The 50,791-nt window shown below is 39.8% G+C and overlaps 2 protein-coding genes across 2 annotated transcripts in view; both read left to right on the top strand.

Annotated features, from left to right (window-relative positions):
* Positions 1 to 13,713: 13,713 nt before the first annotated feature.
* On the top strand, positions 13,714 to 17,804 carry sox18 (SRY-box transcription factor 18). The gene is made up of 2 exons (XM_079477358.1): positions 13,714 to 14,378; positions 15,909 to 17,804. The coding sequence occupies exons 1-2, from the start codon at positions 13,982 to 13,984 to the stop codon at positions 16,898 to 16,900; spliced, it is 1,389 nt and encodes a 462-aa protein (XP_079333484.1). The 5' UTR covers positions 13,714 to 13,981; the 3' UTR covers positions 16,901 to 17,804.
* A 23,948-nt stretch (positions 17,805 to 41,752) lies between these two features.
* xkr7b (XK, Kell blood group complex subunit-related family, member 7b) overlaps positions 41,753 to 50,791 on the top strand; it is a 53,507-nt gene continuing 44,468 nt past the window's right edge. Inside the window, exon 1 of the mRNA XM_079477657.1 lies at positions 41,753 to 42,255. Coding sequence (XP_079333783.1) covers positions 41,756 to 42,255 — 500 coding nt within the window. The 5' untranslated portion in view covers positions 41,753 to 41,755. The remainder of the gene's footprint in view (positions 42,256 to 50,791) is intronic.

The following is a 50,791-nucleotide window of genomic DNA, read 5'->3' as shown; positions in this document are numbered from 1 at the left end:
ATGGAGGCTATGATCTTAATTGGTTTTGAGTGTATATTTGTGTGTTTGTGTAATGAGGTGTAAAGGCCGAATTCATACTACGATCTGAGCAGGCACTGTATACTCATTTACAGTAAATTCATATGTAGTTTGTTTTACTATGTAACATTTTTTACAAGTTCGTATGTGCAGCATAAAGCATTTTTGCAATAGCTACTTAAAACATCCTTTCTCACAGAATACATTGGGGCATAAATAATTTTTAATCTATGTACTAATAAATAAGAGACTGGCTCTGTTATTGTTGCATCATCATAAGTATTGTTTTTATTATTACAAGACTTCACAAGATGTAAACAATGGTCCAAAAGCACTTCCACAGGATTATTTTAAAATTTATAGCGGCCACTAGCGGTGAGTTTGAGATTCACAACCAATCTCTCAGTCCAAACCCAACGATGGCCACCACAGTACAAAAAGATGTCATCGGCTGAGACAGCGTGTCTTCTCATGTTGACGCAGGGAAGATATCATGCGGAAATTAGAAAGACTGTAGAAAGAGGGAAGGTGATATTTATTACATTCAATAAAGTGTCTGCGGATTTTAGGTATTATAAAGCCTTTCACTTTCCAGTTGAGATACGTTAGGACCCGCTGTAACTAAGGTTTTTAGCGGAAATACTCATAGATATCTTGGGAGGTAATGTTACTTCCAACAGAGAGACGTTGGAGAGAAAGATCGTCTCCCAAAATCACCCATGAGGAGGGTGTTTTGATCAGGGGCGTATTTTTCATTGGGTACATATTTCAAAACACGTCTGCCTGTGTTGATGATATATTGAAGAATGTGGTTAACTGGCCCCGCATTGAGTTGCATTGGTTTTGTGTCCATACAATAGAAGCGAATGGGGGCCAGTGCTTTTCGGTTAACAACTTTCTTCAAAATATCTTCTTTTGTGTTCTACGGAAGAAAGAAAGTCATAAAAATGACAAGAGGGTTAGTAAATGATGAAAAGAATTTTATTTTAACAAACTTTTTTTGTAAGGGTGGTGTGCCTGTTTCATGCGCTTTCAATGATTATTCAAGAAATAATGCAATTAATTGTTTTTCAGCCTTAAACATTTAAAATTTGTGATGGCATTTAATCGTTTTAATATTCATTTACAACAAAAACAAATCGCACCTTTTTTCATAAATGACAAATATTCGTAATTGACAAATATTAATGTTATGTTGCAAGTATGATTGGGATAAAGTAAACATCTGTAAATCTGTATTTCTACAGCTTTTTGTGTGGTGTTGATTTAAATAATGTAGGATGAACTAGAGCTGGGAACATTGGCTGAGTGACAAAACCGTGAACACCATAGAAGGGATGAACTCCTACACCCCCAAAGTTTAAAAAGTTACTCTTCTTAGCAGTTATATATGTTGTTAATCATAAAGTAAATATCTGTGCATATAGTCCAGGAAAACAAATGCTATCCCCTTCCATTCTCTCTCTCTTTCTATGTCTCTTATACGGACGCACATTCACAGCCACACAACCAGTGTCAGCACAATTCCCAGAAACTGCCCATTCCTCCACCACCCTCTCAGGGCCTATACAGCAGCTTCGCTCTTCATAGAAACTGCACGCTTGGCGCCAGGTCCGTGCTCGCACATAAACACCCGCACATATATAGATCTCAGTCAGAGTCCAATGGTCTCTCTGAATATGGCATACACGTATTCACATTGGCTTAATTTCAGTCCCAGGTTCGTGTGTGTGTGTGTGTGTTTGTGGTGACCATGTGCTTTTTGTTTGTGAGCGTAACAGTAGTTTTACAACGCGAGTGTGTTTTTCCCCGCTGTGCTGGACTGCTGACTCAACAGTGTGCTCTGTCTCTGTGCTTTCAGGGACGCAAATGCCCCCAGTGAGTGTGTGTGGCCCCTGTGCACTTTCTCTGCCCCTGAAGTCCCCGTGAACAAACAAGCCAACCATCGGCCAGCGCAGCAAATTCTCCAAACAGTGCATGACTAAGAGTTTTATGGGTCCTCTCTATATTTAAAGCCTAATTTCACAAGCGTGTGTCTATAACTGTTGGCGTGTCGACGTTGCTTGAATGTGAGGTCTATATTTAAAGCTAATTGTCGGGCAGACGCTATGTTTACCCCCTCTGGAGCCATGTGGCTTGTCTGTTACCAAACCAAATGTTTTCACACCAAATACACACACACGCAGTATTTTTTTACCTTTTTCATAATTTAAGTAATTTACACACAGTATCTGGTGTTAATGCACAGAAAGAAAACGTCTCATAAGACGTAGAGGTTTAACCGGAACCGATCTTCACAGACATTCATCAATCACATACACACACTCTCGAGTCACGCTGAGAACCCCCCCACACTCTCACGTATCAAACATTTTCCAAATAGCTGTGCAGACCACAGAATAGTTCCCCTAGTTTAGTGGCAAACATAAACATCAGAGACTCTATCCTCTCTAAGACGGCTGCCGCATCACAAGAAGATTTTCCAGCAGCCCTCCACAGCTCTACTTTCTCATTTTGGGGGACTGAATTATAGCGTGGACACCGCAACGCTAACGGAATATCATCCAGAAGTCGCTCAGTCTGCGATATCTCTCTTCAGAATGTGATATCATCAGTCTAGAAACTTTAATTAAATCTTGGAATCAAAATAACACACACATAAAATGCCACGATGGCCTGAGTGCGCTTGAAATTGACTGGCGATATTACAAAAGTAAATATTAAGTGATATAAATAAACGTATCATTTTTAACCATACTAGTTGACTTGATCATATACTGTAGATGCACTGAAAAAAATTCTACCCGCTAAAATTAGTAATTTGATCGCCTTATTATTGTTTTAAATTACTTTAAATGTATTACTTCAGATTTACTTACAATGAAACACATTGAAATAATGCATCAAATATAATTTTTTTTTATCCAAATACAGTTTGTTAGTACTGCTGTTTTCTGCAATATGTAACTTTAAACTCAACACAATGCATTGCAAAATGTAAAATAAAGGTGAAACAGCTTAAAAATGTTTATTCTTTTTTAGATTAATTATTTATATTAATACAGTACATGGTGCCCTTTTTTAAGTCGCAACACTAAAATGATAATAAAATTGTTGGTTACGATTTTGCTGAAAACGTCATTTCGATGTCACATACTTAAAGATAAGTAAAATGCAGTGTTATATGTGTTTCAATCAGAGATGGCGATATAGGTGGTTTCTAAGTGCTTTTGTGGCCCAAACTTTACTTGCAGTACAAAATAATTCTGAAACCAAGCAAGTAAATGGCATTAGAAAAAGTTAAAAGTGTGTCTGGCTGGTATTATTTTGGGTTACCAGTGGAAGAACCTTTACTTGGCTAAACTTCAGCAAATTGTTTATTTTAATTCATTTATTATACAATAAAATATTTATGTACAGTAAGTAAAATAAAATACAAATATTATTAGCCACTGGCCATACAGATCAACAAACACAGACTGGAAGTCTTTGGGTCAGGCGCATACGTCTGATGAAACCATCTAAAGCTTTATATTCATTACATTTACATGTAATATGTGTAACTTGTCATACTTTTACCAAGAAATCTATCCGGACTCCTAACAGAGGTCAAAAAGTGCAACCAAGTGCAACAAATCTAAACTCCCCTCCCTTCTGTGTGTCTGGGTGAGCCCCACTTTGACCTACAGGTCATGCCTGACCACACAAACTCTTTGCCGATAAAAGGTCAGCTGACGTCCTGTGGTGCAGCATTTTTGTCTCAATCTGCGATCGCTGGGCATGTGAGTTTGGGCCAAGTCCCTGTGTGTCCAACGCTGATAGCATTGACCTAAGAAATCACCAACATCTGATTTACACTCCCACAGTAGGACTACAAAAGCAGGCTGGTTATCTGTACACCGGCTCTTCTTTTGGAATTAAACAAGCCTCCCTTGATTTTTGCCCTTGAGCACAGATAGATGGCAAAGAGAGATTGGTTCTGGAAACACACAAGAGTCCCAGTGTAAGAGTTTACGAATGAAAGTGAAAAGTACAAGCAAAAACATACACAAGACAAAACAGTCCCACATTTATTTGTTGTATGCTGCAGGAATACGTGAAACTTTGCACATTTGACTAAAAGCTACCTCTTATCATGGGACTGCATCATAAATCATGCCACTTTCTGATTATTTCCAAAAATCAATCCATTGTTCAAATTTCAGACGTTACTTTACTAGCATATAGATATAAACACAAAAAAAGTCTAGATACTACGATGAAGTTCTCTTTCAGATTTTTCGAAATCTGACCTCGTGTCATTTCTTTAAACCCACTTGAACCCTGTTTAACTTTGCCCTAATGTTCACCAAACTTCTAATAACTACTTTGTAATGATGATTGATGTAGGTTTAGCCAGTGTCAAAGTGTCCTGTGAAGCAAATGTGTATCTTTTGGGTGACTAGAGTGTTGAAGGTGTGGTCCACATTCTTAGTGTGTTTATAACGGTATTATGATACTAATTGCAAGTTTGTGGCTGACAAGATGGGGTTTACATAAAACCCACAAAACCTCTATGAGTAGAAGAGGAGACTGGGTGGGTGGGTGATATAACAACAATCTATAGCGCGAGAGGAGAACTACTCTAAAAATATTGTAACATGACAATTGAAAATAGCCTTGATTTCTGAAAGATTGCTACCATAAGAAGCACAACATTTTTACAACATTTGTATGTATTCACATTATCCATGACTTATCAAGTTATAGACACTTTTGAAGATTGTAGCTCATTGTGCTTTACAAATAAGTTAATAAAAAATTATATAATAAATAAATATACAAACTAACAGTCAACGTAGCAAACAAACTAGTAAATAAATATATGATGAAAGGGTGTACGTTACAATATAATATTAGAATAAATATTAATAAAACTGTATTTTTATAATTATAAAAAGTATTTGCTATAAGAAATTCAATTAAATTTTATTTATATAACGCTTTTCACCATGTGCATTGTTCCAAAGCAGCTTTACAGGGGAAATTAAAAACACAAAAAAGGTAAAACACAGTACATGAATAGTTTAACTTGTTATATAAACACCTAGTAACTAATATCTAATGTCACCAGTCTCTCGTGGTTTATTTATCATATATTGCATGAGTGAATGCTTGGTTAAGTGAAATACATGGTTTTATAACAATATTATAACAATATTTTGTTTAATGACAAGTAAATTATATTTTTTTTAGCCAGATCAAAATCACAATAAGCTCTATACCATGATCTGTTTGAATACTTGATTCTGATTGGCTGGAATGTGTACATTAAAATGTTTAATGCACGGGTAGTTCCAGCCAATTAATAATCCACAGCTAGTAGTGCATTCAATGATTTTGATGCGCTTCGCATCAGGTGGTTGTGCATTTAAACCCTTTAATGCTTGGCTAGCTGTGGATTATCGCTTACTTACTGCACATTTCCAGTAAATTTGATCAACATTTGAAATTAACCGACAAAGAAACTGTAATTTTCACCAAATTTGCAAAATTGCACTGTAAACATAAATAACAGCTTTCACTTGGCAAATGAGTGTGGTATAAACAAAATAATCCATGCTAGCCTGGAATTAAAGGAGTTTAATGTGCTTCGCAGAGGAAACCCCACGACGGGGGAACAGAGGCCTCCGCATCGTGCATTAAAACCCTTTGAGGGCTTAATAGTCAATCCTAAACAGAAAAGTTTTTTGTCATGCTCGTTGGAAGTCTCTTAACATCCTGATAGCAATCAATAAGTAAAGTGAAACATTGGTTTTTCTATAATTACATATAGTTTGTGAAAGGCGTAGGAACAAAAAACATTTGCCCAATCATTGCCCTCGGTGCGAGGTCATGTGTACTTTTCCGTCAACGTATTTTGCATCCCACCGCGCACCCTTTTCACGCAGACACAATACGTCATTAGCGCGGTTATATATGATGTTCACACATAGCGAGAGAATGGCAGCTAAACAGCAGGAAAGAACTGTCCACGAACAAAAATAAAGACCATCTTAAAAAATGCCACGACAAAAAAACGTCTAATCGGCAAAGAGGTGAAAGCAGAATTCCAGTCATGAATGCATTCCGGTCCATGACAGTCTTACATACCTTAATGTATTAGTGTCTGCTAAATGATTAAATGTAAATGTATTACATCGACACCTAGCATCTAACGGGAATGAGACATGATTTAATCGGAATTGATCCAAGAGCTTCTGGTTTGTCTGCATTCATGTGTTTTGGAGGAGGCGTGGCTTAGGACGGCGATTTGCATGGAGGGTGGGATCATTATTTCAGTGCAAGCAGGCTAAAGTTAGCATCTTTCCAAATCATCTATTCCGCCTTTAATGCACGGTTAGCCGTGGATAATCCCTCATTTTTATGATTTAGTTAAAGGGACTGTTCACCTTAAAATGAAAAATCTGTAATTTACTCACCCTTAAGGTGTTGCAAGCCTGAAAAAAAAATTGTTCTGCTGAACACAAAAATAAGATAATTGTAACCAAACAGTTCTGGAGCACTATTGACTACTATAGTAGGAAATAAATCTATATGGTAGTCAATCATGTCCTATTCCCACATTCATTAAAATATATTTTTTACATAACAAAGATATTGATATAAGTTTGGAACTACTTGATGGTGGTGATAATACATTTTTCATATTTGGGTGAACTGTATCCTTTAAATTCTTTAGCATGGGTTACTGTAAATCCACAAAATCAAGGTTTTAATTGCACACAAACACACACGCACGCACGCAATGTCTCCCATAGCCTTTCCACCCTCAGTAAAACATGCCTCAGTGCTGAATCCACTGTACTTCCGTCCGCACCACAACTGCTCTGTCAGCGAGTGGATATTCTTAGATCCAAACCTGACTGCTAATCAGCCTTACGAGGCGAGCTTTGTTTATCTGTGTGACATGACTTTGATTCCTCGTTCTGCTTCTTCAGATTTATTTAAATAAATCGCTCTGGCTTCCGCAGTCTCTGGCCAAGTCACTATCATAACATGGCCGGTCAGAGGGCCAGAGGAAGGTAACGGGGAGATGGAGCTCGGCTGCAGGCTGAAGATAGTTAATGTTTACCCTGGGAAAGTGACCTACACTCCACCACACCTCAAAACTTAGTCGGACACTAATGTTAAACATAAAGGAAAGAGAAACAGTGATAGGCAGGTCTTTATTTAGTTACTTCCTAAATGAGGGCTCCAGCCGTTTTGTCCTGGCATTATTCAGATGGGATCATCACAGAGGAATGTGAGACAGGCAGAGGATGAAGTGAGAGATACTAGATGAAATCTTTCTTGTTTAGGAGAGATATTTAAAGGAATTCTCTACCTAAAAATGTTTACTTAATATGAAATTACATTTCATTCTGTGTACTGCTAAATGACTATATGTAAAGTAAAATGAATAACATTTGTGCAATAATTTAACCATTACTAAGCATCTAATATTTGCCGTGGGACACAAAGGCGTTTTTTCTGACAGGCTGTGATTGACAATAAAACCATGAAATACACCTAAAATGCACAAACCTGGGACAGACAACAATAGTGAAGAGTGCCCCAGAACTGTTTGCTGTGCTACATTCTTCAAAATATATTTTGTGTTCAACAGAGCAAGGTCATTTCTCTATGGGAGTCAATGGGAGCAAAATCTGTCTGGTTATATGCATACAGTGGGTTATGTGATCGCATTTTCTGGACCTGGTAAGAACTCTGGCAGCTGTGTTCTGAACTAACTGTAGTTTGTATATTGGTGATGCAGGACAGCCACAACCAACCAAGTAGCGCATTACAGTAGTCAAGTCTTGAGGTCACAAATGCATGAATAAGCTTCTCTGTGTCAGCAACACATAGAATATTTCGTAATTTGGCAACATTTCTAAGGTGGAAAAGGCTGTTTTTATGATATTTGAGATGTGATTTCGAAATGACAGGTTGCTGTCTTATATAACTCCTAGATCTTTATTTGTTGGAGTAACAGTACATCCTTCAACTTGCAGGTTATAATCAGAAATATTCGGTTTACATGTCTTTGGTCCGATAAGTAATATTTCTGTTTAATTAGAATTTAAAAGAAGGAAATTACAAGTCATCCAATGTTTTATATCTTCGATGCACTCTGCCAATTTGGATAGCTGGGAGGAATTACCTGGTCTTAATGAGATATATAGCTGAGTATCATCTGCATAGCAGTGGAAGATAATTCCATGTTTTTTAATATTGTTTCCAAGGTGCAGCGGGTATATGGAGAATAGCAAGGGTCCTAGAACCGATCCCTGAGGTAATCCATAATTACTTGCTTTTGATTTGATGATTCCCCATAAATAAGTAAATGATGACAGAATTTTCATTTTTGGGTGAAATATCCCTTTAAGTTTCTGTTGGTTTAGACAGAAAGCAGCTCCTGTAATCTGACCTAGACTTTATTCCACAGAAGGTGAGACAGGTCAAATTAATTCTAGAGATGAGTATGGCTGAAATAACATGATCATGTTTATTATTGTAATTAAGATTGTTGACATCGTTGACTATTAGGCCTTGAGGTTGGAAAAATGTAAGGCATTAATTGCGTTATCAGGGTTCATGTAAACATAGGAATTAGGAGGCTAACAGTTAGCGCTGCTGGCTAGTGTTGTGTCTATAACTAAATAATAAAAACTCCTTAAGAATACCTAAAACAAAAAATATATTCGGTAGTTTCAGCTGCTCTCCTTGACAAAGAGTATCAATAAAATAGTCAACTTTGAGGTTTCTTTTAAACACCATTTCCTCAAGTATTTTCCACTGTCACTGAGGAGTCAGGTCACATGACAAAGAAAGCTGATCCCGATTGGTCCTCTTGTGTGCATTAAAAAGTGCTGATTGGCTTGCAGATAGACCCTTATAGCTACAAATTATAATTCAATTTTGTTGATAGAACCTTTTTGTCTTCTTAAAGAAAGTTCCAAAATGTACACATTTAAAAAACAAACATGGTATAAGGTAAATAAATTGTCACAGAATAAGAATGTGAATAACCCAATTTTGACAAAAATGTCAGAGAGAACATTATAATTTTAAGGCGACGAACTATCAAATATATTTTGAATGATATATTATTACTAAAATTTAGATTTTTCTACTGTAACAGGAATATATGAAATTTTGGTGGTAGGTTAACAGTGATTTTAAATATATAAATCACTTATCGATACAATAATAAAAACGCACTGATACAAATATCTTAATGATATAAAAGATTTTATATTTTATAAATATATGCTATGTTGTTGAGCTAAAAATACATAGCAATTTTTATGTTGTATACGTACTAATACGGCCAAAGTGAATGTTTTAGCATCAATAGAAGCATACAATGTTGAAACTTAAATGAAACACAACTTAATAAAATCTCTTGAGCTCTGAAAGAGCTTTCCTGTGAAATGTTTTACTCTGAAATACATCAGTACTTCATGTGCCAGTAATGGTGACAAACCAGTCTAGATTTGCAGCTCAAAAATAAAGACTTGATCCTCATTCATACAAATATGAAATATTAATTAAAAAGCTCTGACTTATAAAACCACTTTGCAATCGCTCCCATTCAAATCTATAGACATAAACAGATGATCATCTCTCAGTTGGTAGGCTTTTTATTTTAATGCAGGCCTGCATCTGTGCAAATGTGTTATTGTAAGGGCGTGAAGTGTTTTCTCTCTGCGAGTGAATATGCGTGTATATGTTATTGAATATTGTTAAAGCAGGGGATTCCCAAACATCGCCGGTTCCATCCATCAACACAAACTTCCTTTCATCAAGCGGTCAAAAATAGAACAGCGTGTTAAAATTTCATATGAACGCTTCCCTACAAAGCACCCCCATAAATACAACTAATTTAGGCCTATTTCAACACATCAATAAACAAAATCGCACACGCTCGCTGACCTCATTTACACTGTTTTTGTTTATCAAAGCGTCTGTATGTATTGTTGTCAGTGTGTGTCCTACCACGTACAGTAAATAGAGAAATAAAAGATGATAGGTTCTTGTGAAGTTCTCTGCCTCTAGCCGCCGAGTCTGGAATCTTGGCCAAATTTCCGCTGTGGTGTAGGTGTGGTGCCTGACTCCTGTTCTTTCACACAGGCGCGCACGGTGACACAGAGACAGCGGCAGACAGCGGCGAGGTGGGCGTGCTGTTGCTCACGGCGGGCGGGAGGCCAGCGAGTGCCACGCCAAACCTGGCACCTCCACAAGTGCCCCTGAGGGACCAGGCAGGTCAGAGGTCAGCTGTCCCTTTCTTTCCTGACCCCTGTCGCTTCTTTCCTTACCGTTCTCAATCCAGCTCTCTCTCTCTCTCTTTCTCTGTATCTCTTGATCTTATCAGGTCCAGCGTCTTTGACTTCCTGTTTCTGGAGGTGGAACAGAGGAACACACACATTTACTGTGAGAATATCCAGGGGGGGATGCGGAGCAGACAGCCAGGCGAAGACCCCTGTCACGTATCCAACTCTTACCATCTACAAAAGGGAGCGACCTTCCCGTCCACACAACATCTGCCAGTAAATCACTGACACAGCAGAGCACGTGTGTGTGTGTGTATGTGTGTGTGTTGTAAACACAAACATGAGGTATTTTTAGAAAAGATTGAAGTGATGTCACATTGATGTCAAAAATACCGCATGCCAGATCTTCTAGGACAGGCAGATAATTCACGTAAAGGGTTTATTTTTCAATAATGTGTGACTGAGTGTAAATGATCTTATTACGCGACTACTTACCAGATAAATACATATACATGAAATATTGATTTCAGGTGAAATAATTTGTATATGTCAGAAGAGAGTGAAACATGATGGCCATTACCAACATTTTTTGACCACAGAATGCCACGACTGACCAATCACATTGAAATATCTCAACCACCCATCTAATAAGTATAAATACATAACAATCACGGCAAAGAATAATTTCAGAACATTATTACTTTCAAATCTTTTGCGGCCTTTCCTACTGAAATAAGGGAACCAAATCCTCTTTATGTAAAAATAAAAACCTGCACAGACTATCACACAGACTATCACACACACACAAACATAGGCCGCACTCGAGGGCGGTCTCCCATCCCCAGATCCATCGCCTCCGTCGCTTTGACCCGCCAGTCTGACAAGCGGGTCTGTATACGGCGCCACCATGGCAGCAGGATCAGATGGCTGCTTGTCGGAACTGGATTACTTATCCCTGTTGCAAGTCTTGTCTATGGTGTATTGTGTACATGTTTTTCTCCTCACCTTCCCCATGTTATGCTTTATCTTCTTCTAAAAATACATTTCGTTGCACTGTACTTGTATGTGTGTAATGACAATAAATTGAATCCAATCCAATCCAAAATAAAAGGATATTTTCTCTCTCCTTGCGATCCGGTACGGCCTGGACTCTGATGCCTTGCCTGGATTTATTCATAGAGTGCAGAAATATTGATGTAGTGCTCAATGGGGGCAGAAATTGGCTGAAAGCAGCCTTCTAAAAATGGATGAATTGCATAGGTGTGGAAATGAGGAACCACAGCCTTAATTTGTGGCTTTAACATCGACATTGCACACGTTCTGTACACATACTTGCACTTTACACACATTCTCAATACTTATAGGTTGTATCTTACTCTATAAAAACACATACTGTATGTACATTGGTTTTTCTTTTTTTTTGTTGCGTTTGTGGATCTGTGCGTGTCGAACTCTATTTGTGCGTTAAGAGTGATGGTCTTTAACTTTCACATCCTCTAAGGTTACATGATTGGGTTCAATGGTTGTTGACTGTGACCCTTCTCAAACAGAAGACAAGCAGACCGACATCCCATCTCATTAAAAGGTTGCTCACCCTGACCCACCCAATGCTGCCATGTTATATATTTTTATAATAGGTTGTTCCAAATGGACACTGTAATGTCTCAGAGGTTGATTATTAGTAATTTATTGTACATATTGCATTGTTTGTCTAGACCAGACCATTCTAGAGCTAATCCAGAACTATGAATATCAACTAAATGTGTGTTTTCCATCTTTGAAAGCATGTTTATCAAGAAAATAGTTTCTATCAGTTTTTTCACATTCGAAAAACTGACCCTCGGTTATGGCGTAAATTGTTCCAGTTTGTGTTAGGAATGCTCCAGTTAGTATTTTTGCTGCCGATAACAACCGATTTCTTGAAATCACGATCCACTGATACAGATCTGCAGTGTTGTTTAGAGAAATTATGAATATGATTGTTTTAATAAAAAAATCAGCATACAAATATATTTTTTTATATATTTTTTAAGTTTAATATGTCTCTAAACAGTACCCCATATTAGGATACTTATTGAAACAACACAATGACAAACTGAACATCACTGCAAGGTGTAAATATTGACCAATATGTGATTATTACATCATTACATAGTTATCGATTTATGAGATCATTGAAATTCATTGAGTGTCGATGTTCTGAGGCCGACCACTTGGAGCACCTGTGTGCTTTTTTCGTATTTAAAATGTGAGACGTGTAAAAAACAAGTCGAACTGAATATCCCTTATGACAAGAAAAAATTGTATGTGCTGTGGGGTCAGCTGTGGCCTAATGGTTAGAGCGTTGGGCTTGTGATCAGAAGGTTGCCGGTTCTAATCTCAGTACCAGCAGGTCATGACTGAAGGGCCCTTGAGCAAGGCACCTTACCCCTGATTGCTCTGCAGTAATGTGACACTGTATAAAAACTACTTGTAAGTCGCTTTGGATAAAAGCGTCTGCCAAATGAATAAATGTAAATGTAAATGTAAATGCTGTGCATAAATGTGTCCATAAGTGTAAAAATATGATTTAACCGTGTGAAACATAAAATCAAATTAGATGCGATGGAAATCTTTGTTCTTCTCTTAACTATTTAAATAATCTCCCTTTTTTCCACGTGTTAAAAGTTAATGAAGCTAAGTGTTAAGTGTCAAGTTCATTGTAATCACATCTGCTTAATGAGCCAACGCCTCCCATGCTGCATTTTTCACTAACAGGGGTGTAATAAATGCTGCTGTCACCCAGCGTGTCACACTATAGTTCATTAGACTATAACAATCATGTGAAGATGCGCAATAAAGATGCTTTATGTTGCATACAAACCCATACAGAAATGCATGCTTGATCACACTATGAAAAAACTTTTATTTCTAAGTTTATATGTCCATAAATAATCTTAAATATAAAAAGGAAACTTATTTTTAATAATATTACATATTTCTTTACTGTAAAGTCAGTTAAATTTAGATGTCACCATAAACACTTTGTGCGTTTAATGTGTGTGTGTGTCTTTTTTCATTTCGTTTGAGCTTCATGTTACAAGTTGTTAACACTTAAGCGCACAGCTTTCCTTGTGGTCTCGACCTTCAATACAACCATCAAACTGCTCTCTGTTGTGTGTGCGTGTGCAAGTGTTTTATGATTTAGTGTATGTACTCTATATGTGTGTGTGTGTGTGTGTGTGTGTGCAAGCCGAAACAATGGCACGCTCAGATTACATCTCTGTGTATGTGAAGGGGGGCATTGTGGGGAGAGGCTGAACTCCCACTGGCTACCCCTCCCACCTCTTCTGTCCGAGCCGGAGCTGTGATTGGCTCAGGCCACGTATATATTTACAGCATGGGTTCATCAAAACTCACTACAACTTTCAAACTCAGCGCAGGAACCGTCCGCTCAGTCTGGAAAGTAGGAGTTACAAAACACAAACATCTGTGGGATTTTATGCTTCTGAAGCCTTAGCAAACAGGGTGCAGCATTTCCTAACTCTTTAAACAACCCTTGTTACTGGTGGGCCAGTATTTACAATATCGGCAGAAAGACGCTAAAGTACCCAAAAAGTGGCTAGTGCTGGTTTTCCTGCTATTCAAAGAAAACAGCGTGCTTTAACTGTTCTGGTCTTGTTGGAATGAATATATCTGAGTCTAGTTGTTGTCAAGAGGCCAGTTCTCAGCCCAGCCAGGTTGTGGAGCGTGGAGCATGGGGAGCCCCATCCTGCACTCCGGGCCCTGACAGGGGGCATGGTTTTAACCACAGGACCACGGAGCTGGTGCCGTTGCCCGGCTCTGGAACTCGGACGGGGTCACGAACCGGGAGCAATGGAGGAGCGACGGAGGCCAGGGCAGGAAGCCCGGACTCAACTCGCCCCGGGGCTCTGACCCTGGGCTCTAGCGAGGGAAAATTAGGGGCGGAATCACGGATCAGGAGGCCGATGAACGCTTTCATGGTGTGGGCGAAAGATGAGCGAAAACGACTGGCTCTGCAGAACCCGGACCTGCACAATGCTGTGCTCAGTAAGATGCTCGGTAAGATCGACTGCTTTAGGTCACTGATGGGGTTCATTCTAGTACATGATCAGGGTGTAATGTCAAGTTCAGGGCATAATTGAAAACCAAGAGTGGCTCAGATTTAAGGTTTAATGCTGTCTGTGGATTCACGCCTTTTAAAATTTCAGCGCAGATTTTCATTTGTCTGTGATGAGTAATTTATTAAAAAGAGTGTTTACGTGATATTCTGACGTCCAAGATGAATAATTGCTTGTGTGGACTTAATTAATTTTGTAGCTTACCGTTGCCATGTGCCTAGCAAACACCACCACATTACTTACAATTTCAGAATAAAATCTTACCAAGAATTAAAAAAAGAATTTAAGCTAACAGTGAATTTTAGTAAATAAATATGTTCGTTTTGTTATTGCATTTGTTGTTTAAATCATATTGGTACTGCTTAAAATCTGGGCCCTTTGTTTTATAATCATACTGTTTTGTTCATTTAAACTAACAAACTAAATTTGTTTATTATGATGCATACAAACACAAACACTCACACATGGCAGTCTATTATTGTAATCTTGAAAATTGTCAATTATTCTCATGCAGCTCTAAATTACAGATGAGACCATGCAAAAGCTTTGGCACACACGATGGTAGTGGTTTTTAAAATTAGTTGATCTTGCACAATATTTGTGTTTCGTTGTTTCTGGGGGGGATGTAGTGTTTTAGATTTTTTAAACACATCAAATGTCCTGTTACTAACAGGGTCAGAGCAGACACACAAGCTGCTGATTGTCTGTAGCCGGTGACCCAATAATAATTAAAAAACTACAGCACCAGTCACAAGCAGTGATTTGCTCGCCACACACGCACATCTAGTTTACATTTATTCATTTAGAAGAAGCTTTTATCAAAAAGTGACAAATAAAGCAGCATTTAACATCTTGCCTTAAGACTTAACCATAAAACGTGTAGTTCTGATAAACGGTGCCAAAGAAATACAGTCATTTAAAGAAAAAAAACTTATAGCAAAAAAATTTTAAATTATGGGATTAAGAGTATTTTGTGCAATGGATAATATAGTTGTATAAATATTTTATATAGCCTATATTTTTTTGTCTTATGTCAACGTTTTTTCTTTTTTGTAAATTTGATAATCGTGTTCCTAAATAGTGAATCATAGTATATTTATATTTGTGCAAATAAATATACTATACATGGGGGTAGTTGACCAATTATTATGCAAATATGTTTTATGGCGTGACCGCAAGAAATTTGGAAAAAACTAACAATGAAGATAAATCTCTCTTATGCTATTTTATATGATACATATTAATAATATACTACAATGCAATATATATTATACAATTATGCAATATATATTATACTATTTTATATACTAACATTTTTTTTTTGTTTATGGTATGTATAAAAAAAAACAGACAAAACTTATACATTTACTGAAATACCGAGGTAAGATATAGTGTATAAAAGTACTTAAAGAAAAATTAATATAGGTACTGCTCAATACTGAAGCATTAACACTGATGGATTTTTTCTTAGGTCAATCCTGGAAAGCTCTGAACACCCAGGACAAGCGTCCGTTTGTGGAGGAAGCCGAAAGACTCCGGCTGCAGCACCTCCAGGATCACCCGAACTACAAATACCGCCCTCGACGTAAAAAACAGCCCAAGAAAATGAAGCGCGTGGAACCAGGACTGCTCCTTCAAGGCCTGGCCCACGGGGTCCCTGGAGGTCCAGGACCCAGAGATGCCTATTCCCCACACCACCACGCCCATCACCTGCTGCCTCCTCTTGGACACTTCCGAGAACTCCACCCCTCCGGAGTGCCAGAGCTGGAGACTTACGGCCTGCCCACGCCGGAGATGTCCCCGTTAGACGTGTTGGAGGAGGGAGGTGGAGATTCTGTCTTCTTCCCTCCTCACATGCAGGACGACATCGGTTTGACTTCATGGATGAACTACCACCAACATCCAAACTCCGGTCACCATGGAGGCCATCACTCTCTCACCGTACCTCATCACAACTCCCATAACCTCCAGCATTGCCACCCACATCTCACCCAGAAATCTCCACTTGCCTGCCTTCCACTGCAGGAGAAATGTCTTGTAGTCGAGTCCACGAACTCTAACGCTCTCTATCCTCCCCAGCCCAACCTGAGCCTACCGGAACCATCTAAGGCTCCTCATGCCCCCAACACCCCTACCAGTTATTATGGTCAGATATATGGGATCAGTCAACCCCAGCCTGCCTTCACTTCTCATTTGGGCCAGCTGTCTCCTCCACCCGAGACCCCTGTCACATCCTCCGTCCCCCAGATTCAGGCTCATCTGCCCTCTCTCGACACAATGGACCACCTAGGAACCTCAGCTGAGTTCTGGGGCGAAATGGACAGGATTGAGTTTGACCAATACCTGAATGCAAGCAGGACTCGTATGAGCAGAAATGCTCCAGGTGAAGAGAGCAGCGCTTTGATATCGGCCCTGTCCGATGCGAGCAGTGCAGTCTACTACAGCACGTGCATTACTGGATAAAACTGCTTCTGATCTCATGAGCCCTGACGTCTGGTGCACATATGACCTTCTGAGTCTCACATTCATTTCTGTTCAGAAAGTTTGAATCTGGTGTTTTGAATCCTTTTAAAGTTATAGTTCACTCAAAAACTTTAAATCTGACATTCCAGACCTCCTGCAGAACCCAAAAGAAGATATTTGGATGAATGTTGGTAACCGAACAACATTGACCCCATTGACTTCCGTTGTATGGACAAAAAACCATCAAGACATCTCTCATAATATCTTCCACAGAAGAAAGTTGACAGAATTTGTTTGTTTGGGTGAACTATCTCTTCAAATAACGGAGGTTTTTACCAAACTGTACTGTTCTCATGGTTTAATTGCACAAAATCACATTTCACAGCATCATTTCTAGGCTCGATAACCTGTACTTTCTGGGACTGTGGTCAATCCTTTTGCTGACTCCATCCAGCTACTGTATTCTTACAGCCTCAGTTCAGTGTACTAGGACGTGGAAGTCAAGAATGTGAATATTTTTTATACATATATATCTATTGCTTTTTTATATTTGTTTATTTCTATTTTTATAAACATTGTAAATTAGGTTGTGTTGAAAACTGTTTTGCACTGGGTATGGGACAACCACTCTAAGCTTTTTTTTGTACTGCACTTAATATCTTTCAAGTATACAGTCTCATGCCAGAGACATCAGATCCATGTCAAAACAATCTAAAGAATTTTGATAATTCGACAACAGTGATTTATTCTGGGTTTTTTCTATTCCTGTATAACTGAATACATTTGAATTGGGCATTTCATGTGATAACATTTATTTTGTAATCTTCAGCTTTTAAGGAAAATGTTGAGTCGACAATAAATCTCCCCTTTTGGTAATAATTATCTTCAAATAAAAAGAGTTTGCAAAAAAATGTCTCCGAGCTATTAAATCAACACAAATTGAAAACACACAATTGAACATAGCATTTCACTAAAACACTTTCCCACACCACAGAGCGCATGTGTTTTTCTAGAGTCTCTTTTTGCTCAAGAACAGCTTTTCTTTATATTGACGAAAGAAAGTTGTTTTACACGACATCAATGTATGACTATTTGCAAAATAAAGTTATTTAGTATATTTTTTCATTTGTGAGAAAATGATTTATGCAAAACTGTTCAGTTGTTTTCTCTTGCAAAAACCGAGAAAGTGAGCAAGAGAGAATGACCAGGTCCATGATGTTTAAGTTGTAATTCAGTCTTGTCTCTCTGATTCCCTCCTCGAAAATTTTTGATCAGCCACAAAATGAGCTTGGCTCTTTACGCTAAAACCACGAACAAAAAGAAAACATTTCAGCGGAGGAGAACAAAACTGAAGCTGCATACACAGAAAGGCAGCTCTGAGATTAAAGAAATGTTCCCTCATGTTGATTCACTCAATACTGGAGGACAAAAAGACCGATTTAACCCGTGCTTCAAAAAGGAAAGAGGTCTTTCCAAATCATTTACATTTTGGGCCAAATGCCCAGTGTGTGTTATTCTTTATATCCATTGATACACAGTTCATGGGTTCCTTTCCTCAATATACACCCATTTCACGAGTTCGCCCTCGCTAATAAACAGCTCCTTGTTGGGATAGATGGTAAAGCATGGGAATGAAGGTTATGCGTATTTGGCGTGTTGTGCAGGGAGTGGGCTCCGAGCCCGCCGGATCTATCCGAACCCGGAGCACTCTACCCTGCTCAGAGCAAGTGCTCCGGGCTCGGAACCGGCTCGAGCCCAGAACACACCCCCCCGGGGGTCCTGCGGGACTTTAGAAAAATGAGAGGAGCTGGGGTGGAGGAGGGATGCTTATCTGACAAGATGCAACAGGTAAGATTGTTTGTCTATTTATGATAGAGCTTGCAGGAGCTGATAGGGTAGATACGGTGATTGCTGATGGTGAACCAGCCTAGATCATTAAGTAGAGATTACGTGCTCGGCTGATAGGTGATTGCTGATGGTGAACCAGCCTAGATAATTAAGTAGAGATAGCGTGCTCGGCTGATAGGTGATTACTGCTGATGGAACATCGGGCTGATTTATATGCTTAGGTTCCTCCCGAACTTTGTTAATAAAACATCATATCATGCTGATTTGGATTTCTGTTGAATGACATACAGTACCACCGATACTCCTGGCAGACACTAAGGGGTCTCTGCGAGGTATGGTGCAGGTTAGCAGCCTGCGGTAAAACTTCATCCCGCCACTTAATTAGTCATAAAATTAGCAGGAATGTCGAAACAGAGGAAGATCCTGGGGAAACACGGGATGTTAGGATAGCTGGAATATCTTTGCAAACTGCAGCAGGAAGGATGTTAAAGGGAAGAGAAGCTTTTTTCTGTCCCAACGCCTCACCCTGACCAGCCCCCTAAATGGAAAGAACAACACTGACCAATCCATGCAGGTCCAGTTATTCTTAAATCCCATCTGCAGGTCAGCAAAACTGCACCATGTGCGCTTACAACAGTACATTGAGTTTTCTCATGATTGCGTTCAGAAGACACTAACATTTATTTATCTGTGCGCCATTTGGCGAACATTTGATAGAGAGAGCTTTAAAAGCTGTGTTTGCGAGTGGTGTGTTTTCTATTTTAACAGTTTTAAGTTTATTGCACATCTGTGGCTTCATGAATACAGTTTTCACCCCAGCCCCCAGTGATTTTGTCAAATGAAACTACGATAAAGCTGTTACATTTTTGGAAGACTGAATCATCAAAACTATCATTCCAGGCATTGGGAATCTCTGGGAATTAAACATTGATTTCATCGAAGAGATGTCAAGTCTTTGTGTTTTGTCATCAGTCCACTCCCCAGTTCAGGGCCTGAAGTAAAGTATTTTTTAACACTTTGTTCTGAACGCCTTTAACATATACAATCCATCTTTATTATATATGCAATGTGTTACTGTACTGTAAATGCAGTGCTTAACAAGTCTAATAGACACATGTACAAATAAGAGAAAACACATATAGGCTGCGTTAGCAATCTGTCAAAAAGTTGTTTAAAACATAAAAATGCATTGTCATTTATTAAGCAAATCACAAACAACTAAATAGCCTTCTTTCGTGAATGTTGTTTTAGCCCAAATTTGAACCGTCACATTCAACGTCCAGCATAACATTTAACCATTAATACTTATTTTTCTATTAAGGACTGCATGCAAATAACTGTAAGTGTGCACCTGAATAAAAATTTATAAAGTGATTTCCAATTTTTTCTGTCTTTTTTATAAAACAGAAAATTCGAAAATTCATGGATACCAACAATAATTATATTTATGCATTAAAAGTACTACTCACACATGCTGATGGATCAACCGTTACAGAAACATTCAAAAATATATTGGCATTTTTGGTGGTGGTCTAATAAATGTGTTAAAGGGATAGCTCACCCAAAAATGAAACGTCTTTTGTTACTCACTCTCAAGTTGTAACAACAATATAAATTTTTTGTTCTGTTAATAAGTTATTTTGAAGAATGTGGGAGACTAAACAGTTCTAGGGCCCCATATTAGTTTTCTAAATACTATGGAAGTAAATAGTGCCCCAGAAATGTTTCACAACATTCTTCCAAATATATTTCTTTGTGTTCAGCACAGCAACCACATTTACACAGGTTTGGAACAACTTGAGGGTGAGTAAATAATGTAAATAAATGATGTAAATGAGAGTAAATGATGACAGAATTTTTATTTTCGGGTGAACTATGACTTAAGGCACTGTATTTGTTTTTATGAATCTCTGATTAACAACTCATACAAACGTATAAATATGAAAATATGAAGGACTAGAAATATTGCAATTCATTTTGCTTGCAAGTAAAGAAGAATTGAGGAATCGAGAAAAAAACATAAGGGTTGGGTTTTCTGACTTGGCCAGTAAGCAACCTCAGAAAATCCTTAGTGATTTAGCAAATTGTCATTGAAATTCTCAGTCTTGTGTCGATTGTTTGTGTGTTTTATTTTTGCTTGTGTGGGTGTGTCTTTAATGTACCAGTAAGTTAGAATGCAAAAGGTCAGTCCAGATCTGAAAAAGTGTTTATTTTTGCAGCAGAGGATCACAAGTGCATGTGTTAAGTGCACCTGACAAATGCTGGACGAAGGAAGTGACGTCCCTACAAAACTTCAGCCACTATTAGATTATTAATGATAATTTTAAATCTAATTTTTTTATTTTCGCCTTGTTGTGCAAGCACTGTTGAGCTTGTGCAGAGGCTGCAGTTTTTGCCAGAGGGGAACTGGAATCCCCTGGTTAGGCCTGGTTTCCCTCCGAGGTTTTTTTTCTCCTCCAATGGAGTTTTGGGTTCCTCGCCACCGTTTGCATACTGTTTTGCACTGTTTTGCCTGGCCGGGGGGGCTGCTAGAATTTGGTTGTCTTATTTAATTAACACTGCATATAGGAATTTATTGTGTGTCTGATATTTGACCTGTGTTTTGAATTCCATAACCTTTTATGTTTTACTTATAGTCATTTTTTTCTTGTACAGCTGCTTTGTAACAATGAAAATTGTAAAAAGCGCTATATAAATAAAGCTGACTTGACTTGACTTGACTTAAGATGTGTGTGTGTGTGTGTGTGTGTGTGTTTAAACACTTGCTTCAGCTTTTCCATCAGCCTTCATATGGACTCTCCCCAAATCCCCGTCCAGCAAACCTGCGCATGATGTCATCAGTTTATTTTCTGTTTCTTTCCTCCCTCCTTCTTCTTATCAGGAAGTGTGGCCCCCTACTCTTCCCTTCTCGGACAGGAAGTAACTCTGCCTCACCTTCCTGCATAAACAGCAGGACGAAGAAACATGTGTGCATGAACAAACATGCATGTGCCGGTGAACGTGTGAAGAAACCATGTATCTTTTTTGGTACACGCAGGCTTGCCGGCCGACTCAGGCTAGAGTTCAAAGGTCAAATGAACAAGCTGATGTAAGAGCTGACCTCTTGCACTTGTTACTGCTGCAGTTGAGAATTTTAACAAACTGAAGGATCTCAAGATCATAAGGTATCATTTAGTGTGTGTATTATCACTGTGAATTATTTCATTTTGATTTATGTGAGCTGCTTTTTACAGAAAATTGTTGTAGCGGCAGCCCTGGAAAACCCAGAGCTGCTGGTTCCTGAGTTCTCGCATCTAATCTTTATTGTTGAGCCAGTGTGTAAGTCTCCTCTGACTTTCCCTTTCCTGAGCTGTCAGCATAATTTACGAGCAGAGCAGCGCACAGGCCTGGTGGTTTGGTGGCCTTAAGTTTGTGTGACCCGTGGGTTCAAATCCCGGACAGGACAGTAACCCTGACCAAACCAAATGGCCACATGCCATCCCTCTCTGAGCTGCAGACGCAGGTTGCGACTAGTGGTGGGGAAAGTTTATTTTAAATTTAGTGCTTATTATTATTTAGTGCTTATAATATTATTGCACCACAATAAAAAAAATAATTATGTTACATTCTGTAATAGAAAGACGCGCTTAAGTTTTTTTTTTAAACTATAAACAAAATAGCTTCTGTTTTTTAGTGGAGTGATAGCAAATATATTTTATAAATTAATATTAAACATGCTATAATTCTGTCATCAATATTTTTTATTTTATTTTATTTATATAAAACTTATTTTTTGTTGTTGTTTTGATCAATTCATATTACATGTATTGTGACCCTAATTTAAAATCGTTTTCATATTTAATGGTGCAATTGTAGATTTTTAGCGGCATCTAGTGGTGATGTTGCAAATTGCAAGTGACGGCTCAGTCCATCGCTCACTCCTTCCAAACCACTACTGTGGCTGACAAAGAACTAAGATGTTGTCACATTTCACGTCTTTGCAGAAAGAGATAAAGTATTTACATAAAGCGCATTGTAGTTTGTCCGTTTAGGGCCACTGTAGAAACAACATGGTGAATTCCATGCAAGGGGACCCACGCGGCATTTAGATAGAAATTATTATTACAGAGTGCACCTTTAAAATATTTAATACTTTTGTACTTTACATAAACGAATTGGTAAACTAGAAGTCTGTCATGTCATAGGACAACGAGCAAATGTCGGGATGTGTCAATTTCTCCACGAAGTTCTGCAGTTTCCATGACAGCATCATAATTGACAGCATAGCGTCTGTGAGACGGACTGCTGACCCAGAGTGACGCCTCGCTAAAGATCGTGGAGTGATCCAGCAGACTAAAACAGCCCTCATAAATGCTCTGTTCTTTTTTGGGGGGGTTGTTTTGGGTGTTTTTGATGTTTAGAGGTTATTTTTTCCTTTCACACAATTCCCCTTCTCAGTTTTCTATTTTCCCTTTTACAAACATATCATTGTGCGTCTCTGTCTCTGCACAGTCAACCAGGACTTGGCTCTCGGTGTGTGTGTGTGTGTGCGCGCGCGCAGCCCCAGCCTAGAGGTTTAAGGGCAGTGCCTCCACTAGGTCTTTAACAGAGTAATTTCAATTGTTGACTCACTAAGACAGGCCAGATCTCCCACACACACACAGCCTTCCATGTCTTTCCCAGGACCCACAGTTTCTAAACCCGCTGGTGCCAGGCGGCCGTTGTGTAACATCCACCCAGACTCTGTGTGCTGTTTTATTCCTGTTCTCATGCTGCCTGTTATTTGCCATCCGTGTAATTGTAAAAAACAACTCTGCGCCCTTGATGAGTGATGTTTTTTCTGGGATGTAAAGACACTAGCACTTACTCTCTGATTTATCTTCACTGTGTTAAAGGGCTGTTTCCGTAGAGATGTGACAGTGCTCGGCAAACTGAGGACAAAACGCTTTTTTGTGTGCATTAAGTGGTTTTGTCTGCAAGGGAAAAAAGACAGTGAAACCACCAGTGTGTGGGGAACGGCAGGGAGCCAGAATAGGAGGGTGAGGGGGGAGAAAGAAAAAATATGAAAAAGATTGCAATGCTGAACGATTGAAGAATCTCTTTTATCTTTGAATTTCTGCAATAAACACAATGTTCGTGAAGCTACTCAGTTCTACAAAGTTTGCTTTCAATTGTTGCTTTTTCCCATTTGAAAAGTTTGTCTGTTTACTACACTTATTTACTCTTCATTTCTCCCCTAAAGTGCCTGGAAAGTTCCGCCCAAAATTGAACAAGACAGGAAAACAGCAACAGGAGGAGAGATGTTTCTCATGCGTCGCTTGTGAGTCTCTGAAGCTAACCACCCACTCCAGCTCTTCGGCACATCAAAAAGAAGTTTCAGATGGAAAGCCAAACGTTTTCTTTTTTACAGTCTCTCGTCATCTGTACCTCTCTTAGACCAGAAAGCATTTACAAACACTGTGGTGATTCTGTTACTAATATGTATAATTGTGAATTTAGATATAACTGTTCACAGCTTTTCCTATCGGTCACAGAACACTTTTTTGGCAGATACGTTCCAAGTACGTGTTGTTAGCTATCAAACCTGTTATATTGGTGTTGCTAGCATGAGTTGAGCTTCTGGGAACATAAGTGCGTAAATTCTAATAAATAGTCAATACAAATAATTGAAAGAAATACAGTTATTTTACAAAAGTACTGTTGCAGATGAATATTTAATTCATATTTAGATGGCATTTCTAATGGCCTCCCATCAGTTCGCGGTATTCTGATTGGCTTCATTTACTCATTTATGCAACCAAATAATAATAAGACTTTATTTTATCCATCTGAGCTCAATGCGAAAGAGCTTGTGAGGATGTTGTAGAGCTAAAATAATTAAATCAATAGGAGAAAATTAAACATTTGTGTCCAAAATACCTCACACGCATGCACATCTTCCACGTCTTATGCTTACGTTCTTCATTTTAAAAATCACACAATATAAGTCGCCCTTTGAAGCTTATTCATACAATGGCAATATTAATTATTTTAAGGGAATGAAAGGATGAACTCTGTTCTGCAGGGCTCATGTGTGTTTGGTGGATCATGCGCCCACACGTGACAACTACACAAAAAAAGAATATATTGTGCCTTTTGAAAATGTTGTTTCTATTTCACACCTATAAAGGTCTTGTCATCTTAATGTCATCCGTTGGTCTAGAGGTCTGTCTTAAAATCAGCATGTTGCCACCTGTTAAAATGAGTGTACGTTCATTCGCAAAGCAAATGACTCTGTTTCCTCTTCCTTGTTATTACAGTTACTTCCTGTTTCACACGCAATAATTTTACACTCAAAAACAGATAGAAAAGAGAGAAAAGGAGAGAAAGACTGAACAAAACTCCCGAGAAAGATGAATCTTTGTAGAGTGTTGCAGATGTCAACAGGTTATCTAAAAATGGCTTGATGACAACATCTGAAATTCATGAACATTCCATTTTATAACACCTGTCAGTTGCATCTTTGTTTTTTCCGTAAACAACACGTTGTCCACCAACTTTGCCTTTAAAACCATTCGGCAGATGTCATCACATAGCATGCAGTTGCAAGTTTACCGTTAACCCTGCACAACATTTCCTATTTCTCAATATGTGCCATATTTTTCTCCTCAGTCTGAGGATGTTTTTTCCCTTTCCTGGTCACGTAATACTCATCATCCTTACTACCTCAAGGAGGTATTTCCGATCACTTTCTAAACGAAAACATTTATCATTAGATCTAGAATACAGATTACTGCATTCATTGTTAAACATAGAGCCAAGCATAATCTGAAGATTTGTTCTTTCATGACATTGTCTGTGGTGATTTTGGCTGTAAATCTGTAGAATCGTATGATGCTACACTAAACAACATTCTTGTCGGTCCCTCAAAGAGAAAAATCAAATGAGCCAAAATCTCTGCAAATGAGCCCAAAACCTCCTTATGAATTTGACAAAACCACATTTTTAGTCAACCTGAAAACTTAAAAAAAAACGATACATATTGTAATCATTTTTATTTTTGGGGCTTGTTCCAGTAGAATGCAATTGTGTTCTAAGGGACTTTCCATTCAAACCAACACACTTCTCACTATAACTATTAAAGCCATTAGAATTTCTCTCATGGTTTTTCCAGTGGTTTTCTATCCAATGTGCAGCTCTCCAAAATAAATTGTACAGTTAATATACATTTGGTAGGTGTCACATATTTACAAGGAAATACATTCTTTCTGTAGTCAGTGCTGTTAAATATTATGGGTGTTAACTTAACAGGAGCACCGGGGAAAACCCATGAATATCTTGTGCTTAGTACAGTTGCTATGCTGGTTATACTGTAGGTGTTTACTGACCCAGAGAAAAGCCTTGACAGAGCAGCATCTATGAATGATTCAGACGTCAATAAAGCCCTCTAGGCCCATCTCTATTATTCTCACAAACCTCCCAGAGGAGTCTGTGTGAATGTGTGTCTGTGAGGTTACTCAGGTTTCTTTGTTGATCCTCAGGGACAGTTACGAGTTTGTAGGAAAAACAGGAAACAGTGCTCGTGGTGATGCAAAGAAACAGAAGTTTGGAAAGAGAATGAGAGAGAGAGACAAAGAGACAAAAGTGAAGGAGAGAGAGAGAGAGAGAGAGAGAGAGAGAGAGAGAGAGAGAGAGAGAGAATGATGGCTGAGACTATCATATAAACATACATCTGCCCTGATATACATCTAAGAAATATTGAAGTTTTGATTATGTGTAAATATAAAGATAGCCATCATATTTAAAAACAGTCTCATCCTCATGTCATTCCAAACCTGATATTTTGAAGAACGTTGGTAAGCAAAGTTTCAGACAAATCATGTGCAACGTTGTTTTTTATGTTTGCAAAATCATAACAGTGTTTTCCAGGTATCATAATCCTGGCTGACAGATCCTGTTCTCTGTGGCTGTGTGGTTGTGTGTGCAGGGCTGATGTGGAGGTGCTGAGGATCATGGGTAATGTGGAGAGTCGGGTTAGCAATGTGGTGTTGAGTTTGCTTCTGATGGTAGATTATAAAGTGAGCACAGCTTCCTTGTATCTATACATCTAAACTTACCTTTTTTTCCTCTAAAGGAAGCTCTGTGACCTGGCATGTTGCAAGTGGGAGCCCATAAGTGTAGCTGTGCTGACCTAACGGCAATGAAACCTTCTGCCACAGAGTTTTGTGCTATCATTCACACTGATGATACCTCACGCTGCCATTAAAACAGCTGCCGGACGACTGACCATTTGGATTATTTGTGTGTGTTCGATGAAGTCAGGAACATTGAACCCGTATTTGATTTGTTTATTCATTTGTGTGGTCGTGTGTTGTTTTGTTGTGGATTAAACTGGTTTAGGTATAAATGTCTATGCCAGGGTACTGGAGAGGAGAATACGGCCGATAGTAGAACCTCGGATTCAGGAGGAACAGTGTCGTTTTCGTCCAGGCCGTGGAACGCTGGACCAGCTCTACACCCTCTACAGGGTGCTGGAGGGTTCATGGGAGTTTGCTCAACCAATCCACATGTGTTTTGTGGATTTGGAGAAGGCATTCGACTGTGTCCCTCGTGGCATCCTGTGGAGGGTGCTTCGGGAGTATGGGGTCTGTGGTCCTTTACTAAGGGCTGTCAGGTCCCTGTACGGCCGGAGCAGGAGCTTGGTTCGCATTGCCGGCAGTAAGTCGGACTTGTTCCCAGTGCATGTCGGACTCCGGCAGGGCTGCCCTTTGTTGCCGGTTCTGTTCGTAATTTTTATGGACAGAATTTCTAGGCGCAGCCAGGGGCCGGAGGGTGTCAGGTTTGGGGACCACACAATCTCGTCTCTGCTATTTGCGGATGATGTTGTCGTGTTGGCCCCTTCAAACCAGGACCTTCAGCATGCACTGGGACGGTTTACAGCAGAGTGTGAAGCGGCTGGAATGAAAATCAGTACCTCCAAATCCGAGGCCATGGTCCTCAGTCGGAAAAGGGTGGCTTGCCCACTTCAGGTTGGTGGAGAGTTCCTTCCTCAAGTGGAGGAGTTTAAGTATCTCGGGTCTTGTACACGAGTGAGGGAAGGATGGAACGGGAGATTGACAGACGGATCGGTGCAGCTTCTGCAGTAATGCAGTCGATGTACCGGTCCGTCGTGGTGAAGAAAGAGCTGAGCCGCAAGGCGAAGCTCTAAATTTACCGGTCAATCTACGTTCCTACTCTCAGCTATGGTCATGAGCTTTGGGTCATGTCCGAAAGGACAAGATCCCGGATACAGGCGGCCGAAATGAGCTTCCTCCGCAGGGTGGCTGGGCGATCCCTTAGAGATAGGGTGAGAAGCTCAGTCACCCGGGAGGAGCTCGGAGTAGAGCCGCTGCTCCTCCACATTGAGCGGTGTCAGCTGAGGTGGCTTGGGCATCTGTTACGGATGCCTACTGGACGCCTTCCCCGGAAGGTGTTCCGGGCCCGTCCGACCGGGAGGAGACCCCGAGGAAGACCTAGGACACGCTGGTGGGACTATGTCTCCCGGCTGGCCTGGGAACGCCTCGGTGTCCCCCCAGAAGAGCTGGAGGAAGTGTCTAGGGTGAGGGATGTCTGGGCATCTCTGCTTAGACTGCTGCCGCCGCGACCCGGCCCCGGATAAGCGGTAGAAAATGGATGGAATTAGGTATAAATGTTGAGGTGTTGGAGATGTTCTTTTCAACGTTAAATAACAAATGTGAAATGGCAGCTATCATTAAGCCTGATATGAAAATTGTTATGAAAATTGCTTTCAATGGTTAAATAGTTCAACAAAACCAGTCCTAAGCGCTTTATTAAACGCCTTTGTCCTACCCTGTCAGATTTTCCTACCGCAGGGCAAGACTTTATATAATCTAAACCACATCGACAGAATAAACAGGTTGGATGATTTTGCAAAATACCTTGTCGAATAGTCCTACCAGCTTAAAATAAACACATAAAAAAAGTTTACAGCATAAATACCCCCATCAGAGTATCCTGTATTAAAAAAACAGGTAGGATTCACTTAAAGCGGAAAATGGTTTTACAGCGCAAAAAAATGACATATAATTGATGTGCGCATGCCTGATAGAACAATCTGACGGTTGGGATGAAATTGCAGGACACTGGCCAGCGCAACAAAAACAAAATATTACAGAGTGCAGTGTTACATTTCATTTTACAAACGTATAAAATAACTCCAAAACATCAACTGTAGTTTATTATCTATACTGAACAACAGTGTGGTTTTACAAATAAATATAAGAGGGAAGCTGTTGACCTAATGAATTCAACCTAAAGCTTGTTTCTTCCTGAATTTAAGAGGAAATTTGTCCCAACAGCAGGTGTTTCAGGCTTTTTATCTATCTACACACACACACACACACACACACACACAAAGGTTTGTCTAAACAGACGCACACAAGCCTTTCCTGAGGGACTGCTGACAGGATGCTGCCGCCAGATCCAGCAACAAATTTTGCGGAAAAATAACAGACGCACATACATGCATGCAAACACCCCATAAGTAACTGGGTGGCCAGCAGTCTGTTTACATAATTTGCTTGAATGTTTGAAGAGTTTGCTAAAAATATGTTTTATTATGTAATCATGTTTTTGTTGTGTTGTTTTGTGTTAGTTAGCTGTATTATTTGAGTGATTATGGCTTAAATCAAAACATGATTACATAATAAAAACATATTTTTTTCATTGATATTAATTGAAATACACAATAACAACCAGATTTATCCGAACCAAACTCTTTATATGTAAATTGTTGTTTCATTGTATAGTTATGGATACTTAATCATTTATATTGTTCGAGCCCCAGTCTTCCACCTGCTAGACAAATTTTGTTTGATCTCACAATGCCTCTGTATGCCGTCCCACAATGGAGCCAATCTATATTTGATATGTTTAGACAGTCTTATCAAAGCCTCTCATCTGCGGAGGTCTGCGGAGACTTTCTCATTAACTTGGTGTGTGCGCAGGAGAGAATTAATGGAGATTATAATATCATAATGTATTTGTTTTGTCTTTGCGTGAACTTTCATGCATACTGTCATGTACAATTATGTTTAACAGCCCGGTCTTTTACTGATCAGCAGCGGTTTGAATCTATGCTGTGGATATTTTATATCACCTGCCTGATGAAATATACATGAAAGCCGAAAGAATATGATGTACTTCTCTACGAAGTAGAGGGCATTCTAGGCTATATGGCAACTGTGAGAGTGGCATATGGACAGGGTCAGCCGCTCTTTGATTAAGACTCAGTATAAATTCAGTAACTTGGGTGTATTACACAGTCTCAACCTCCTTCTCAACTAAGCTTTTCTTTTTTACACTTCTTCATTATCTCTGTTTCTCTCATTTTAATCCTCGATCTTCCATTTTCAATAAAAATAATTATTGTCTCACCGCTACTGAGAGAAACTCGTAACCTAATGGCAATTGGCAATCTGCCACTGTCTCAATGGCCCTCTCTCTTTTAGTTGTTGTGTTATGTTGTGTTGTACAGGACAGGCAGCTGCAGCGGAGCTGATAAGGGCTCCTGACCTTGGCAGATGGAGTGACTCCTAGAGAGAGCTAATCATAGAACTTCCTCCTCCAGAGAGAGAGCGACAGAGCGACAGAGCGACAGAGCGAGAGAGCGAGAGAGGTGTACATTCGAATGTCAACCACAGTGTGGCAGCAGTGTTTGAGGCAATGTCAGAGAAAATAAATTGCCAGACCATAGTAATCACCCAAGCAAATACTGTAAATATTGTTTCAGTTTCACAAGAAAATCTATAATTAGAGCTGTGAAAATATGTTTGAAGCAAATTAAGCCTTTTTTAAGCTGATATTTCTGATAACTAAGCACTGTTTCAAAAAATTTATTGCGCTACAGAAATAAGTACATTTTCATTATACCGCCATCAGCGTCCACTACAACGTTATTGGTTCCTAACCAACCAACCGCTCTATTTTAATAAATGGTAAGGTTCATTTTAATTTGTCTCATGGTTGTATTTGTTGTAAATTTAATTAACGCTTTAAAGCAACACTTTGTAGTTTTTCAACCTTGAAATTCTCTAAAATTATTTCAGTGGTAGAACAACTCTTAACCGGACGAATTATTCTGCCGCTGCTACCTGAGCAGCCTCATAGCGCCTACCACCGCACTGTATAAGTTCTGTGCAGGGGTTGTATTTTTTTATTTCACATAAGTTTTATTTATTTTGGATAAACCGATCATTAAAAGCGACATTCAACCCACTTCTAGTATCACTTTAGTGGATCATCGAGGTGGAATGCAAGAGGTGAAGAGAGATTTTCTAAATGTGTATGAAATGCAAAAGTAACAAAGAATGAACGACAGGCTATATGATTTGTTTCAGTGATGGAGAGTTCTTTCACACATGGGTGAGTGAACATTGTTTACTAAACATTTGTTAACCGTATTTTGTTTGTATTACAGTTTTTCTCTATTGGTTTGGCTCATTTCTTGAAACAGAAATTACATTCTCAAAACAACATGGACAAACCTCCAAACAACTTGGCAATTGGTTACAACAGAATTGAATTTCTCATTCATTTGATCAAATTGCAAATGTCTAAGTACATGTCTCAATGTCTCAGAACATCTTTGCAAATGATTAAGTACAGGTAGCCTACATTTAGCACAATTTCCAAGTGAATTGATCTTGGTGATCTAAACTGATTGTCGATTCTCAGTCTAATGGTTGTTCACGTCAAAACGTTTCGGCGTCATTTCATTGTATAAGTCATCACATGCACAATAGTCTGTTCAATTGTCAAAATTTGTCAAGAACATAATACCATGAATGCAATAGGAACATTTTATAAATTTATTACAGCAATTGACAGTCAGGTGAAACTAGAACTTGACTAACGAAGGAAGAGTTTCACACACCTCAGATGACCAATTAAACAGTATGTTTAGTTACCTGACAGATGCTGTCCATGTCTGTAAATGCTGCCAAACAGATCCATGCCGATCCGACCGAAGGGTACCTCGATGATGGGCATCGGTATCAACGGGCTGGGGGGGCGGGTGCTGAGGGGATGTTCGCTGACAGGTAGGGCAGCTCTGGCAGAAACCCCTTACTTCTGCATCGATCCCTGGCCAGTGGAATCGGTCCCGGATCCTCTGTAGAGTATTCTGGGCCCCAAGGTGTCCCGCCATAGGGTGGGAGTGGGCCAGCTCGAGGACCGCTTCTGTCTTGGTCCTCGGCACCACCAATAGATGTTTAACTTCCCCCCACCGCTGCGCGACACAGTAGAGTAGGCCATTCTTGACCACGAAGTGGGGGAGAGGGTGAGGCGCAGGGAGCCTATCCTGTCCCTCAAATACTCGGACCTGGCTCCAGCAATGTTTCAGGCGCTCGTCTTCTTGTTGCTCGCAGCCAGAGGCTCCTCCCGCGGTGACCTGGTGAAACAAATCCATGTAAACGTTAGGGGGGGATTTTGGCACTCACCCTCTCTCTCGCTGCCGGTGGCCAGGAAGGACGGCTGCTGGTCTTGGGCCCTTGGTGGCCGACGTCTTTGGCGGCCTCCGTCGCCCCGTTTCCCCCGGACCGTGGAGGCCAAGAGTCTCGAATCCACCAGCACCACCGGCACTGGGAGGTCCTGGACAATGCCCACCTCAACCTGCCATGTCCCCTGTTCAGCTGTGATGGCCACCCTGCGTGTTGGTATAGCAGACATAGATGCACCAGGCGCGTCAGTTGGGCGACCTGCTGCCGGACCGGCACACGCTCATTGTAGGTCCACCCCTGGAACTGTTGTGCGGCACAGGGAAGTGACAGTCCCCCGCGTGCTAGGATCTCCCTTTTCAGCGCACGGTAATGGTCAGCCTGGTCCATCGTAAGAGCATAGTAGGCCCGCTTGGAAGCCTGGTGGCGTGGTTCGGCTAACGGAAATCTAGACGGGGTCGCCTGGAGCTGCTCTATCTCCCGGTCTGCTCGCTCTTGTCTGGCCACCAGCTGGTCAAAGCACTGCTGCTGGCGGACTGATACCTCCGTAAGTCGGCGCAGGAGTTCCTCCATTTTGGCCGCGCAGAGAGAGAGAGTGTCCGTAGTTCCTGCCCGCATTCTCCACCACTTGTGGCTGGGTAAGAGACACTACGGACACAAGACGGCTTGTGTAAGCAACCCCGGAGGGGAATTTATTAATACAAGTAATGCAAAAGTGTCCACAACGTGTTATTCCGGGGTGTTCGTGCCGTGAAATATCCAGTCCAGTCCAGTCCGTGCTCGTGCAATGGTGCTCCTCTGGGCTTCAATCGCTTGACTCTGTGGGTAAAAACAGACAGCATTAGTCTCTTGGCGAACGAGCCCAGAGTGGTGTGTTTTTGAGGGTTTTATGCCCAGCAGCTAATCAGCAACAGGTGTGGGCGAGCAGCATTAGCTGCCGGGTCATTTTCCAGGTGACGCTGATCCTGGATCTGTACCCTCCACCACACTTGTTAATGTCATCTCATTTTCTTTTAGTTTTAAAGCAGACAGTTGCTTTCTCTTGGGTAGGCTGTGGATGATGATAGTCTCCTGCTTCAGTGCTTTGATGAGATTTTGCGGTATGTGCAGACACACTCCTCTGTGTGTATGTGTATATATGTCTCCTTTTTATTTATTTATTTTTTTACATCTGCCAGATGTTGGATCAACGTGCAACATAAAATGCAGTTTTACTGGCAGAGGCTGTAACATTGTTGATTTTGATCAATATTTGTATTTGCTGTATGAAAGAACACACGCTTAAAGGTCCAGTGTATGAAATTTAGCGGCATCTAGCTGTTAGGTTGTGAACTGCAACCAACGGCTGACTTCTCCACTCACCCCCTCCCTTTCGATGCACTACGGCAGCTGACAAAGAAGTAAGATGTCATCACGTTTAAATTTCTATGGCGAAGGAGATAACGTATTTACGAGGGGGACCCGTGTTGTATGTAGATAGAAATAGTTCATTCTAAGGTAAAAAAAACATTATGCTTCATTGCGGTCTTTATACACCTCTGAAGAGATACGTATGTATATTTTATTGCATTTCTGTGAATAGATATTTTAACCAAACTTTAAGGCTTGGTTTTTGTGACACACTTTAATCTTTCAAAATTGTTCCCATATAAAATCCTGTACAAAGGGAAATATAAAAGTGAGAATTACAATCAAGATCATTTTGCCGTTTAGAAAACTGCTTAACTTGTGTCAAGTGTAGTATTATAAATGGTTTGCATGAAACTTTCACATTTGAACAGGTAATATATTTTGTTATTTAAGCAACAGCTAAGAGCACATTTACCCAACCTGTATGACCTGCTTTTCTTTGTGAAACAAAAGAAAAGTCTTACTTATATAGTAAGTACCTTTCTATATTTTTAAAATGGGCAATGGGGCTGTCAAGTCCCCAAATGACCAAAAGCATCATAAAGGTGTCAGAAGGCAATCCATATGACATGTGCCTTATATTCCCAGTCGTACTATAGATTCATGTGCAAGACGAACTGAGATAAAAGTAATTTTTCATACTTTGAGTTAGGTTTGACGTGAAAAAGATAAAAAATAAAACATTGACATGGACATCAGTGACATGAAATCTGGCATAAGTTATGATGCTTTATTTTTTTAGCTTTACAGCGCCAATTTTATTATGAGAGACCCTGGACGTTCGGCAATATATCATCTTTTGTGTTCTTCAGAAGCAAGCAAGCCTTGTGGACTTGGAATGACGTGAGGTTGAGCAAATGATGAATTTTTGGGAGAGCTAACACTTCAACATTCACGTAGACACACCTACCGTGAGGCTCTTCTCTTTCTTCTTGGTTTAAACCCAAGCCATTCATCAAAATGTCTATGACATTTATCATTTTTGTACTGTAGAAATAATAGATTTTAAGCATTACAGATTCTCAGCATTCTGGGATTTATGAAATTCACACTACCACAAGTGATTCACCATGATTCACATCACCTCACATTCCACTCCACCTGAAGTTTGTGAGAATGAGACCTAGTTGTAGGCATCAAGCCTTGCTTCAAATGCAAGAAGTGCGGGTTCAGTATTAACCTGCGTCCCAATGCCAAATGAAAGAAAACATGTTATGATAATGTGAAGGTATAGTAGCAGTCTTTAATGCTATTCAGGTAACATGCTTCATTCTGTTTGCTTGTGCACCTTCTTTCCTTTCGTCGGGGTGGTTTAACTGGAAGACACTTTTGATGAACCAGCAGCAGTTCTTCTGGGCAGAAACCACCTACAGCCCGTCTGAGTAATTAAACTAAAGGAATTTAAAAGGCAAATGAAAACACAAAAGGAAATAAATAAGGGAGCAATAACCCCCACTCAATAAGTCGAGAGTGCTGAGTGCGAAAGTCCAGGAGGGGCGCGTGTTTGGCCCGCAGAGTCGAGAGACTATTTTCATTAGGATATAGGCCTGAATGTGGCAGAAATGCTGACAGGGGCATCATAGCTTCCTGAAGCTAATCTTCTTCAGTTGATAAAAACTTCACCCACTGCTCTGTTAACGGCACATTAATTTATTGCCGAGCGCTCAGCGTTCCTCTCCACCCTCGCTTTCGCTACCCTTCTGTCTGTCTCTGTTTAACACTCGTGCTGCAGCTCTGTCATTTGTGCTCTACAGCACCTAAAAGGCCCTGCGCTAAACATGTATTTCTCTTCTATATTTTCTATTTCTAAAATTGTTAATTTAAACGGTGATGCAAACAGTGAAAGTATTGAGGTCCAGCCACATTTGTTGTAACATTGAAAGCGTTAAGATGAACAATGTAAATCATATATAGTCAAAATGCATATAAGAAATAATTTGTCTTTCTCAACCCACATCACTTTCTTTTCTCCAGGGAGATGTTGCGAAGAATGCCACGTCCTTCAACCGGTAGCAGTCATCAAACCTGAGCCAAGGTATCTTATCGTTGTTTTTTCACACTCTTCAATTTGTGTTTTACAAGAGTGTCACAGTCATATGGGTTCTGCACCACGAGGCTGAATAAACCAGAATTGTTCTGTCAGGACACATTTAATTGAGCAAATTTATGCGGCTCCCACAAGCTAGTGTATTTAGTGCTGCTGAACAGATGTGTCTCATTTGGAGTTAATGCATTGTTTTGAGTGTTTAATATCACAGCACACCGTTCTGCACCAAAAATCAATACTTACAAATGACACATCTTCCCGTTATGTCTGCGAAGGGAGGGTCACACATTACAGATTTGTCTGTATGTTTTCGTCATCTGTAATAATTTCTTGAGCTTCAAGTGATTGCTTATGACTAAGACACGCATAGATTTTGCTAATACAGTACATATGTTAAACCTGTTACTTGGCCACACTTTTTGAGCTATAGACGACAATGAAACCTCAAATCCCACTGTTTATCGAGAGGTGTTTTATTACTTGTCAGACTTCATACAGTTGCATGGGTGATGCTAAAACGGTAACCTTTTGTGCTGGTGAGCAATCACACAATAATGTGCTTACAATAAAACACTTGACATCAAACAACACCTTGGCACCAACAACCTACAGCATCTAGTGTTCTGTGCAACACGCACCGAATTAAAATGTGAACACACAAGATTTACACCAAGATGCGAAACATTGAGTTTATGGTTTCAGAACAGCTCCTTTAAGTTAGTTCAATCAACTCTGGGAAGGCTTACCTTGAGTTAAACTTGTGCATCAATGGAGCGCCGATATTACGATTTATCATGGCAAGGGCACCAAAAAAAGCAACATGCTGCAGAAAACGCTTGAGAGTGAGGCACACTTTCCTCACCGCTCTGCACACATTGAATTTACTAATGTGCTGAAAATGACTTAAGTTCAAATAAATAAATAGATCAATGTACCAATAAACAAATAAAATGAATCAGTTAATGAATGTATGACTGAACTAATAAAACATTTCTTATGTTCTCAGTCCCCATCAGTGCAGTGATAAGTGCGACACATTATAGTGTATAGGACACTTGTGACCCCTTGTTTACACCGCACGCATCTGCAGCATGTTACGGCTCCGGCAAGGTTTTGTTCTGTCCTCAATGCTGTGAAAATGTACACCAGGGGTGTCTCACCAAGTGAAGCCACATGATTTGCCTGTACGACATAGTTTTTACTTCATTTTTCATGATTATTTGGGGTTATACCATTAGAAAGTTGGCTTAATGGTTTTGCATTTATATTAATGGTCTTATGACAGGCATATGTGATGTAAAATACGAACGGAAGTCTGCATAGGAACTTTTGAGTTAAGACAGATAAAGCAGATGAAGCTACAGTTGAATCTCATTCACAGAGGTGTGAGTGTTGGGGAGTGAATACTAAAAGTAGGGCCAAGATTTCATACAGGGAAAATAAATCTTAATTCCGCAGTTTCACCTTGTGATCATTACTGCAGAGAGTCTTGTTTCAAGTCACATCATTTCAATGTGATATTTCAACTTCATCTCTTTTGTGTTCTCTGCTTTTTTTACTTTTAGATTGAATAATCTTAATGGTGAAAGCCTAATTGAGATTTCTCAATTTTTATATAGTATTTAAATTGACTGTTTTCCCAGCAAATGTTGTTGTACTTGTGCTTTAGAACTGTAGAAGCTACAGTTCTACAGTACATTCCCTACACAGAAAAACAGAAATAGAGATTTCCCTTCCACTTCTTTTTGTGTTTCCAGCATTGAGTTTTATGAGCTGACTTACCTCATGCCTTGTCTTCCCCCTAACGTCAGGCTGTCGTGGTAAATCACCTTATCCTTGCAGAAACAGTCGTCTTACCGGGGTGAGAGGACCACGCAAACAATACAGAGAGGACACGGCAGCTGACAGCCTGCACGAGAGTCCCATCGCTGACAAACAAGCAAACAAACCAAGCGCTTTGAACCCCATATTTGTGTAACATGTAACATGTTCTCTAGCAGTAAAGTAATATGGTCTTATGCGCACAATGTCATATTTAAATACATTTGATATATTTTATGTTATATATCAGATAAATATTATAGGTAGATAAACATGATACCATGAATTCAAAGTGCCATGATACCATGAATTCATAGGTTTTAAGACTGTAGCTATGGAGAGAGGAAATGGCAGACGTGCTGACTCCTCAGTGTACTTCCTGACATCAGCGTATCAATGTTTCAAGCTAAATGTCATACTGCATCTATACTAAACCGCTCTCCATTTCTGAGTAAAGTGGCCTTTCCTTTGGCAATGTTGTGACATTGTCACACACGCAACGTATGTACAATTTAGATATATATGTGGCTGCACTCTCGGTTATATTAACATAGTATAAAGCTCTGAAAAAAGCAGTCCACTTTATTTTCAGAATTTTCACACCTACAATAGAACAAGTTTGTATTCCTTTCTAGTCAACATAATACTAATGTGTTTGCATATATTTAGAATAATAAGAATAATAATAACCACAGCCTACATCTTGGCATTCTCTCAAGTCTTTCACATTGCTATTGGCTGACTTTAGACAGGTTTGGAATGGAATGGACACAATACACATAGAAATTCTGATGGAAGGCAAATTTGGTGTCTCTCAATTATTTTTCCAGAGTAATATGTTGTAATAGCTTAATGAGAATAAGGAGAATAGCTTAGTACACATTCACAAATAATTCAAGGTCCACTTGTAAACTACGATGTCATTTTTTCTATCTCTATCCCTAAACAATTATAAAATCTATAGGTAAAATACGTTTCCAAACAGACTGACATTTTAAGTCCGTGTTTGCTTTAAACACCAGATTGTGAATGACGTATGCTGTCATTGACATTAAACATTAAACTAAATTCTACAAAACCAGTTGGATGTCACCAGATGTACGTTTTAGTGCAGGATGAAAGTCACTCACAGAGTGTTGTTTGGTCATGCATTAAAAGATGAGTAATATAAAATCCAGTCGACATAAGAACCAATAAAAAGGAATGCCATCCAAATCATTGGTTTCAAGATTATGTCATACAAGCTGAAAACCAATAGCCCATTTCACCAGTTCGCCTCGCAGCTAATGAAATGGGAAGGATACAATGCGTATTTGGCGTGCTGTCCCAGGGCGAGGGCTCTGTAATTCTCCCTGAACTGGGGAGAGGGCCCCGGGCTCGGTGTGTGTCCGGATCCAGATCGGTGAGGAGGTAAAACAATTGGCTATTGGTGTGGAGTCAGGGTAGAGGAGGGATGTTGTGGAACGTCCGAGAGAATCTAGGTGAGGTTGCTTGACTACTTATAGGCTGGTAGGATGATTGCTGTGATTGTTCATCGAAAGCCAGCCGAGTTAATTATCTACACATACTCTTCCCGAGTAATAATAATTTCACGAGTTTGACTCGCAGCCAATGAACTGGAACTGATAGTATGCATACTGTATTGGCATGCTGTCTCAGGGCGAGGGCTCCCAGCTCTGTAATTTTCCCCGAACTCGGAGCTCCTGCCCATTGACCGGGGAGAGGGCCCTGGGCTCGATCGGTGCCCGGACCCGGATCATACCCCGCAAAGATGCAATAGGTGCAGGACAGCAGCTGGAGTAACGTATCCCCCAAAGAGGGTGGCTTGAGTTGCTGGCCCAGCTTAGAGCAGGGCTGTCGTTGTGGGTTCTTTTGGTAGCAAGCATGTCTGTTGAGGTGAGGAAAGATGAATAGCGCTGAATGAATTCCCGCGTCTCGGCAGTATTTCCAGAGCACCGAGTGTCTGAATTCACTCACTAGTTTTCACCCGCTCGTTAAAGTGGACTATATTAGTGTAGGGAATAGTGAATGAGGGTTAGGTGGCCGATTTCGGACATGGCCTCAGAAACATAAACTTGCGCATTGTCAACATGTGTACTAGGGTATTTCTGTTTTTCATTGAGCGCCATCTATGTCAGGGAGTGAATTTGCACGTTCACTCAGCTCATCGACAGTGAAAATCATTTGGGTATGAATGCCGAAAAACATCTTGAAAAACGCTGACGATAAGCGCATGTGTATAAGTCTTATCTCTCACATTAAGCTTAAACTGACATAGAAGTGCAGTTGGTTGAGTATGGCTCATGGCATAGGATTAATTCCCATGTTATCATTAAAGGCACCTACTAAGATAAAAGTAGGGTTTATGCGGTCTTCTGAACCATAATGGTCCAGGTGAGCTAGATAACAATCCCAAAGGGAGCTGAAATTTCAAACAGCTTTAATAAACTTTGCCTTGATTATGCTTGACTCAATGGTTATAGGCTGAATAACAGAACAGGGTCAGAGTCAAAGCAGATGCCGTACAGCTGATTCGCACAGTAATGCTGGGTGTTATTTATCTCTGTTGGAAGTTAAAACGCCTACACTGCAACTCTGCCAGTACAGATCCCAAAGTAAGCTGGAACCCTAATTGACTTAATGGAATGAGTGTAATTAGATCTGCTCCTCATTTCTTATGGGTTACGAACGATGCTTTTGGACCTGCATTCTGTCAGATAAGGGTTTTAGGTTGGAATGGATGGACCTTGGGATGGATTTTACGTCAATTCAAAAACCTGCAAACTAGCTCTTAAACGTGCTTCATGATGCCATAGAATAAAAATGTTTGGCTGAATGATTTTATAAAGCACCTTTAATTTCCAAGGAACCTTTATGCTTTACAAAAATGTTTCTTATAGATATTTTTTTTTAGATAATAACACATTAGGAAAGAAATGGTTCTTCTTCTTTTTAGTGAAAATGGAGGCACAATAAATGCTTATTTCTATTTTCACCTTATTCTAGGGGTCTTAAAACTGACACTATGAAAACAGAAGCTGTCACACTCTTAAATACTGAGTTTATTTATCCTTATGAAAGCATCACAGCGTACAGGTAACCAACACATGATTGAGAAAATATTGACTGAATTCTCATTTTGGGTGAATGTCGCCTTTAACCACGTTCGAGTCAATATCCACAAAATAGCTTGAGCAGGTATGGTAGCCTACAAAGATATTTCAGAGGGGCTCAGCTGACATAATGACGGCTCGCCACGCGCTGTCAAACGTTAAATATCAGAGAGAGAGAGAGATAGAGAGAGAGTCCGTCCCATTAATCAATAAACCATTTCCAAGCCTTCACCGCAAAAACACTTTTCATTCTCCGTTTAAGGAGCTGAAAGCTCATGAAAAACATCCACTGTATTAAATAAGCAGCTTGAATAGGCGCGCTAGTTTTAAACGGCTCGTGTTCATTGATCACTTGAGGGCTGAATGGAACGCGCGTGTCTGATTTGGCGCCGTTCAGGAAATGATGACTTCCGCTTCAAAGAGCCTGAATTCTGAATTAGCTAATGAATTCTTGTTTTTCTCGACGCTTTTAAAACTCCACGGCTTAGTGGAGTTTAGTTTAGCGATTAAAAAACAAACAGCTGAAATCCACGATTTTGAAAATGAAACATTGGCAAAATTATACTATTGGCTACGTATACAAGTTTCGATTCATTAACATTTATCTGATCATAGTTGAACTACTGTATGTATTCAATGGTAAATGTGCCTATGTTTTTTAGTAGCCTACTGGTATTTACGGCAGGCTACTCTATTCTATTCAACGCCTTTTAAACAAACGTGTGAATCTAAACGTTAAGATAGACGCATTCATTGAGCAATTCCTACAATGCCGGACGAAAGAATGAAAATGCACGTATGAATCTTACACAGTTTGCTATAATTTACACAAGGCTACTACTTCCACTGGGTTTTACGTTTATTACGGTTTGGTCACGCTGTCCAGTGTTGCATATCATGAATTTGCGCTGCTTTTGCTCAAGGTCGAAAAAGACACTATATGTTTGTAGTTCGTTGAAATAAGGATTGTATCCCAAACCCATTATTTTCCCGAGATTTGTCCGTTATCCCTCCCCCTTCTCTCTCTCTCTCTCTCTCTCTCTCTCTCTCTCTCTCTCTCTTCCCTAACTCTCCCTTGAGCTTTCACACACACACTCCAACACATCCCCTCCCCTCTCATTGCACTTCGCTTTCCTTTGCCCGCTCGCTTTCTACAACAAACATGGCCGCTAAATCGGATGGAGCAGCCGTGTGTGTGAGCGAAAATGAGAGCGATTTGCGGTGTCTCGTTGGCCCGGAGCAGAGCGCGGCTCGCCCGCACACTTACGCCGACAAGCGCTTCACGTTGCTGGACTGCTGCTGGGTGCTGTGCGCCCTCCTGGTCTTCTTCTCCGACGGTGCCACCGACCTGTGGCTGGCAGCGGACTACTACTTAAGGCGGGACTTTTGGTGGTTCGGGCTCACGTTGGTCTTCGTGGTGGTTCCCTCCGCTGTGGTCCAGGTGTTGAGTTTCAGGTGGTTGGTCTATGATTACTCGGAATTGAGCGCGTCCCCGGGCGGGGACGGATGCGATTTCAGCACCAAGGGCAGCGACCAGAGGAGCAGAGGGAGCGTGGCCGGAGCGCGAACCCTGCGTGCGAATGGCACTCGGAAATGCTGTAGAGTGTGCATGTGGATCTTCCAGTCCGTCATTCACGTCTTGCAGCTCGGCCAGGTTTGGAGGTAAGATAGATCACATGCTGTGCACAATATTTCAAGAGCGGTGATGCAACTTGGTTGCACTTGAGTGTGAACCTCTTTAAGATGCCAGCGCAGAGGGCAGTTGTAACTTGTGCGAAATATACAGTTTTAATGGATATTGCTATGGATATGTGTTCGGTTCTTTTCGGACAGATGGAATGAGGTTCAGCCTTTCTGTCTGCTCTTGGCCATGTGGCTTTGCCAGCATAAATGGTGTGCCAAGGTGTACAGAGTGCTCTGGTGGCCCCTCCGTTGGATCACCCTCAGGCTGGCACATATGTGGTTATGCTGAAATGAAGGTTGTCAAGACATCTGCTTTCTTCACAAGAGGTTAAACGTCTCTTAAAGGAGTCAATCAACAGTGCATTTTAGGTGTTGGTTTACAGATAAAGAAATAATCAAAATGCCAGAGCTGCCTTCGAAAAAGAAAACAGTCATCCGGCACCCCCGGAGGCTCATTGTTACCTACAGGGAGTACATACAACTGCTGGCTAAGTTTCTTTTTCCTTGTGTGAATCATTGTACTTTTTTGTACTGCTTGTTTTCCCTAGTATGCCTTTCTGTGAAGGGCTTCTGAGGTTTGTTTCGGTTCTTGAAGCAGCTCTGCTCTCTGAAAGTTATCAGAAGCGTCAGGGCCAGTTTTTGAGATGTCTGAGAGCGTCATGGGCTCTTCGGAGCAATGCAGTAAACTTCAATATAGAAAGAGAATGCAAAGTTGGGTTTGCATGCTTCATGTTCTCTGTAGATCTTAAGGCGTGAAATGCACATGCTGTGTGTTTATGAGGGAGGCGTTTTGAGGATTGTGTAGGTTTGTTTTGCTAATGACAGTTGATGTGCAATTCTGATAAAGGCCCCTAGGAAAGAATTCATCTGAGGAATGCTTTTTTCCAATTAAACAGGAAAGCAATTCACTTCCATATATGTGTTAGTGTTTTACTGGTAGTTAAGTGCTGAATTATTAACACAGGGCTGCGTCTCAGCGATCATGTGGGAGGGGATGTGGCATTTCCTGTCATGGTTCTCGGTGAGAAATTTCTGTACCTTCTTTGTCTGTCTATGTCACTCGCTCTCTTCCCTTTACCTCCTACTTGCGTTCTGTAAATATGATTTATTATTACGGTTGTTAACCTATTGCTTTGTGCGTGAATATTTGCATGGGTTGATGTGTATGCGTGTGGGAGAATTTCTGTCTTATCGGCTGTTACCTACTTGTGTGTCCAAAGTACCCATTTTTGCACGCCCCCTTCCCGCCCTATGAGGAAGGATCAAGTACCTTCCGAACTTTTACAACTGAATATCATTTTGTAAAATGGCCTTTGTTAAATGAAGATTTTATTTTAAACTAAAAGTAGTCATGTGCTCATGCAAGGTGTTTTATACCATTTAATGCAATAATGCCTAATTGTTTCAAATGTTAAGTTGTAGGTTACCAATATTCTTCAAATTATCTTCTTTTGTGTTCTGCATAAGAAAGGTTTGAAATTACATGACAGATTTTTTGGGTGAGCTCACTTTAAAACAATGATTGTGTTTGTCCATATTTGCATTTTTCTTCTCTCAAAGACAGAAACATGTCACATGATGACGTGCATTGCTTTATCTGTCTGTTTGTGTGGGTACATGTTTATGTTGTCCCACATAAAAGCCACTTGTCACATAAGCTCAGACTAATGTATTCATGGGTTGACTTGGCAGGTCTACAGTATTTTGAAATATCAGTAGTCAAATATGCAGCATCCGGCACTGCTCTAGTAGTCATAAAGAGCAGATTGAACAGTCATGAAAGCAACCGAGAACATTCAGATATTGGAAGATTCTGACTCAAGGAGAGATTAATGCATCTCGCTATAAAGCAGAGCCGGGAGAACCTGAATCAGCTGCAAAGAGCTGGAACTAGGTTTACAAAGAAAGCCTGATGCTTGTGGTGCCTGAGATCAGATCTTACAGATGTATAACTGAACCTTGATCAGCTTAGTTCTGTGGCTCTCAATGACTCAGATCTTATGTTTCTTAGGTATCATCTCAGAAAATGTACATTTAATATATGGTGAAATCATCTTTCAAAAAAGTATCTCTCAGTTTATGTGAAAGACGTGCCTTTCATCTTTTACTCATCATTTAGTTTTGGTGTTCCAAACCTGTATGACGTTCTCTCTTCACCAGAACTCAAAAGAAGATATTTAGAAGAATGTTGGTAACCAACATTGACCCCTATCGACTTCCATTGTATGGACAAAACAACAGAGACATTTTTTATAATATCTTCTTTTGTGCTCCACGGAAAAAGAGTCAAATACAGGTTTTTAACAAATTCTGTCTGAATTAATGATCACAGAATTTAATGTTTTGGGTGAACTGTCCCTTTAATGAGTGACCTGATTTCTCATTTGTGTATTAAATTATTCAGAATGTTTATTTGTACATTTTGTCGCAGTCTCAGACTTTTTAACCTCACTGTAAGAGACCAGTTGTCTTTTCAGGCTATGCCAACTTTTAGTGTTTTTAAATACATTTTGTCTAGCTTAAGTAATAATGGTGTGGGCTTAGTGGGACTTGTTTTCACACCCCAAATACATTCAAGCACAGAGCAGCTGTTGTGATGTGTGATGCAGGTGTGTGAGGCGGTGAAGTATATCCGTAGGGCCATTAAGGGAATTGATGGGGATATTCGCAGTGAGTCGAAGGCATCACGCTGCAGCTGGCATGCGTGAGGAGCATTTAAAACCAGAAAGCACCTCACCCCTCTCAACCGCATCTCAAAGTGATTTTTTCCCAGGAACGGGAAGCCGCTGTCTCTCCTATTGCTTATTAAACACAACCATCAGGTTCCGAAAATGAGGTGTCAGATTATTTCTGCGTTCTCTCTTTTACTTATTCTCCTCTCTTACTGCCATCCCTCCATCCACCTGTCAGTCTCTCCGTCTCACTCTTCTTGAGATCCTGATGCTGTCTGTCTTGTCAGAGCTGACCCAGTTCTTCACAGCAGACGCTAAAACACCGTACTCACAATGAAGCGGGAGATAGAGAAATAGAGAGAGCGTTCCCAGGTTTCCCAAACACAGCAGCTGAATTTAGATTACGGCAGGCGCTGTTTGTACTGTATGTGAAAGCCTCTGTGTACCCATCTGTTTGTCAAAGTGAGTTAACGGGAGATTTCGGCAGAAGACACGCGAGTAGATTTAGGGACTGTACTGACCTCCAGAGACGCGGATCGCATTTTTCTAGGTACAATAGTTGTAGAAAGCTGTTCCTTAACATTCCCATTTATCTCAATGGCAGTTGCTTGGCCAGTAGCAGACAGCTTGAAAGTACGTGACTTGAAATCAGCCATGTTTTCCTACAGCCACACGGTTCATTTTTGAGCCAATCACCTGAGCTGTAATTGCCATGTGACTAATTACTCAAAAGATACAGGACAATGACATCATGAGCGTTCTGATTGGCCAATGGCAGCCCTTCATCAGCCTCTGCCTTGAGCTGTGAAATCATTTTTACAGGATTTTTTATTTTCATCCTTATTTATCACTGACCCGAGTCCTTTATGGACCCATTCTGTGTTATTTTGACAGCTCATCACAGTTTACAGATCGTGTTTTGTTTTATAGGCACACATGGGAGATGGGGTCAGCTGAGCCGCAATGAAACTTTATGATGTATTTTATTTGAAAGCCATTAATGTTTGTATGTTTGTGAGAAGGTGAGGTTTTTAATGTTTCAATCAATCAGTCAATCAAACCGTGATCTGAAAAAATACTTTTTTGAAATATTTTCATTAAAATGTTAATAAAACTAGTTTTGATTGTCCTTGGGCATTGAGTAGGTTATACTTTATAGTTTAATATCACCTGGAGGATGCACATTTATTTGCCGGATTGCTATGACTGCGTCTCTTTCCCTTGTGAAATTACACCTGTCAATCTTATTACTCCGATATGATTGGCTCTGACAGTTCTGGGCTGTGCCACTCTTTTAAACATCTGGATTGGATATGACCGAGAGTTGATTACATTTATGTGCTCAATGCACGTACACCATTTACCCGCAAACAAATTGATACCGAATCAGAGAATATAGAGAGAGATTGTAAACTGTTTATGATGAGAAAGATAGTAATTCCATTTCACATGATTTGGTTTTTGAGTACTGCATATCACTAAAGGATGTCGATTCTTTCATTCCTTTGCTCTAATAGCCCATGTTTATATTTATAAGTAAAAATATCAGGAAATAAAAAAGACTTTTGGTCCAAAACTATTATTGTTGAGGCGTTGTACGAGTCCAATTGACAAACAGCTTTTTGTTCACCATTTATCTTCCATGAATAGATTTTCATACTGTTTTTTATGCATTTGGCAGACACTTTTGTCCATTAAAAATTAAAGGGCCAAGCTCTTCAATATAACCTGCTCACACTTCCTGTTTCAATAGGAAAATACATTAAAACAGAAAACTGCCTATGTTTTCTAAATGATATCTAAAAAAACATAGACACAAATCTATTCTAAATCAGAAAACTCACTATGAAGCACCTATCATTCTTTATTTCACCTTGTCTCCTTTTGTTTTGGTCTTTTTTTCTCTTTTTCATAATTTCATTCATTTGTGGTGTCTCCCCTTTGGTGTCACATTACATATATTATATATACATCAAACTCTGAAGAAAAAGGAGGCAGAGAAAGAGAAGACAAACTCTTCTCTCAGGGGAGAAATGGAGAGAGGTGGAGCAGCAGATTGTAAGGCCATTTTAATTTCTTAGTCAAAGATTTCTCCATTACAGGACGAGTGTAATAATGTCACATTAGGAGAGGAAGGTAAAAGACCCTCTTTGCTTGACTGTTCATTCTTGTTATGTATATGCATAACGCTCTGGGCGGAGGTCTGCTAATAGTGTCTGCCTCTGATTTTCGTTCTCAGTGTTTTTTTAAGTCTGAGCTCAGATTAGATGAGACTGGGGAAGCCTGTCTGCTTGCGAAACGCTGGTATTGTATGTGGAGTGATGTATAAATAAGGATTTCAGCAAATACGCAGTCTCACATAGCCCAACTTTTGGATCATCTGTGTAAAAAAAGCAATAAATATGTCAGTCAAGTAAAGAGTCTTTTGACAAAGTGTTAAATGCTTCCTCATTTGTAAGTCGCTTTGGATAAAGTGTCTGCTTAACTAATCCATCTGAGTGTAAATGTACTGTTATGTCAAAGTTTTGAATATTAATTATAAAAAGGAGCTACCTTGTGAACAGAATTTTGCTTTCGGGTGGACCGGTGTGTGTCCTTTTTCCTAGAAACATGCCCATTTTGTGTGCAATGTGCATCAGACGGTCAGTGCACAGACTGTGGGTGGAGAGTGGGCGTAAAGTCTGAGGCTGAGAATACAAAACACAAAACCAAACTCTTGCAAAAAAAACTGTTATGCTTCTGTTTAAAATGTGACACGTATGTGCATTATAGAAAAATGTTAGGTCACACTGACCACGTCTCTGTTGTGGTGTAATTTATATCCCAAACAGTGCGGGGCAAGTTCAATATCAAGAGTCCCTATGAGCAATAGTAAAAGTGATGCTTTCCGTTGCAAGCACCGCTAATTATTTCCAACAACAACCCTCTAACATACAGCCTATTAGTCCCACTATCGATTTGACATGATGTTTGAAATGACTGCTGTCCCCCCATTCACACAACCCTCCACTCTGATTCTATTAAAGAGCCTCTGATTTAACAATTCTGCTACACACGCTCACTGGCCCCCATGATGAATGCATTGAATTCCTTTATTCTTCTGCGCACCTCATTTTTCTCCAGCACTTCAGAAGGTCAAGGATAAAACATGAAAAACAGAAGAATAGTCCGTTCCAGTTATTTCCCCTAGCAGGCACTGCAAAGCCCCTGCGAGCCATAGGAGAAGATAACTCAGCCGAGGTGCCACATCCAGAAATAATGCCACTTTTCCGCAAGCCATAATCAGTGATTTTCAAGAGCGCTTTTTAACTCAGTGTGGCGCGCTGTTCGGAGTTTCAGTACACAACGGAAATACTGTTGTGAAGGATAGAGAATGGTGTCAATAGGAAACAAAGGTTGCATCTAAAAGGAAACAGAATTATTCACGGATGGAATGCACTGTATATAGAGAGATGCGTTCCTTGATCTCGATATCGTAGTCGTTCAGGTTAAGGATGGGATTCACCGCAAATAAGTGCAAATTTCTATTCAACCGAATGGTTTACTGCTCGTTGTTTGAAAATAGGTCTTCTTTCCTCCACATACATTGATTTCTATATAAATATAGAAAGAAACACATATACAGTATTTTAGGAGCGGTGAGGCAATCCAGGGCCAGAGTTATTCCCTTTGGTGTTGGAGTTTGCTGTGGAAGCATTTTCACAGGCTAAACAATACAGAGTGTAGAGTCTGCATTTCACACAATAGCCAACACTCCCACCCACACAAATACACACGTGCAAAAAACACATCAAAACACATGTGTGCCAGCAAACTTGTGCATGCGTACTAACAGACACATTTCCTTACCTCCAAATAACTCCTTATTAATCAATGCATAAAAACTCCTTATTTATCAATGCATATGCCATTTGGTTTACAGTAGAACTATAGACGAAAATAGACGTATTGACTAATATATTTACATAATGCATATAGATTATGAATTATGAAGATAAGTCTGAATTTAAATCACCCTCTTATAGGCTCTAGCATGATTAAATTTATATTCCAGAGTCATATTTGCTGAAGTGTGTTTCGAGATCTGTAAATAAGGGTGTGTGGAGTCTGTTTGTCAGTGTCACTACATCCTTTCCCAGCTAAATCTATATTCTAGAAACACAACACATCTGTCTAGCTATTTAAAGCATACTGCAAATCTTGGCTGAGATGCCCACAAGCAGTGATGTGATGGGCATTTGTGTATTCCGGTGCAATGGTTACCCTGATGTATAAGGGGGATGTTATTTTTGACATTTGACGAGATGGTCCACACTACAGAACAAGAAATCCAGATCCGACTCCTCCCACTTCATATATTTAGCCACAAAGTAAGTCTACATTTGATAACTTTCATAACACCGGTGCTACAGAGGTTTAAAGTTTTGTAGCAAAGGCCAAACAGTTGTAGTACAAGTATACGTGTGTTATCATCTTTAAAAAGATGTGCAGGTCATTACATAAAAAGACAGGTAACTAAAAAGGACATTAGCGTTATACAAATGGATAAATTAGGGCCGTATCATTTTTAGTTTTCCCCACCTTTTTAATTTATTTTCCTTTTCTGTATTTTCAATGCTTTACTGTACAGTAGTAAATACATTTGTCCATAATAATACTGTAGTATATTATATAATATTAATGTTATAAATATTAAAGTGATTTTTTAAATAATTTATAATACTTCTATTTTGGCAGATCATCCCGAAGACGCTTGCGTTTCAGTGTGTACAGAAGCTTCACTTAAAAAATGAAATGGTTTTAAAATAAACTTAGAACAACTCTGTGGGTGAAGTTTGTGTGATCATGTCATATCGTAAGATACAGACAAATGCACTAGTGTCACAATTGTAACATGTTTAAGTGTGCAACTCATTCACTCATAGACATTAGTTAACCTCACACACAAACAAGCACAACGACAAACGCACTTCACAAAAATAGTTGCTCGGTCTTATGCTCCTGCCAAACTGCATCACATTGTGCTACACTATTAAATTGATCCTTAGCACCGATCGATTCTTTCATAGCGTGTGCAACACATGTGCCCTGGTTAAGATTCATAATTTAGTGTATTGGTTACGATCACGGTTAAATATATTTTAACTCAAACCCTAAATCTAATTAAACACGTTATTAAAGAGCAACAACACGAGACGTGGGTTGTGGCAAAACAGTCGCATGAATCTGTCGACCAATCAAAATCCAGTGGGAGGCTCCCTGGATCTCACATTCTTCAATAATGACACACTGCATTTGACAAGTACTATTCAAATTTTTTTCCTGTTCTCTGCTGAAATGTTTTCTGTCTATCTTTCCAAAACAAAAAATAGGAATATATAAAAAATTTTACGAGGTGGCTTATTCTTATGAATTTTGTATCATTTTATTTGCAAGTTTTTGTACGATTTGTGTTCACACCAGTGACGTAAAAAAAGGGTTTCAGGATAGCTTTTTCCTAATAACATACAAATTTCAATTCGCAGTCTATGAATTCATAGGAACTAGCCACCTCGTAAGATAGTTACGAATTCCTGTGATATCAGGTGGTGATTTCTGTGAGATCTTTGTAGTTTTTTTTTTAGAAAGTGGTAGTCTTTGCTATTGGTCTAGAGGTCAGAAAATCTGTGACAAAAGGTTTGTATAAACACACAGTGTATCTGTGCTTAATCACATTATTTAAATCGAACGATTGCCAAAATCCTATTATGATCGCATTATGAGGGTGCATGTACACATAGTCATTGAGTAAGTCTTCCTCACTCTTATCTGTCATACACTGTCACTGTAAATTACATTTACAT

Source organism: Barbatula barbatula, assembly GCF_947034865.1.
Source record: "Barbatula barbatula genome assembly, chromosome: 17".
Taxonomy (NCBI): domain Eukaryota; kingdom Metazoa; phylum Chordata; class Actinopteri; order Cypriniformes; family Nemacheilidae; genus Barbatula; species Barbatula barbatula.
This window is presented reverse-complemented; position numbering and strand designations above follow the sequence as displayed.

Coding starts and splice junctions, on each gene's coding strand:
- sox18 (XM_079477358.1), top strand. CDS start 13,982: ATGAATATATCTGAGTCTAGTTGTTGTCAAGAGGCCAGTTCTCAGCCC. Junction 14,379..15,908: donor TGTGCTCAGTAAGATGCTCG/GTAAGATCGACT, acceptor ATTTTTTCTTAG/GTCAATCCTGGAAAGCTCTG.